Source organism: Lutra lutra, chromosome 9 (assembly GCF_902655055.1).
Source record: "Lutra lutra chromosome 9, mLutLut1.2, whole genome shotgun sequence".
Taxonomy (NCBI): domain Eukaryota; kingdom Metazoa; phylum Chordata; class Mammalia; order Carnivora; family Mustelidae; genus Lutra; species Lutra lutra.
In genome coordinates this window covers 123,879,323-123,951,411 of record NC_062286.1, presented here as the reverse complement: position 1 = coordinate 123,951,411, position 72,089 = coordinate 123,879,323, and the positions used below count along the sequence as shown (strand labels likewise).

The 72,089-nt window shown below is 47.1% G+C and overlaps 1 long non-coding RNA gene across 2 annotated transcripts; it reads right to left on the bottom strand.

The window, feature by feature from the left end:
• Window positions 1-27,906: 27,906 nt before the first annotated feature.
• Window positions 27,907-62,978, bottom strand: LOC125109609 (uncharacterized). 2 transcript variants are annotated; one of them, XR_007130299.1, is made up of 4 exons: window positions 62,708-62,978; window positions 61,934-62,054; window positions 55,056-55,127; window positions 27,907-28,181 (listed from the first exon to the last, which is right to left on the bottom strand). It is a non-coding gene; the product is annotated as an uncharacterized LOC125109609 (long non-coding RNA). The 2 variants fall into 2 exon arrangements; XR_007130300.1 differs by lacking the exons at window positions 61,934-62,054; window positions 62,708-62,978 and adding exons at window positions 55,296-55,390; window positions 59,591-59,679.
• Between the last annotated feature and the right edge of the window lie 9,111 nt (window positions 62,979-72,089).

The following is a 72,089-nucleotide window of genomic DNA, read 5'->3' as shown; positions in this document are numbered from 1 at the left end:
CACAAAACCATCTGCGCCTAATGCTCTTGTGGGGAGATTACTTGTACTACTGAAACAATTTATTTAGTGAACATGGGTTTATTCATATTCTTTATTTCTTCCAGAGATAATCTGTCATTTTTGCAAAAAGTGCTCATTTTATCTACATTTTCAAATCTTCTGGTTCATGATCCTCTTTTAGCTGTAGCTCTCTACCCCTTTCATTTCCCATCTTCTTAGGTCCACCTACTTTCTTTTCCTCTTGCCTAGTCTTGCCAGAGGACTGCCCAGGTTGCTAGTCTAGAATAACAAAGAAACAAAACTTTCTCTTAGTCCAGCGTGTTATTACATACATACACACCTACATAAATTGCTTTTCCAAATAAAAATGGCAGAACAGAGGTTAATTCTGCTTCTAGAAAGACCCTATTCTCACTTAAATCGGAGCCCCCACATCAAGGCAGCACACCCTGCTCCTGGCACCATCCTAGCTCCTGATGCAGAAGGAGAGGCACCTGTGTTCGGATGCTTCCCCTCCTACGTGGGTGGCCTTGAACAAATGGAAATAAAGATGCCTATCTCAAAGGCTAGGGTAAGGATTACCTAGAAAAATCAGGCTAAAGACTCAGGGTGGGTGAGTGAGGGAGTGAGAGCATGAGAGCCAGAGCTAAGGGAGGCCTGGGTTCAAATCCCAGCTCCACTACTTGCCAGCTGTGGCCCCAGGCACCCTGCTAGTTTGTGAAAATGAGATAAAAAAAGACTCACTTGAGTTGTCATGTAAATTAAATTGCAAGTCTGTCTGACATAGTGCTTAACACAGAAAGAGCAAATATTCAAAACTCCCCATTGTGGCTACGCTATCATTACTATGAGTGCTATTTCAATGAAGGCCTTAGCTCAAGGCCATCCAGAAGGCAGGCCTAGAGTCCCCTTCCCTTCATTCTCTCTTGGCTGCAGCCAGGCATCACAAGGACAGGGCAGTCCTGGCTGCTCTAAGCGTGACTCAGCTCTGATCCCCAAAGCTAGCACATTTCGCCTAACAGCTGCCCCCAGCAAACCAGGGAAGCCTCTCCTTTCTAACAGGTAGAAGATGAGGGTTTGAAAATACAGAAGTCTATAACCAGCGATTCCCTAGACTTTCTACTAAAACTCTCAAGAGTAGGACTACACCCAAGGCTGGTAAAATTATACCTTGTGTCTGCTTGTATGACTTAATGGTTTTTATTTCAAGTTCCACAAAGTCGTAGCAATTCCATAAACCAGACTTCCCTCGGCCTCGACCATGTGCTAACGTAAACAGAACACATTACCGTCCTCCCCCCTTACTTCCCCCAGAATTTCAAATCATAGGCATTAATATGGATCTTCACTTAAAGAAAGAGTCTACATCTTAACACCCACACAGGGGTGTGAAGCATCAACATCATCCAGAGCCAGGACTCTCCATCTGCCTTTGGCCTCCTGTCTATGATGCTTAATAGAAGGAAATTCATGAACCCCTTCAGGTGTCAGTTTCCAGATAGATAAAATAAGAATGATGGTAACTGGCTGACAGCACGGCGTGAGGCAGAAAAGGAGAAATCAGCATGAAATGGTTGTACACACTGTGGAGTCGTGTCCACACGGTCGAAGTTCTTTCCCACGCACACGTGCACACCGGCTTCCTCGCTTCTTTCCAGCCTAATACTTTCCTCTTCTGGAAACACACCGACCTTGTCTCGAGAGCACATGACATGGTGAGGAAGGCTGGAGGAGGTAAGGAACAAGCACCCAGCAAGTCCAAGGGGGACCCAGCAAAGTAGCAGGAAAAGCAGAAGGAAGCCTCAGGGGCAGATGTTGAATGCCTGGTCTGAGCGACAGTCCAGGGTCTAGGGACCCCAGTGGTGATGGCAAAGAGGGCCCTCTGGGCAGCTGCTGTGCAGAGTCACTGTGAGCCAGAGCAGACCCTGACCAGTGCAGCAGGGGTAGCAAGTGTCAGATGAGTCAGAAGGCAGGAGGGCTGGCCCTGGTGAGGTCCTCGGTCCGGGTGAGTGGGGCACGTTCAGACTTCCAGGACCATGATGGCCAATGGCCTCACCTTATGGACAGGTTCAGCTGATGGACAGTTGCTGCCTACAACACTGAGCTGCTCACTAGCCCCATGAATGCCTGGTGATGTTACAGGCAAAGAGGAAGCCGCAGAGTATCCATGTCACCCATTTGAACCCTTACACTAGATAAAATTAAGTCTCCTTTTCCCTTCTCCTGTGCGTCATCTCCAAAGACGATGGTTCAGATATGGCTAACATTACGTGCCAAATGCCATGGCAAATGCTTCCTTTGTATTAGCTTCTTTAATCTGCTGCAAACGCAGGTGGACTGATTGTGGTTATGGTTATTTAGGGTTTTTTTTTTTAAGCTCCCTTCTTCTAGAAGTACATATGAAATGTTAATGGACAAAAACACAGTGTCTCTAAATCTGAGATTTGCTTCATAATAATCCAGGAGGAATGGCAGGGTATTGTTGGAATACGAGTGACCGTGTGAATGAGCTGCGTTCATAATTTTTGCAGCTGGGCGATTGGTACGTGGAAATTCATCATGCTAAGCTCATTACTTTTGTCTAAGTTTTGTATATGTTTGAAATTTTCCATTAAAAATGTTTTCTTTAAAAATGCTGTTAGATACTTATGATATTAGCTCTATTTCCATACATGAAAACTGGGGCTCTGAGGTTAATTACATTCCTAAGGTCGAAGAGCTACTAACCCGGCTGTGGTAGGGGCCAAGTTGTGCTGCCCAGAAGCCCATCGAGTGAACCACTGACTGCCCATCTGCAGCCAAGGCACAGACGCCAGCAGTCAGCCCCTTCAAGGTCTGTCTGTGGCATGGGGCCACCTCACCCAAGACCACATCCTTCCCAGGGATCCCAACATCCCATGAGTGAGCAAAGCAAGGTTATAAAGGCTCAGCCATTTCAACTTAACCTAGGACAATTCCAGTGGGCAATGTTAATTCCACAGTGTTCTTCTGGGTTGGCCCAGCCAACGCTGGACCCACATCCCGGGTCCTGCTGGCCTTTCTGACTTTTACGGGCATTGATTGCAAACAATCAATCTTGCCTCCTGACCTGCATCTCATCATCGTCTCCTTCCGGGAAGCCCAACCTAAGACACAGGGCAGCTGAGGTCTGGACCGGAATCTGTCTGAATGTGCAGCATGAGTGAACCTGCCAGAAACGGGTTGGGCCCGGCTGCCTCCCAAGGAGCCCCCCCATTGCTCAGTGTTTGGTGCCCAAACCACTTTCCCAGCCTGGTGCCGAGGAGGTGTGCATAGATTGGAGCCCGTGAGCACCGGGAGACGGAATGTAAGAATAGTCCCACATCTAAGACGGACTTTCTGAGCAGGGGGAGGGCACTGCTGCTAAGTTCAGAGAAGACCTTCCTGGCAACAGTTCTCAGCAGGCCCAGCTGGAGGCAGCTGCAAGAGTACTTTGAAGGCAGCAGCTCATGCCCTGGCCCGGGAAGCCCACCCGAGGCCTCCCAGCAGCCTGACCTCGGAGGCCAGGCCTGCTCCCCAGCACCTCCACAAGGAAGCGAGTCCTCCAGCCATCCGAGTCAGCAGGTGGTTCTGAAAATGCCCCATGTAATTAGAAATCTCAGTTCCATTCCTGGCCCCTGGTTTGCATGGCAAAGAGAGTAGTTTTTCTGGAATGAATTATCCCCTCCCTGCAGATGTCTTCAAAGGCTTATAATCCAAAACGGGCTCTCCAAGACCCAGCCTCCCCAGGGCTGCCCAGGCACATAGGAAGTCACTCCTGTGGGCACAGATGGGCTTTTGGAAATGTACGAACGGTGCTGATGTGGCAGAAAAACCCTGGCCTGTGAGGGCAGGAGTCAGTGTCCCTGGTCCCCAGATCTCAGGGGAGCTCTGAGCCCAAGAGCCCAGCCCTTCTTTGGACTGAACTCACACGGTTTGCCTGGGACAGTCCCTGCTGCAGCACTGCGTGCCTTGCATCCCAGAAGCCCCTTCGTACCGGGCACACTTGCCACTTGCCCACTCTGCCTTTGCTCCCAGTTTGCCAAGGTCAAAAAGGAGAGGAGCTAAGGTCAGTCAGCTCCACTAGGTAGAGGCCCTTCTCTCTAAGTCAAATTGAAATTTATATCCACACACACACATACACACACACACACAGTATTATTATATATTATGCATTATATATTTTTTAATTTTTATAAATTTATATATTAGATACATTTATATATTTCTATATTATATTATTAATTTATATATAAATATACATTTACATGTAAACTACATAAATATATTTGGTGTGTGTAGTATAAACATAAATTAATAATATATATATTATATTATATATTATATATTATATGATGCATGTATAATATATGTTATATTATAATAGTGTAATGTGGTATAAATAATATTACATATGGGGTGCCTGGGTGGCTCAGTCCTTAAGCATCTGCCTTCAGCTCAGGTCATGGTCTCAGGGTCCTGGGATCGAGCCCTGCTTCTCTCTCTCCCACTCCCCCTCTTGTGTTCCCTCTTTTACTGTGTCTCTCTCTCTTTCAAATAAATAAATAAAATCTTTAAAAAAATACTATGTGTATGTTTCATAATACCATATATATCATACACATCAGCAAGGTAGTTAATCATGCATCCATCCATTTACTTTAAGCAAACAGGTATGAAGTTCCTACCGTCTGTCATGACCAGAAAACAACAAAGATTAAGGAGTTCCCAGTCTGATGAAGGGGGTCTTTGCCTGCAGGGTTCCATAGGTGGCTTCTTGGCAGGTGGAAATATGTAAACTCTCTAGAATTACTGCACAACTCTCTGTGTTAAGGCATCCATAATCTAAAGAAGTCTAAAATTTTCTGCATGATGAAGTTAACCTATACATGGTTAATGACCATATAGCACTGTGTCTCAAGATGTGTTCTGTGGAGCACAAATATTGAAATCCCCTAGCCTCTTGATTCTCAGAGTAGTGCAAGAACCAGCAGCAGCACACAGAGCTTTCTAGAAATGCAGATTCTCTGGCCCCATCCTGGACCTACTGACTTCTCCTTTGACCCCCAGTAACTCCTGTGCACATGACAGTTTGAGAGGTAAACAACAGTTTTGTCAGAGGGTCTGCATGCGGTGAACCCTACCTTCCGGAGGAAGTGATACAAGGCCAGGCCCAGGCCTCAGCAAGGCAGAACAGTTTCTGCTTCCACATTCCAAGGAGCTCTGAGACTACATGGAGCGAGGAAGGTCCTGCTGCCCCAGCATCCTGGCCAAGCCAGCCCCAACCAACCTGCTAAATAAGTCTGCACAAGTGACCACCGCCAAGATCTCCCCAGCCACGTCCAGGCCAGGTTGCAGAGTTTGTCAGAAAAAGATGAGATGGGTACCGGAAAGAGAAATTGCTGTAAAACCACCCCCAGAACATCATAGTTTGACACAATAATATGCATTTGCGGATTCTCTCCCTCCCCGTGTGGTGTCTCCCCTCTGTCTCTCCAGAAAGTAGCTAGGCTTCTTCTGTAGTACTCCAGGGCTCCCAAGCATGCAAAAGAGGGAGTTGCCAGGATTTTTTAAGGCAAAAGCACAATGCCACTTCCACTGTATTCTATCAAATGAAGGAAGTCACAGCCCAGTCTAGATCTAAGAGAAGGGCAGGAACACTGGGAGGGATGGTTCATGGAGGGCAATCAGCATCTGGACCACTGGAATTCTCAAATAAATTGCACATTGCAATCACCTAGAAAGAATTAGAAAGTACTGATACCTAGGCTCACTCCCCAGAAACTCTGATTTAACTGGTCTGGGATTTGGCATATTTTTAAGTTCCCTGGAAAGTTCTAATATTCAGCAAAGTGTGATAACCATCAATCTAGAGTGATTGCTAAAACGTGCAAATTCCTGGGTCTCACCCAGGAATCCAAGACTTTACAAGCAGGCCCAGGGAAGGCCACTTTCTAGAATGGCTCCCAGGGACACCTGCCTTCTGGAACTCACACACTTCTATATCCCCCTCTGTCCAATACTCCACAAGGAGCTGAGTCCTGCCATCAACCACGTGAATAAGTAGATTATTCCCCCGTCAAGTCTTCAGATGAGACCTCTGCCCTGGCCAGCACCTAGGCTACAATCTCACGAGAGATCCTAACACGGGGATCCAGCTGAGCCATGTCTGGTTCCCAGGCCCACAGAAGCTCTGAGATGATAAATGTGCCTTGCTTGAAGCTACTAAGTATTGGTTAATTTGTTAAGCAGCAATAGATGACCAACACCAGGATTGAGCAAATTTTTAACAATCTCTCCAGAGGGTTCCTATGTATATCAAGATTTCAGAATTACTCCAGTGCATGGTGGAAATAAAGACTAACTGGGGCATCCAAGGAAGACTATAGAGAACAGATAATGTTGGGTTCTGTTGCTTGAATAAGAAATGGCCATGTACAGAAGAGACAAAGACTCTCGGGAGCTGGAAGAGCATTGTTGCTCAGGCCAGAGTACTCTCCCCTCCACCTCCACCACCCTTTGCACCTGACTCACCCTCCAGTTCTCAGATTAGGTATTATTTCATTAGAAGCCATTCCTAGCTACCCCAGACCCATGCAAGTGACATGTTAGGTGCCCCAAGAGCCCCTGCCCTATGCCCCTGAAAGCAATGCCTGAGACAAAGGCAGGGGTTCCTCTATGAATTATGGGGAGTGCTTTTCAGAATTTCTACCCAAAGTACAAAAGTGGGGGCTCCTGCCCTCTATTGACACAAAGTGCTTCATGAGTTGTCAACTCCTTTGTTCTTCCAGAAATCACCATGCTTCCAAATTGAATAGGTTCATAAATGCCCCCCCACACATCAAAGTCAGGACAGAGCCATGGCAGATGGCAAGGGGCTCATCTGAGACAGGCTACCATGTGAACCTGAGCAGAGCAGGTTAATGGAGCAGTGGGTGGAGTCAAGGGTGAGAGGGTAGAGGAGGGACAAGAAGACATGATGTTAGGCACAAGTGGATCTAACATATTCCTACTGACAGTTTAATAAATGACCCTTCAGTGATTTTCTTTCTTACTAAACTGGACACTCTGGGAAGGAAGAATCTTATTTCTTAACATACCCTTATTTCCCCTAGCACCATGCCTAGCACATAACAGAGAACAGCAAATGTTTCATTAATCAATTAATCTTAGGGAGGAGCAAGATGGCAGAGGAGTAGGAGACCTAAATATCATCGGGCAGCAAGGAGTTCAGCTAGACAGTTATCAAACTATTCTGAACACCTACAAACTCAGCAGGAGATCGAGGAGAAGAGCAGCAAACAAACAAACAAACAAGACCCATTGATATGCTATCCACAAGAAACTCATTTTAGACCCAAAGACACCTCCAGATTTAAAGTGAGGGGGTGGAAAACAATTTACCATGCTAATGGACATCAAAAGAAAGCTGGGGTGGCAATCCTTCTATCAGATAAATTAGATTTTAAGCCAAAGACTACAATAAGAGTTAAGGAAGGACACTGTATCATACCTAAAAGGTCTGTCCAACAAGAAGATCTAACAATTTTAAGTATCTATGCTCCTAACATGGGAGCAGCCAATTATATAAACCAATTAATAACAAAATCAAAGAAACACATCAACAAAAATACAATAATAGTAGGGGACTTTAACACCCCCCTCACTGAAATAGACAGATCATCTAAGCAAAAGATCAACAAGGAAATAAAGGCTTGTAATGACACATTGGACCAGATGGACATCACATGTATGTTCAGAACATTTCATCCAAAAGCAACAGAATACACATTCTTCTCTAGTACACATGGAACATTCTCCAGAATAGATCACATCCTGGGTCACAAATCAGGTCTCAACCAGTGCCAAAAGATTGGGATCATTCCCTGCATATTTTCAGACCACAATGCTTTGAAACCAGAACTCAACCACAAGAGGAAAGTTGGAAAGAACTCATATACATAGAAATTAAAGAGCATCCTACTATACAATGAATGGGTCAACCAGGAAATTAAAGCAGAATTAAAAAGATTCATGAAAACAAATGAAAATGAAAACACAACTGTTCAAAATCTTTGGGATACAGCAAAGGCAGTCCTGAGAGGGAAGTATATAGCAATCAATACAAGCCTTTCTCAAGAAATAAGAAAGTTCTCAAAAACACAACCTAACCCTACACCTAAAGGAGCTGGAGAAAGGACAAACAAAGAAAGCCTAAACCCAGCAGGAGAAGAGAAATCATAAAGATCAGAGCAGAAATCAATGAAATAGAAACCAAAAAAACAGTAGAACAAATCAATGAAACTAGGAGCTGGTTCTGTGAAAGAATTAATAAGATTGATAAACCCCTGGCCAGAATTATCAAAAAGAAAAGGGAAAAGACCCAAAATTAACAAAATCATGAATAAAAGAAGAGATATCACAACCAATACCAAATAAATACAAACAATTATAAGAACATATTATGAGCAACTATACACCAGCAAATTTAACAATCTGGAAGAAATGGGATGTATTCCTAGAGACATATAGACTACCAAAACTGAACCAGGAAGAAATATAAAACCTAAACTGACCCACAACCAGTAAGAAGACTAAAGCAGTAATCAAAAATCTCCCAACAAACAAGAGCCCAGGGCCAGGTGGTTTCCCAGGGGAATTCTACCAAACATTTAAAGAATTAATATCCATTCTCCTGAAACTGTTCCAAAAAAATAGAAATGGAAGGAAACTTCCAAACTCATTTTATGAGGTCACCATCACCTTGATCCCAAAACCACACAAAGACCCCATCAAAAAGGAGAATTACAGACCAATATCCCCAATGAACATGGATGCAAAAATTCTCACCAAAATACTAGTCAATAGGATCCAACAGTACATTAAGAGAATTATTCATGACGACCAAGTGGGATTTATTCCAGGGCTGCAAGGTTGGTTCAACATCTGCAAATCAATCAATGTGATACAACACATTAATAAAAGAAAGAACAAGAACCATATGATACTCTCAATAGATGCTGAAAAAGCATTTGATAAAGTACAGCATCCTTTCTTGATCAAAACTCTTCACAGCGTAGGGTAGAGGGTACACACCTCAATATCATCAAAGCCATCTATGAAAAATCCACAGCGAAAATCATTCTCAATGGGGAAAAACTGAGAGCTTTTACCCTAAGGTCAGGAACACAGCTGTCCAATATCACCACTGCTATTCAACATAGTACTAGAAGTCCTAGCCTCAGCAATCAGACAACTAAAAGAAATCAAAAGCATCCAAATCAGAAGAAGAAGTCAAACTATCACTCTTTGCAGACGATATGATACTTTATGTGGAAAACCCAAAGACTCCACTCCAAATCTGCTAGAACTCGTACAGGAAATCAGTAAAGTGTCAGGATATAAAATCAATGCACAGAAATCAGTTGCATTTCTATACACCAACAACAAGACAGAAGAAAGAGATATTAAGGAGTCAATGCCATTTACAATTGTACCCAAAACCATAAGATGCCTAAGAATAAATCTAACCAAAGAGGCAAAGAATCTGTACTCAGAAAACTATAAAGTTACTCATGAAAGAAATTGAGGAAGACATAAAGAAATGGAAAAATGTTCCATGCCCATGGATTAGAAGAATAAATATTGTGAAAATATCTGTTACCTTGAGCAAGCTATACATTTAATGCAATCCCTATCAAAATACCATCAACTTTTTTCAAAGAAATGGAACAAATAATCCTAAGATTTATATGGAAACAGAAAAGACCCTGAATAGCCAGAGGAATGTTGAAAAAGAAAACCAAAATTGGCGGCATCACAATTCCAGACTTCAAGTTCTATTACAAAGCTGTAATCATCAAGACAGTATGGTACTGGCATAGAAACAGACTCATAGATCACAGGAACAGAATAGAGAGCCCAGAAATGGACCCTCAACTCTATGGTCAACTAATATTCGACAAAGTAAGAAAAAATGTCCAATGGAAAAAAGAGAGTCTCTTCAACAAATGGTGTTGGGAAAATTGGACAGCCACGTGTAGAAGAATGAAACTGGACCATTTTCTCACACCACACACAAATAGAGACTAAAAATGGATGAAAGACCTCAATGTGAGACAGGAATCCATCAAAATCCTTCAGGAGAACACAGGCAACCACCTCTTTGACCTCAGCCACAGCAACTTCTTCCTAGAAACATCACCAAAGGCAAGGAGAACAAGGGCAAAAATGAACTATTGGGATTTCATCAAGATAAAAATGTTTTGCACAGCAAAGGAAATAGTCAACAAAGCCAAAAGACAACCAACAGAAAGGGAGAAAATATTTGCAAATGACATATCAGATAAAGGGCTAGCATCCAAAATCTATAAAGAACTTATCAAACTCAACACCCAACAAACAAATAATCCAATCAAGATGGGATCAGGGAGGGAGACAAATCATAAGAGACTCTAAATCTCAGGAAACAAACTGAGGGTTGCTAAAGGGAAGGGGGACAGGAGGAATGGGATGGCTGGGTGATGGACATTGGGGAGGGTATGTGCTATGGTGAGTGCTGTGAATTGTGTAAGACTGATGAATCACAGACCTGTACCCTTGAAACAAATAATACATTATATGTTAATTTTAAAAATCAATTAATCTTAACAGCACAGCACTTAGGGTCTGGAGCCTGGGGCACTGGAATAGTGGGGGTGTTTGGGGCATGAAGTCAAGGCCGAGCTGGGTCATTTCTTGAGAATGGTGGAGATGGGGGATTGTGGAGACGCTTGGAAGACCCCAAACATCACAGAAAACTTCTACCAGTTGCTTCAAATCTACTAGACTGAAGGAGAAGAAAAGGCCCAGACCAGAACCTTAGAAACTAACCCACCAACCGGCACAAAAGAAGAATGTAGTAAGTACAGTTGGTGTCTGTCCTTCTCTGTGGGACTGCCCTGTGGACAGTATCCATCTCACCTGCAAATGCCTGGGTATTTGCTCCCTCCTTCTCCCACCAGGGGAGGTCCCCACCCATCAGTGACCAATCTTGGCACACCAAAGCCCAGCCCTCCTGCCCCAGGATAGACAAACTCTGCAGTGTCCCTATGCTGCAGGCCCCCCCATGGATTCACACTGAGGCTGGTCCAGCAACACGCACAGCTCATCCTAGTGTTCTCCTCTGCCCATCCAGATTTCCCTTGCTTCTTCATAAGTTTCCCCCATAGAATATTGCCTCAACCATGCTTCTAGGGAACCTGACCCATGAGAGCAGATTTGCGAGTTGCCATCAACATAACCACAGCCATAGCAAGAACTTTCCTTCAAGAGGGTGAGCCAAATTTCTGGGCACTTAAATCTCTGGCAAGTTCAGTTCAGTTCAGCAGGACTTTATGGATGCCCACAATGTGCCAAGCCCTGTATTAGGAAATGTAGCACGTGTTCTCTTATTCCCCACAATGGCACTCCAAGGTGGGTACACATATGGCTTTTCTACTGTTACATAATCAATACTGCAAACTCAGCAGCTGAAAATTATGCAAACGTGTTATCTTGCAGTATCTGTGGGTCAGGGGTCCCGGCACAGGTGAACTGGCAGTGGTCTCACATGGAATTCTGGGTCATTCAGGTTGTTGGTAGATGCCAGTCTCTTACCACTATACGATCCAGGTCATGTTTTCTTGCTGGCTGTTAGCTATAGGTCACTTTCAATTCTTGGAGGTCACCCTCAGACCCTAGTCATGTGCTTGCTCCCAGACGCTGTTTACAACATGGCTTTTGCTTTCTTCCAGGCCAGCAGGAGAGCATCTGCCACGGTGTAGTTTTTCAAGGCCTCACCTGATTAGGTCAGGCCCGCCCTGGATTACATCCTTCTTTATTAACTCAGAATCAACTGATTAGGAATCATAATTTCATCTGCAAATCTCTTTTGGCATATAAAGTATCATAATCATGGAAATGGCATCTCACAGTATCTTAGGGTCCTGCCCATACTCACAGGAAAGGGATGGTATAGAGCATATACACAAGGAAGCAGGAATCCTGGATGCCATCTTAGGATTCTGCCTATTGCAGTATGATTATTGCCTCTTTGCTGATAAGGAACTTAAGCCTCAGGGCAGTTAAATTAGTTATATGCCTTGGATCACACAGCATTTAAGTAGGGAACCAACCTGATATCCTCTCACAGCTGCCCTAGGCTGCAAATAGATTGAGTCTGACCTTTCTAGCTTTCAAAGATATACAACTTTTCCCTCTAAAGAGGCAGAGCTCATGGCATAAGGAGTAAATAAAAGTCCGGGTCAAGGACCCACCAACTCAAATGCCTGTAGGGACAAGCCAGGAAGTATAATTGTAGGGATTGTGCCAGGGACCAAACATCCACATGGTCCTCCACATTGCCTAGCCTCCTTTGAGGCATGGTTGGGTTGGACCATGAAGCTGTGTGTGGTCAATAGGATGTGGGTAGAATTGATGTCAGCCACTTCTAAGCCCGACTCTTCAGCACGGTCTATGAAAGTGTCTAGTCCTCCCTTCCTCCACTGTGAGAACCCTGGAGCCATGTGTTCCAGAGTGTGGACTGGAACACAGAGGGCCACCCAACCCCCAGGGTACTGAGCAAGAGTAAGAAAAAAGACCTTAGGGGTTTTCTATGTGAAACCATGGAGATGTGGGAGTTTGTATGATGGGACAGCCAGAGCCATGACCTTAATAGGAACACCTGCATCCTAGGGTCTTTGTAAGGATGAAAGGGGAATGGGATGCCATGCACTAAGCCCAAGGCCTGACGCATAGGAGGTGCTCGGTACTATTAGCTGTTAGGAATAACTGACTATAAAATGCACTACGAGTGCTTTATGAGGTTTTTCTTTTTTAAAGGAAAATTGGGAAACTTTACTGGAAAAAAGTTACCTAACTTTTCCAAAAGATATCAAACCCATTGAGGTTTTTTTTAATGTTGAAAATAACACTTTGATAAGGAAAATGCTGATCCTATGTGTTATACCTCAAAAAAAAAAAAAGGCATCACTTATTAACTCTCTTTAAGAGAAGGAAGGAAGGAGGAAAAATACCCTCTAATTTTGCATACCCATTCATGATTTTCTCCACTCAGCACAAGTCTCCTGAGCAGGTCCACTCTCTGCAGCCCTGAGCGAGTGGCTGACTCAGCCATCATCCTGCCGCCCAGTGGTCAGAGCGTGGGGCCACGGGGCTCGGCCGAGTGTGAACAGTCAACAGAGCAGGACGCTCAATGCCATGAGTGGGGTCCCCAGGCTGCTCCTTGAACCCATAGGCCCCCACTTCATCCCATGGCCCAGAAATGGGGAAGGTCAAAGCCCAACTGGATGTCCATGCAGCTTCTGCCATGATGTGTCAAGTTCAAACTAGCAGAGGGAAGAGAAAGCCCAATGAATTCCTAAGTCAAGGGAGAGCTGATATGTTTCTGAGCTGAAGGCAGATTTGGAGAAGGGAATTTTGAAGGAGAAAAAAATGGGGAAGATGCAATGAAGCGAATAGCACTATAGATGTTTCCGAAAGAAATCAAGAGAAGAGAGGGAATCTTTGATCCTGTAGATGAGAGACGTGTTGTCAAAAATGTACACGGAGAAAACCAACAGGCCAGCTCACGGTTCGTGCACAACAAGCTGTGAAACAAGGTCTGCTTAGACTGGGGCCAAGTCCAAATCCAGTCTCGGCACACCTTCTCCACGTAGCAAGTGTTTAATGAACACACAGCAGGCCACACACCATGCGGAGTGCTCTGCTTAAATTACCTTTGTAAACTCCAGCTCCCCACAGCCTTGAGAATTAGGAGCATTATTACCCAGCATTGTCCATGGATTACTGATAAGAACATGAGTCTCAAAGACCATATTCTTCTGGGTCTTGTAGGATTTGAACACCTATGTCCTTTTCAGCTCGAGCTATTATAACAAGATGGCATAGACTGGCTGGCCTTACATGGAAGGCAGTAGAGAGGGAGGAAGCAAGCTGTGTCATGTCTCCTTTAAAAGGGCAATGTCCCACCCCAGGGTTTCTCCCTCATGACCTGATCACAGCCCAATGCCCCACTTCCTGATACCATCCCGTTGGGAGTTAAGGTTTCCATGTAGGAATCTGGGGATATAAATGTGCCTTCTGTAACAAATGGACTGCTTAACTTCCAGGCTCTAGAGTGTCACAGCTGAGTACCTTCATACAACAGGCCCTGTTCCAAATCTTTAATGTCTTTCATTCAATTTCCACAATCCTTTGAGGTTGGTATCATTATCATTCCCATTTTACAGATGAAGAAACCAAAACCAGGAAAGGTTAAGTGACTCCCCTCAAGGTCACAGGGCTGACAAGTGGATGCTCTCACTCCAGGTCTCACACTTAGTGATGGCACAGGGTCTCAGTTATCCCAAGGATATAGTCAGCTGGAAGGCCAGAGCTCCCTGGGGTTGGCCACCATCCTCAGAGAGACCCTTTGACCCACACGTCTGCCATTTCCTCTGGACTTAGGAGCCTGGGCCTGGGATCAGGCATGACTTGCCTAGAAGACTGGGCACCCAGAGATTTAGTGAGCACAATTCTAGTTGAGTATGACCTTCCATACATGCTAATTGACTTCAGCGACATGTAAATGATGGGTTGTAAATCAGGAGGCAGGCAGTCCCATCGTGAATCATCCCATTCCCTCCAAGCTCATCAAGACAGACGTACATAAATTCTGGGTAGGCTGTGGCAGGTGCTGTCCTTTAGATTTCCAATTAAATAAGCCCTAACTTTACTTACTTCTCAGTGGGGAGGCTGAGCATTAATGTGATATGCAGTCCAGAGATGTTCACTGAGACCTCCTTGTGCTGGCATGACCCCTGACCCCCTGCTCTTCTGTCCCATGTAGAAGAGAGCAGAGGGCAGAAAATTAAGGCAGGAGAATGCTTCAGTGGAAGGGCCAGAGATGCAGGATGACCACAACATCACCATCCACAAAGATGGGGACATGAGGATGCTGGGATGATCAACCATCACCCTTCTGTATAAGCCAACGTGACTTGAGAATCCCTGGTCACCATTGAACCACTGACAGGTAAGTCTACCACAGCCTGCACAGCATTTTTGGACCATGTGTCTCCAGGGGCCCTGGTTGGTGGGCAGGGCACATTCCTATGGAGGATGGGGCACTTGGGTGGCTCAGTCGGTTAAGCATCTGCCTTTGGCTCAGGTCATGATCTCAGGGTCCTGGGATCGAGTCCTGCTCTGGGCTCCCTGCTCAGAGGGAAGTCTGCTTTTCCCTTTCCCTCCCCCCACCCATCACTCATGCTCTCTCTCTCACAAATAAATAAAATCTTTTTTGAAAAATTCCTATAGAGGAGCGACAGATTTTCCTGGACTAAGCATGGCCCTTGAGTAGCAATCCTTAAGCATAGACCTCAGTGTCTTTAGACAATTTATTTCATGCATCTCAGCCTCATTTGATCATGGGAAAGTAGGGATGTGGGAATGTCTATGACAAGACTTTATATACAACATATACAATAATAGCAAACGTTTTGGCTTTACTATAGGTATTGTTTCTGTCCTCTTTTCTTCTTAGCATGATAGAATAAGGTTCCTGAAGCCCCTTGATCAACTTCCTGGCTATGGGACTTACTAATTCCCATGGAGTCTCTGACCCTTTTCAAGACAAAGAAATATAAAAGGTCATTGGTCAGAAGGAAAAAGAATCAGGGGTGCCTGGGTGGCTCAGTGGATTAAAGCCTCTGCCTTCGGCTCAGGTCATGATCCCAGGGTCCTGGGATCGAGCCCCATATTGGGCTCTCTGCTCAGTGGGGAGCCTGCTTCCTTCTTTCTCTCTCTCTCTCTCTCTGCCTACTTGTGATCTCTGTCAAATAAAAAAAAAAAAAAAAAAAAAAGAATCAGCCAGCATAACCACCAGAGTCAATGTAAGAAAAAAAATTTTTATGTGTCTTGTAAGTGTGTCACTCTAAAGCTAGACCTGATGGGGTAATTTCTTTCATACCACTAGAACCTAAAAGTCTCCAAATCCACATCCCAACCCTTCTCCAAGCTCCTTATCGTTGAAATAAAGTGAATGGGACTTCTATCTGGAAGTGAGTGGAAATGGGACAAGAGATAAGGGGATGATAGAAAAGACAAAAGGAGGGAAAGCAAAGAAAATGAACTCTCATTTCCATCCAGGGCAATGTCAGACAAGTGCATCATAGACTCAGCTGAAAAAGCAAAATGTTGCTTTGCACCATTCTCTGACCTCCATGTAATGTCAGTGGTTGAACAACAAGAATTTCTTTCTGCTATAGACTATATCTTCCTAACAACCCACCCAACATTAATGTAGTCATTAAAGACTACCTTAATAATGGAGCTAATTCCATTATAGAAGCCAGAAAATTCCCCCAAAGCATCCCAAACCCTCTTGGGTTTTAGAGTACGATACTAATCTGATTATTTGGTCCACAGGGCAACAAGGTCTTTCTGATATCATTTCTATCCTCTCTGAGCATAATGGGCCTGGGGAATACAAAATAGGAGCCTCTAACCCAAGCTTGGAAGGTTAGAGAAGCTCTCCTGGAAAGGGCAAAATCTGAGCAGAATCCTAAGGGACTAACAGGTGTTGATAAAATAAAATCTTTGCATGTGCAAAGGCCCAGTGGCAAGAACCTCCCAGCATGTTCAGGAGCTCCAATAATTCAGTTTGGATGGAGACTAGAGGACAAAGGGTATAATGGATAAATATGAGGCTGGAGGTACATGCAAGACCCAAGTCCTAAAAGATCTTCCACAACCCCTTAGCTAAGGGATAGATACACTGTCCAGAAGCACTAGGGAGCCATTACAGAGTCTTAAACAAGAGAGTAATCAGAGATTAAATATGTACTTTAGAAAGATGTACCCACCTGCTCTGTGAGAATGGCTTATAGGGGAACAAAAATCAGAAGAATGGGGATAACAGGTGGTTCCTGAAACTAGTTCAGCAAACTAGTTCAGAATGGCAGCCAAGCTGTAGATAACAGTATCTGGAGGAGAGAGAGGCAGGAGTCTGGAAAAAAAATCTGCTGGTTGAGCCACTGGTTGGATGCCTTCCAATATCCAGATATGACTTTGGCACTGGATAGAAAGGTTTATCACTCTTTCCCTAGTGAGCTAGGGAACATGGGAGGAGGGGTGGGTCTGGAGAGGAAGGACCATGAGTCCAGTTTAGGGCATGAAACATTGGAAATGACTGAGGGATATCAGAATTTACATGAGCAGAAGTAACTTGGAGGTTTTCTCCAACAGATGTGGAAGATTTGGGTGCCATATGTAATTTGAAGCCATGAACGTGGTTAAAATAAGCTAAAGAAACCCCAACTCTATGGATTCAGCTCTGGGCACCAACCTCCAAAAAGAAGGGTGCTCTGGGTGGCATGCAAATCACCACCAATGAACAGAAACAATTTAAGTTGGAAAACATAAGACAGAAGGTGTACATGCTGGGAGCATCCCAAAAGCAAAAGAACTACCTTCCGGGAATACAAATCGGGTCCACAGATGGGAGGTACAGAAAGGTGAAGGTCTTTCACCTCCAAGACTTCCAACAATAGCTCGCACGGCTTGGGAGGGAGGTTGCTCAGTCCCTGGAGAGTCCAGGCAAAGGCCAGGGTCATCTGGAGGGGAGAGATAATAAACCAAGAACTGAGCAAGGCATCCAAAATGACTACGTCTAGGTTACTTCTCCAGCTGCAATTTCAAGACCTTCTGCTCTCCAAATAGATTTTCCAGCTGATTTGTCTTAAAATACAAAAAGATACACTGGATGTATTCAAGATGAATCCCCTCTCTAGTTTTCCAAAAACTGTGTTCTCTGGACTGCCCACCCCCCACTCCAAGATGCTCTAAAGGGAGCCCACAAGAATTCCATGGTGGAGCTCTTTGTGTTTATTGAGATAAATGTGCTTCTGTGATACAGAACTTTAATATGGCCTTTAATATGGCCATATGCACTACAAGTCTCCAAAATAAGGTGGCAATAGAACCTGTCATTCTCCCCGAGCTCATCACATCATACAATCCTTTGGACCACACCCCTGCCTCCCTCCCCTGCCATAACATTGAGTAGAACTATAGTGCTTCCAACTATAACTTGGAAGATGCTACTAGCAAAGGGAGAAGAACGTCGTGATCTGAGGCTTGGCCCCTGGAATAAAACTTCTGGGCTCCAATCTGACCACACAGGCACACTATTAGCTATGTCAGCCCTACTTCTCTGGGCCTCAGTGTTCTACCATAGTAGGGAACAATAGAAATACTCCCTCTCCTCCCCCGCAAAAGGTCATTGTATTAAATAAGATAATGTGAATGAGGAGCTAGTCCCACTGGCCCACATGTGGTACTCAGTAAATGTCAGATATTCTCATTATTATTACTAATTCTCCCTGGGTTCCATCTGTATAGAGAAATGGTCTGTTTTCCTTGTGCCTCTTTGCCCTTTAATCCATTCCCTCCACATGCAATGGAAGAAGATCTGGTGGTCCAAGTTGTCTTGGACAACATCTCGGTCAGAGTCTAAACAAGAAACAGAAACCACTGAGCATTGCAAACAGAGGAACTTTACTGCCAGGAATTTGTGACACGGGTAACAGAGGGGCTGAGAAGCCAAACGGAGGCCAGTGAGTTCAACCCAGAGGCAAGGAGAGGATTAGAGGGAACCACACCCATGCCTAGGCCTGGGGTCCGAAGGAGGCTTAGGTTTGAGGGTGGAGTGAGATAACTGGAGGAAAGGGCCATCTGTGGAAGCCAGAACCATGGGGGTGTGGATCCATAGCAGGACTCAGCTCCTCCTAGAGACCCCATCTGAGTCAGAGAGGCATCTTCTCTCTACTCCTTCTCCCCTTTCTTGCCCTCCAGTTCCCATGGTGTTTCCCAATGACCAAACCCAACCAAAGCCAGCTAACCTGGGAGCCTATGGGGCCAACCCCCTGCCAACAGCCCAGACTGGCAAAGGAGAAGGAACATGAAGGTAAATGAGTCACGGACCAACAAGAACACACATTTGCCCCCTGCAGGCAGGCAGCAGATTCCCCCCATGACAGCAGAGCCCCCGGTTCAGTTGGCCAAGCTGATGGATGACATGAAAGGAGAGAGTCAACATCCAGCCTCTCAGTCCCTTCCAAAGGATGGGAGTCACCCCAGCCTTGTCCAGCCGGGCTGCCAGGCAGCAGCAAGAGGGTGGGTACCAGAGAGCCTCGTGTGCAGGGCATCTCAGGTCTCCTGCCCCACCCCTGCTGCCAGGAGTTACTCCTTGGGCCCCAAGGCGGAGCAAGGACAGGCTCTGCCCATCTCAGAGCTCCTCCAGCATTTGCTGCCCCGGAGTTATTTTTATATCTCATTTCCTTGCATTATGGCAATTTACATACTTCAGCAGAGCACATTAGTGTCCAAAACACAAACCAGGAACAATAACACATCACTGGGAGCTTCGCAGAAACCCCAACCCAGAGGAGATTTCGGAAAACAGTTGCTAAACAAGTGGTTCCCTCATCCCGAGTGGGAGAACTCTCAGCAACACTTGACAACAAGCGGACGTGATGAGGGCCACACGGCGCCATAATCCCGGCGGGATTGCACATTGAAAGCTGCATTCAGTGCTCAGAGCCCATCAGAGCAGGCATTGTTGCGATGAATACCTAAGGGATTGCAGAGTGAATTGCTACTTCATTGCCAAGTGCTTCCGATTCTCTGCTCCTGCCATCTGTGTCCTCCGGAAGATATAGAGAAGCAAAGGTCCAAATGGGGGCTGGGGGCAGCAGGGGAAGGAGGGCCCTGCAGGCAGGGGGAGCCCCAAAGAAGGGGATGGGAGCATCCGTGAGGTCTGAAAGAAAATTCTGTTATCCCTGCATAGCCAAGTTCTAGATTTACAAAGACCTAAACACACAATCAGATGGAGGACCCCCCACCTGGCAGGAACATCCATACCTGTACATTTCAGGAAGAAACAGCCCAAATCTGCACTCACACATGGACCCACACACACTCATACACATTCGTACAGTCATTCAACAAACGGTGAGTGCCTATCCCATACCAGCAACCCTGCTAGGCACAGGACCCCTACCTTCTCGCAGTTTATCTCAGACACACACACACACATACACATGCTCGCAACACACACAGACACACTGACACACACACAAGCATGCAGACAAGTCACGCATAAACATGCCTGACAAACCCAGAAACCCCTGCTTTCACTCGGGTTCCGCTCACCCACGTGCACACCCTTTATTCAATTTCACAACTAAAAGGTGACACCAGCCAGAAGGAAGATGAATGAATCAACTGTCTAGTTCTGCTTTAATCCTGAAAACATGCTCTGTTTTAGCTCATCTTGGGTTCTCAGCCCAAGACTGGTTCTTCCCAAGAATTTGGCTTGTCTTGGGTTTTTCTATTCGATAGTTCTCTATTTAACCCCTTGGATTGCTAATATCCTCGATCTGGGTTTAAGATACAGCAGTGATATCCCACCTTGGGATAGTGATACAGCAAGAAGGTGGACTTCTTCCATGACATGTCAGGCAGGATAACAGAAAGACACGCTCTCCCTGTGATCATCCAAGCTCAACTCGCCCAGGCTCTCTCTTCAAGTTCTAGTTAACAATAGCAGCAGAAGCAGCAATAATGAGAGCTAACCTTTACTGATCACTTATTGTATGCAAGACAGTGAGCTTAACATGGACCGTTTCATTTCACTCTGTTAACAATCCCATGAAGTGGGGCACCTGGGTGGTTCAGTGGGTTAAAGCCTCTACCTTCAGCTCAGGTCATGATCCCAGGGTCCTGGGATCGAGCCCTGCATTGGGCTCTCTGCTCAGCCGGGATCCTTCTTCCTCCTCTCTTTCTCTCTGCCTGCCTCACTGCCTACTTGTGATCTGTCAAATTTAAAAAAAAAAAAAAATTCCCATGAAGAGAGTGTTGGTATTGTGCCCATTTTGCAGATGATAAAACTGAAGTTCAGTGAGCTTACTGACTGCTCCAATGACACCAAGCTAACTGGTGGTAGAGCTAGTATTTAAATCCAGTCAAACTAACCTTTAATTTTGTCATCCTCAGCCAAGAAGGAAATACTAGGTTTTGACAGACCTGTGTTCAGAGCACACATAGGGTTTAATGCTAGCCCCATACTTTTCTACACCCTATCATAATTTCATCACCACAGTTAATTCTGTCCTCCTCTTCTTTCTGTGTATGTGTAGATTATAATATTGCTTTGGTTGAATTAATTCAGAATTAGGACATTTAAAGGCCTAAACAAAATAAGCAAATAAATAAATAAACAAATAAATCCAGGTGAGCTGACCAGAGCGAACTTGGCTGCTCTCTCTATCAGTTAGCTACTGCTGCAAAACAAGTCAGCCAATATTACCATCTTGCATGTTTCTTCCAGGCTGACTGGGACCAGCTAGGCGTTACCTGGCTGAAGGTCTCACACAGGCCAGGATGAGGGTGATATCAACAGGTCACTCCTCTTGGGCACAAATTTTAAGGGGGAGAGATGTGCCTAAAAAACTCAGTAATCAAGGTAAGCAATATTTTAATCAGTGTCTTTTAAAAAACCAAAATCAATACCGAAAGAATCCATGATGGAGAAAATATCAAATTTTCAATAAAGACAGGATCATCATCCCTGGGTGTTTTGGAGGGTGAGGGGAACTTGGGTTTCAATATGGTTCAGTCCAGCTTGGCTACTGATTCCCCACAGGGCTCCTGCTAGTCCTAACCCTCTCTTATACGGTTGAAAATACCCGAAGCCTCACTCATTTGCATCCAGTGGCTCAAATAGGTGGGAGCTGGGACAGTTGGGGTTCCTTGGGCACCTCGCCCCATCTCTATGTGCTTTCTCCACACAGTGTCTCCAGATGGCAGCTTCGGGATGGTCGGGCTTCTGACGGGGAGGTTCAAGGCTACAAGGGCCCATGTCCCAAGAGAGTCATGAAAAAGCTGCATGTCCCTTATGAGCTTTGGAAGCTACAACACCAGCCTGCAGTGAAGGGGAAGGACAAAGACCCCACCTCCTAATCTGACACCTGTCCTACAACCACCACCATCTCCAACCACAACCCTGGTAGTCTCTGTCTTGATGTCACAGCCCACATTGAGCTGCTGCCCTCCAGGTATTCTGCATACCGTGGCCATGTTGGTCACTTGTCATGGAGGTTTCCACCATGCTGGTCACGTGTCATGGAGGTATCCAAGTCCATCCATGGGATTGTGCCTTACACGTGAATATCTGGCATGCAGAATAACACCAAGTTTCAGAGTATGGCATGGAAGATCTTCGGGGATGTCCACGCTCCCAGCAGTGGCCCTGCCCCTTTCTTCACCACAAGGTCACTTTGGGGAGGTGCCAGCATATTTCTTTCAGCCAATCTCGTTTGTCATCACCCATGTGCTTGAGCTAACAAGAGACATAGGCGTTGAACATCTGTGAATGACAATGAAGAGGAAGGTCTTCCCCGGCTTGGGGGACACTAGCATGGCCTTAATGTGGACAGGTCTCACTGGAATGTCCTCCATGCCACTTCTAGCAAGAACCTGGAGGAGTTACAGCTCTGTAACCATCCTTGAGCATCTTATGTAAAATGGGCACAGCAACCCCAGTGTTGTTTTAGATTGTAAAGAGAAAATGAGCAAGGCTGACATGAGGTGTAGAGCGGAGAGAGGGTATACAGCAGGTGACTCACAATTGTTAGACACTTTTTTTACTCAGTCAGCTTGATCCCATTTACCCGTGCACCACTCCCCGCCCCCCGCCACTCTGGGGTGTTTCTGTGTCTAGCACAAAGCCCTCAGCAGTGGAACCGAAAGGTCATGCCAGAGCTAGGAATGATACCATTGTGTTGAAGGTGTTGAAGGAAAACTGGCCACTGGGGACGGGAGAGATCTGGAGTTCTCCTGTGTCACTTAAGCTTCACATTTTCCCCTGGGGCAGAGGCTGTTGTTAATCCCATAGAAGACAAGGAAACTGAGGATCAGAGAGGTGGAGGGCTTCATTCCAGGTCTCAGAACTAACAGAAATGAAGCCGAGATCCCACACCTGGCGATCCGGCTCCGGAGCGTGTGCTCGCGTGGCCATCCTGCTCAGAACCACATTATGTGCTTTGGAATCAGGCAAACTGCCCTGAATTCCAGACCTCTCCCTTCACTCTGTGTTCTTACATTCTGTCTCCTTACCTACAGGATGGGGACAATAACCACTGCACCGACAGGCTCTTGTGAGGATGAAGGAGACCAGCCACATTGAGTAAGCACTACACGGTGTATTAATTTCGTCATTGCTCCTCCTGGATTCGTCCATGAAAACCCCAGATCCTGCCCAAGAGAGAGAGGATTCAGGTTGTGGAAATCCCGTGAGCTAGGAGTGTGAAGTCAAAGGCAGCTCTGGAGAGAACCCACCCTGAATTGTCCTGCAGTGTGTCCATGGCAGACATTGTTGGAGCACCTTTCATATCCCCTGGACACCACCCACTCCAGATCCTACTGCTGCACTAGACAGTTCCCATATACCAAGCAGGTCCCGACCTCGGACACCTGTATCCTTCCCCCTGAGGCTACATGCTGCCCGGAAACACGCTCTGCCAGTGTGTGGGACAGCCCAGTAACACCAGAGATGTTGATGAACTAAGACCACCAGGAGTAGCTCTCAACCAAGAAGGGACAGGAACTAGTGGTAAATGCCCCAGCTTCTTTGCCTCCTAGTGAGGGATTCTGAGGAGTGTCACACACGCCTCTCAAATCATCCCCAGCAGGGCTGAGTCCTGGTTGCCCACAGCAACACCCATCAATTACCTATCACCGATGACTCTGCTCCCTTCCCTGTCTCCCATTCTTTCTCTCTCGCTCACTGTGCTTTAGGGGTCACTACCCAAAATATTGCCTGCACCCAAATCCTTCTCTCAAGGATTTCTCAGAAACCACGAAAATGTTGTTCTCTACCCTGCAGGCGTCCCTCAGTTCCCGACTCCACGTCCATCTGTGAAATAAAGCAGGAGTGAGAAGCCACATGACCCACACATCAGTTTATCCAACCTTTCAGTGGAGAAAAACCGGCGAGCGTCCTCAGCCCTCCCAGGCAGATCACACAGATGCTGAGAGCCGGCCCTACAAACTGCACATCTGCCCCCCACCCCAGAGGCTCTGGAAGACTCTACATCTTGGGGCTACTAGTGCTCTGTGAGGTCAGATGCACACTCTGGCTCCTTCCCCCGCAACAAAAGGGAAAGATTGGACGTCCACACAGAGCTCGGTGGGATCCCCTGCAGAGTCAGGCTTCCTTCACTGCAAATTATTTTTTGCTAATCAATATGTTTAATAAATAATATTCCAGTTGATTTCATTACTGGCAATACACAAATCAATAGAAGGTTATTGCATGATAACTTCCCATTGATATTGTAATCCTCCTGATTTAATAAATGTTGCTTTTCTGAGCATTGCTGTTTGCATTAGGAATTGAAGGAAGGAGGACGGAAAAAATACTAACTCCATTACGAAACTGGGGCTGGAGTTTAATAAAAACAGCTCAAGGAGAGTGAGTGGGGCTTCTTGAGGTCCGTCTACAGTAGCCCGCGCGGTGGCCCGGCCCTGCCCGGATCGGGGTTAGCCTCTTTCGTTGGATTCCAGAGCAAAACGTAGGAAGTGTCTTGGCTGGAAGGTTTTCCAAACACGCCTGAGCAGGGGCCTGACCTTTTGTTTCCTTTGCAAATCCTGACCAGACACTCCCCCAAACAGGAAGGAGACGGATGGTAGAAAATCATAAGCCTGGGGTTTACAATCTGTTCTCAAATCCCAGAGGTTCAAAGCCACAAGGGTCTTCGGCAGTTGTCTAGTGCAGAGTCCCCGTTACCTGGCCATGAGGAAGGGCATCAAGGAAGCTGGTGACAACACCTTGGAGTCCAGGGTCTCCTGGAGGCAATGACCCAGGAGGGCTGCCGTGGAGCTTAACAAAATGCATTTTGCATTTTTTTTATTGAAGCAGGACATGTTATTAAAGAACAAACTTTAAAAAGACAATATAATCACGGCTCTGATACAAAGACCAAGTGAAGATCCGTGGGAGATTTTATTTCCCTCATTCCTTAGTTAGGGAACCAGTAAGAGGTAATGACAGATTCAAAGGACATCTCAGAGGACCACACTCTTGTAGTTGATCCCGTTCTGGCTGGAGTGAATTCACGAATTCAGTGGGAGAGATAGAACTTTCTTGTCCACAAACAGGCACCATTTGCATTCCTATCAGTTATCTACGACCCACGGAGGCGTGAAAGGGCTCACAGACAATGAGAGGCACCAAGCATCCCAGAATCGGATCACCGAGACCGGACGTCCGAGTACAGTTCTGACCCTATGTGGAGCTGGGTCAGATTTCACCGGGGAAGTAAGGGTGCCGCGCCCCACAGGCCACCCTCACGCCAGCCACCAGCCACCAGCTCGGGATGACAGATTACAGCTGCCTTAGTGGCTTAGCCTCCTCTCACAAGGTGTTAGGGATTAGGTGGATTAAACAATAAATATTTATTTCTCACAGTGACCTTGGCATGTAGGCTGGGAAGTCCAGGATCAACATGATGATGGAGTCTGTGTCTGGTGGGAGCCCTCTTTCTGGCTTAAATGCGAAAGTCTCTCTGTGTCTTCACATGGGAGAGAGAGACGGGGAAGTAAGCTCTCTCATTTCTCTTCTTATAAAGGGCACTAATGTGATCCATTAGATCCATGGAGGGCTTCACCCTCATGATCTAATCACCTCCAAAGGTCCCCACCTCCAAATACCATCACACTGGGGAGTGCGGTTCTCATATAGGAATTTCAGAGCACATAAACATTTAGTCCATAGCAACGGCTTTATTATAAAGGAAACAAATCAAAATGACCCAAAAGAAGAAAACCACAGGATGATTTCAAGGAGAGCTCCAAACGTTGGGGTCCTCAGGATGCATCACCTCCTGGCTTACAGACTCCTTTTCAGGAACCAGGGACAAACACCACCCCAATTCTTTATGATACAACAGGTGTGTTAAAGACCTCAATTTCCATTCGAGGCATCCAGTAATCTTTTGGTTCATGTCAAAGTATTTCCTAATTTCTTCCTACAATACACACAGAAAACTATGCAAATCATGGGAGAATACTAACATGAATTTTCACAAAATGAGCAAATGCATACACCCAACATTCAGGGCAAGAAGTGGAACGTGTTCGGCACCCAGAGAACCCCTTCTTGTCACAATACCCCCCACCACCAAGGGTAACCATCTGATTTCTTTTTTTTTTTTTTTTAGATTTTATTTGAGAGAGAGGGTGAGTGAGAGAAAGAGAAGCAAGCAAGGGGGGGTGAGTCAGAGGGAAGGAGAGAAGCAGGGTCTCCACCAGGCAGGGAGCTCAATGTGGGGCTCGATCCCAGGACCCCGGGATCATGATCTGAGCCGAAGGCAGCCGCTTAACCGACTGAGCCCCCCAAGGGCCCCCATCTGATTTCTAACACCATAGATTCATCGAGCCTGTTTCTTACCTCCGTATAAATGCAATCATTCAGGAAGAATTCTTGTGTCTAAGTATGTTTTGCTTGGTGTCATGTTTGTAGTTATGGTCGTAAATAGTTCATCACTTTGCTGTATAGTATTCTGTAGTGCGGAAAATGCACACTCTAGGAAAAACAACCAAGTTGGATAATCTCACTTGGTTCAGTGCCACACCTCTCCTCAATTTATAGATGACGAAACCAGAGTCCCATAGAGGCAAAGTGGTTATCCAGGAGAGAAGCCTTGTTCCAAAGACCATCAAAGCCCTCATGGGCATGTCCCAAGCCATGGGCACGTTGGGATGGAAGCAAGGGGCAGATGGAAGATGGCAAGATGAAAGAAAGGGGAAAAAAAGAACAGGATGGAAGGCAGGAAGGAGAAAGGGGGCCTTGGAAAGGAGTGGGAGGAAGACAAGAGTGAGAGGGAGGTATGGACAGACAAAGTGACAAGGAAGGGCTGGATGTAAGGGAGTAGAAGCAGGAGGGAGGCACCTTCCTAACCCAAGGACAGCGTCTTTACCACTCCGCCCTGTGAGAGTTGGAGCTGTTGGCCCTCTGGAGTTTTCTTCATCTCCCTGTCTCCCCCGGACTTCCTGTATCTAGCCAGTGGAAACTGGGGGCTGTGTTCCCCTCCTTTAGTCCCCAGGAGAGCCAGGATTGTGCAGACTTTCACTGGTGCCATCCAGGGTCCAAATTGCCTTCCAGGAGCCCCCACTGAAATGTGCTGCCTGTACCCAGGTAGAAATCCCAGGACAAAGCTCCAGTGTTCACCTTCCTCCTCCTACAGAAAGGGAGGAATCTGACCCTCCAGCAGACCTGAAAACAGAGTAGGGAGAAGCAAGGCATCTACCAAGCAGCTACTCCATATTGTCTTGCCTAACCTTCCCCACCAGCCAGGTGAATTAGGAATTCCGAGCCCACTTTTCAGATAAGGAGATGGTGTCTAAGACAGTTTGAGACACTTGTTCAAGCAGAATAAGAATAAAAGGGATTTTACTCAAGAGTTGTATGGATCCAGGAAGCCTGTGTGTGGGAGGAGTGTGTATTTTTGGTATAACATGGCATGCTTGGGGCTGACTGGCTAAGCTGGAATCCTGACTTCAATACCAACTAGCCAAATGAACTTGGAAGAATCTATTGATCTCTCTGGATCACAGATTCTTCATCTGTAATATGAGGAGAATAATAGCACTTGGAGCACCTGGGTGGCTCAGTCAGTTTTGCATCCAGATCTTGGTTTGCACTCAGGTCATGAGCTCAAGATCGTGGGATCAAGCCCTGCATCAGGCTCTGCACCCAGCACAGAATCTGCTTGAGATTTCCTCTCCCTCTTGTTCTGCCACTCTCCCTGCTTGCACTCTAAATAAATAAATAAACAAAATCTTAAAAAAAAAAATAGTACTTACTTCGTGGGGCCACAGCAAGAATTATCTAATAATATACAGGAAAGATGCTTAAGACTGTTCGTGGCACATGACAAGTCCTTACTATGAGCCGTCATCTCTGTATCTCTCCTTGTATCATCAGCATCAGCAGCAACACCATCTCCATCATCATCTTCATGATTGATGGCATGAAGATCATTGGCAATGTTGGCATTCTTATACTATAACGGTCCAAATAACTCTGAGCATTCTCTCAGCACCTGTCAATCAGTGTACAAAGACATTCCTTGGGGATCCCCAAAGCCCATGTCTATGATAGCAAAACCCCAAGCAAAGCTGGGGTGCTGGGTAGAGGTGATGCCTTTGTGCAGACCCCAAGTCCAATCTTGTTCACCTCTCCTCCTTTCTCATCTAACTACGTAAATTGACCAGGGCATCCGCCCCTGCTTGCTTCTTGACCCTTTAGTCCAGCTCCCACTCAACTCAGTTCCATAATTCAGTTTTGCAAGTCTTAATTGTGAAGAAAGGAATCCGGTGGGGGTCCAACTCCTTTCCAGTTCGCCAGGACAAATCACAGAGAGCTAGCTGACCAAGTTGTACATGAACTGCCTCAAGTTCACGAGTCTAGTTTGGGTCCAACTGAACCATGACTAAAATCTGAGAGACTAGAAAAGAGATGCAGAGAAGAGAAGCCAAGAGCAACTGTGAACCGAGATACAAGTGACTTTTCAGGTCCTCCAAGTCCTGTAAAGCCCACATGCACTCTGGGTTCTCCTCTCAGCTGTGCATCACCTTATGTAGCTGGTGCTACCGGTCCCACATCCGGGTCCCCTGGATCAGGCTGATGCGTCCATCCTCCAGTCATTCTGCGTAAGGCCTCACAGTGACACCAATTCCATGGTACAATTGACACATCAGGGCACCCCCCTAGGATCAGGCTGGAACTAGTCTCCAACTGGAAATCACACCCTTGTGGGGGTTTTTTCCTTCCCTTGCCTTGCCTTCCTTTTCCTTTCTCCCTTTCTTTCCCTGAGAGCACTCCTTCATTACATTATTTCCTCAAGAATCCCTGTCTCAGGCTCTGCTTCCAGGAACCTGAACTTAGACACTTTATCATGTCTGTTCCCACTTTAGCAACTCTGAGGAGATTCCTATCCTGTGCAACTCAGAGCTCTGGGGCACTCCTTTAACTAGTTAACATTATGTAAGCTTTCCTTCCAAGTCATTATTTTATAACAATGTCTCCTATAAGGGGTAGATGTCTGGGTGGCTCAGTTGGTTAAGTGTCTGCCATCCACTCAGGTCATGATCCCAGGGTCCTGGGATCGAGCCCTGTGTTGGGCTCCCTGCTTGGCGGAGAGCCTGCTTCTCCCTCTCTCTCTGACCTTCTCACTCTCTCTCTCACGCCCTCCCTCTCTCTCTCTCAAATAAATAATTTCTCCTATATCCATTATATGGTTAGACCAATGTTTACTTAACTCTTTGCCTGTTTTTGAACGTATGGGTGTTTTACAATGTTCTGTTATATCCAGTACTGTGACAAAGACATTTAAATCTCAAAAAATAAAACACATATGTAAATAAAGTCTCTTTCATTTAGCATATTTGGTCAAGGTAAAATTCAAATCCCCTCTTGGGACTCTTTGCCACCTTCTGTATCCCCCTGTTTTACAGAAATAGTGTATTAATAGAAAAGTGGAGGTACAGTAAAGGCAACAGGTCAGGAGACAGACAATTGCCATCAACATCGAAAAGAGTGTGTTACTCCATTTCCAAGAGGAGGAAGCATGTCACACCATGGTGGGGAGGGGGCAGGGGACACACACAAAAGCCCCAGGGCTGGTCTGGAGGCAGAGGAACTATGGACAGGAACCTCTATTACTGTTTCTATAGGAAGTTGTCAATGAGGCAGGGCAAGCAGTTTTAGGATTGGCTAATTTAAATCATTTCACTGGTTTCTGGGGCCCAGGGGCTGCCCCTAGTTGTCTGGTACCTAGTCCTGGCACCATTAAGGCAAGTGGATAGCAGCCTGAAGTGTAAAAGCCCAATAAGGAAGAATGGAGGGTATGGGCTCTGGACTGATTGGTTTGTATTATAAAAGTGCATCCCCAGGGCGCATGGGTGGCTCAGTTGGTTAAGCATCTGCTTTCGGCTCAGGTCATGATCCCCGGGTCCGGGAACAGAGCCCAGCATTGGACTCCCTGCTCAGCGGGGAGTCTGCTTCTCCCTCTGCACCCCCACCTGTTTGTATGCTCTCTTGCTCTCTCTCTCTCTCTCTCTCTCTGAAATAAATAAATAAAATCTTTAAAAAAAAGCATCCCTGTGAGAACGACTCTGAGAAAGAGTGGGTGGGTGGGTGACAAGGGAGGCAGGAGGCCAAGGCAAGGTGACTCAGGCGTGTGATTGGGTTGTGCAGAACAAGGCATGTCTGGCATATGCATGCAGTGTAAATGTGGAAGGGCCAAGTTTACAGTGACTGGGAACATTTTTAAAACACCCTGTGGCCCCTGCTCCTTCCGAAAGGACAGATGCAGACTCGCATCATTGCAATGGGACGTGGGTCTCGGTCTCATCCCTGGGCATACAGAGTCTCTCGGGGGTCACAGAGCTGGAGGCGGCTATCCTGGCTATATCCCCCTGAATTCTTCCCTCTCTGGTTTCTGATCTAGCCACTCTGTCATGCCTCTAATACCTTACTGAACTGGAGACTTCTCTAAGGGGTTTGGACAGTCCCCCCATAACACTAAAATCCTTAAAAAACAAATAAATCCTGGAGTTCCCCTAGAAATTTCTGGTTGTTTCTAATACTTCCTGGGGTTTTATGCCCACTTTTTGGACATCTTTATTCTAAACTGAATCTTTTTTATTTTCTTGGGAAGCTTCATAGCTTAGCCTTCGTGGCAGAGGCTCCAAGGGAAGAAACTGATGAAGAAATAAGATAAAAGTATTACTTCCCAAAAATATGTTGGAAAACATTTTTAGAATACTAAACCTCATTTTGTAATACTGGCATCATTAGGATGATTCTATTAACTGTCACCGTGTATTGATTACCCATGAAATGTTCACTGTTGACATACATTATCTCAAGTCCTCTGCCGGATTGAAGATTATCATCTGCATTTTGCAAATAAGGAAGATGACGCTCTATGTGGTTAACCTGCTTGAAGTCATGGATCCACTGGAAAGAAGGCAGTGCTGGAATCAAATCCAGCCCCCACGCTAGAACACTCCTGCCCCTGGTTCACTGTGCTTTGTGGGACAAGTGGCCTATTATTACTCGGAGTTTTGATGTTTGACAGGAAAATGCAGCCTTAGCTCAGACACCCAACATGGGGACTGGGCCCCCGAAGAAGGCTGCCCTGGCCGCCTGATTTCCCATCTCTGTTACCCTGGCCACCAGGTGACAAGTCTCTCCTCCCCGGTGTGATCTCCTCAGCAAAAAGGGTCTTTCTGCCTTTTATCCTGGCTCAGAGTCAGGGTGTCCTTTGGTGTGAATTCCAGACCTGGGATCAATTACACAAAACACTTCAGAGGCACCCACAAGGCAGACCCCTTTGGAAGGAAATGGGAGGTCTCCAGGGGAACATCCCCATGGGTCATCAATAGGGTAACTACTGGTCATCCAAGCTGGGACTTTTTTTGAGAGTCAAAGGGGAAGTATTAAAAATTGCTCTGAGACAACCTGTATAAACTGGGACTGTGTACGCAGAGCACCGGGTCACCCCAGCCCTAGGTAGAGCCAGTGGGAAAAAACCATCAAGATCCCCCTGCAGCATTTTAAATCCCAGCAGAACATCCTGCTGGAGGGCTCCCCCCCGCAACTATTAGCATTATTAGTGCCCGTTAAATATGTCATAGTCAAAGATTTGCTTCATTCTTCAGCGTGATTGCCATTGATTTTTGAAACCCACATCTTCTTCCCCAGGGACACACATCTTCAGCGAAATGATAGAAGGAAATGGAAAAGAAGGACTAAATTTATAGGCATTCATTTTACAGGCATTGCTTTGGGGGTAGAGTCGGTCTTAAAGCCGCGCTCCTCCGAGGACCATCCAGGAACCACCTGCAGCAGAATCACCAGGACAGTTGTAAACATGCTGATTCCCGTGTCCCGCAGAGGACTTACGGCCAAATGGATCTCCGGGGATGGGGCTAGGAAACGTGTGTGGTTTTTTGTAAAGATTTATTTTATTTATTATTTTAGAGACGGCCGGGGGGGAGGGGAGTAGGAGGAGAGGCAGAGGGCGAGAGAGTAATCTGAAGCAGACTCCACACTGAGCACAGAGCCTGACCCAGGTAGGGCTCATTCTCAGGACCCTGAGAGCACGACCTGAGCCAAAATCAAAAGTCAGACGCTTAACCCACTGAACCACGCAGGCACTGCGGGAAATGCATGTTTTTAACAAGTCCCCTGGAGGTTCTTATGTGTATTGAAGCACATGGAAGGCTGCCACCCCGGGAAATCCAGGTAGCCAGTGAGCACGCAGTGATTTTGGTCCTCGAGCCTCAGGCTGTGGGACCTCAGGTCTGAGATGCACCAGCAATGGCCCCCATCCCTTCAGGGAAACATTCAGGGCAGCCCCCAGGCAGGATGTCAGATGGAGCCCCAGATTCCCGGCGGATACGCCAGCCCTGGTTTACAGCGTGTAGAGGTGGCTGGGTCTCCTTGCGGAGTGGGCAGGTTCTTGGCGGTGGCATCTGCCAGGAGGAGCGGGTAATAGGGCTGATTTATGACACTCAGCATGGGACCTGGCTGCTGAGCTCAATCACTGTGGCTCCCCATGGTGGGGTTCATGCGCTGTAACGGGCCTGGAAATTGGAGAGGAATTTACCTCCTGCTGCTGAACATTACATAACAATCACAGCAAACAAGCAGAGGCAGGAGGGGGCCTCCTCCTCAGCTGGCACTGGCAGCCTGGTACAGCAAAAGAAGTAAGCCCGGGAGCTGTCTGCTGGGGCGCGTGCCCCTCAGCAGCACTCCTCTGGGAGGGGGTGCCCTGGTGGCCCAGCCAGAGCTGGCACTGGGGCCTGCCAAGGAACAAGCCGTGGGCCAGCGTCTTCTGGAAGGGATGGGTGAAGAGGCAGGCTCCAAGTGGGAGACAACTGCTATCGGAACCCATGTCACAGACCTTCACAGCATTTACTGACGGCGCATCCGTCAGTAACCTCCCTAATTAGCCATCCGGAATCATTCAGATCGGACCTGAAATTGACACCTGCAACAGGAAAGCGAGTGGAACAGAATGAAGATGGGCGGGGAGACGGAACCTGATCAGCACAGGCCTCGCAGGTCCTAGTGAGGAGTTGGGATTTGCTTTCAAGGAAAAATCCCTCAAGGGCCTCTCTTTCCCCAACTGCCCTCCTAGACGTCACCATTTGGATGGAGGGGACGAGTCCAGGATTCACCAGAGAGTAATCCTCCATCCCCATCCCGACAGGATGGCTGGGCCTCAGAGACACGCCCATCCTGAATGAGCCACCGAGAGCGGTTCCCGGGTTCCACTCTTCCTCACCACCTCTATCACCAACAAAATGTGCTGGACCGGAAACTCGCCAATTATTTTATTGAAAAATAAAAGAACTTTATGTTCCAATGAAATCTTACATAGAGGCCCGATGTATTTACCACTATTGGAATTAGCAAATCTTCCTCAGTTGCCTGCCATCCTGATGAGACGGGCAGTCCCTGTGGGCAGGGAGCCCGTTTCTCTCCCTCCTAGGGGCACCGCCAGGACTCAGAAGAGGATCTGGCACACAGTGGGCATGGAAAATATCTGGAAAAGGAAGGGATTGGATCAGATGCCATTTCAGCGAGGCATCAAATATTAAGTGAAAACCACTGTGTGCCAAGCCTTGCAGTCAGCGTTCAGGACGTAACAGTGAACAAACCCATCAGATGCTTGCCTCTATTTTATTCACAGTCTAGTAAAAGGAAGAGAATGGTGATATATGGAAATTTACAAGTGGGTGTGTGCTAGCAAATAGAGGTACGTAGGGCTATGGATCTATATATAGCAGGAGGGACTCATCTGGTTCGAGGATGATCAGGGGAGTCTTCCTGGAGGAGGTGTTATTTCAGCTAGGACCCAAAGGGAAAGTAATACTTAACTAGGTAAGTGGGACAGGGGAGAATGGAACTGCATTCCAGTCAGAAGGAGAGGCAGGTGCAGAGCCCCCCAGCAGAAGGAGTATGCCCTCCTGACCCTATCTTTCAAACCTACCATCTGCACACTGGTCTGTTGCACATACTGAGCTTTCAAGATAACATTCTTTAGAAAAAAGTGTTTAGCAGCGAAAACAAATGCTGGAAGTCCACATAACAAAATAACCTCAAAGGGCCCTACCAGCTCTTACAATTCTCTAGGTACCGACTTAGAGTGAAACGTGGCTTGCCTGCAGAGGTCAGGGCCAGAAGTCAGAGGTCAGAGGTGACGGAACACACCCACAGCCCCGGCTGGTGAGCTGCGGATAATGAAAACACAACGTTCATTTGTTTTTTTTTTGTTTTTTTTTTGTGTTTTTTTTTTCCTGCATTCTAGACACACATATCACAATTCTGGTCATTTCTAAATGAGTTCAACATTTTAAAGTGGATTCCCAGAAACTGGCATCTATTTGCCCTTATAAAATGCAATCAGTTAATTTCATCTCAGCCATTCATCAAATAGTTGGTGATAATATGCTTTAAGACATGTCCTTGGTGAGACGCAATATGGAGATAAACAGGACGTGGGCTCAACCCTCACAGAAATCTAGACTGTACACACTTCACAGAGCTCTACCACCACAATGTTTCCCTGGGACGTCTGCTGTCTGCCAGGCATTGTACTAGACACTTCTCGTGCCTCCTCTCCTGCAATGCTCACAACAGGTCAACGAGATAAACACCAACCCCATTTCAGATCTGAAACAAGAGTTTCAGAGACATTAAGTAACTTGTTTAAGATTACATAGCTAGTAAGTAGGGGAATCCGGACCCCAATTCAAATCCATCTAACTCCAGTCTGATGTCAACTAAAGAAATAAATTGAAGAAATAAAATCACAAATAATTAGAAGAAGCTATAGGTAAATGTTTACCTGGTCTCGTTATGAGAATTTTCAAAATGTAACAGTAGGAAAAAAAAATTAAGGAAAAGATTAATAGCGGGGCGCCTGGGTGGCTCAGTGGGTTAAAGCCTCTACCTTCGGCTCAGTTCATGATCCAAGGGTCTTGGGATCGAGTCCCGCATCGGAATCTTTGCTCGGCAGGGAGCCCGCTTCCTCCTCTCTCTCTCTCTGCTTGCCTGTGATCTCTGTCTGTCAAATAAAAAATAAAATCTTTAAAAAAAGAAAAGAAAAGATTAATAGCAATGACCATAAAAAACGTCAGAATTTCTACTTGTCAAAAAAAAACACAGAAATACTTGAAACCTAAATGATAAATGGAGAGGAAAAAAAGCAAAAAAAAAAACAAAAAACAAAAAAAAAAACAAGAAATCTCCAACATGTGTGACAAAGCTCTAATCCCTTCAATAAGAAAACTTGTCATAAATCATTAAGTAGAAAAGGAACTCTCCAGTAGAAATATAGGCAAAAGATTTACAAATCTCAAAAGGGAAGAAATAGAGTAACCAAAGACCAACAGGCACACCCAAAATTATCATAAAGGTATTAGTAACCCAAAAAGTGAAAAATTGAAGAAACAGTGGTATACTCTGCTTTTTTACTACAAAATTGGCAAAGATTTAAAACAATCAAAATAATCTCAGTGTTGATAAATGTGCTACGAAATGAGCACGCGTGGACACTAGATCAGTGTCTAGTGAGCGTCTGACAATATGAATTAAGAGCCTTTAAAAAGATTATAACCTTTAACTCAGTAATTTTACTTTAGAAATTTATCAGAGATACAGACACAGATGCATGCAGCAAGATGTTCAAGACAGTATTATTTATAGGACAGACAGACCATAAATCAAGTCAGAGTCCAGCAATACATGGACAGCGAAATCAATTTCGGTGTATCCAGATGATAAGGTAATAGACAACCATTAAGAATCATATTTTGGGGGACACCTGGGTGGCTCAGTGGGTTAAAGCCTCTGCCTTCAGCTCAGGTCATGATCCTTGCATCAGGCTCTCTGCTCAGCAGGGAGCCTGCCTCCTCCTCTCTCTCTGCCTGCCTCTCTGCCTACTTGCGATCTCTGTCTGTCAAATAAATAAATAAAATCTTTAAAAAGAAAAAGAATCGTATTTTTGAAGAAACTTGGGCCGCGTGATTCCTTTTCTTTATCTACCTAGAAGGATACATATGAAAATGTCTGAGCAAAGGCAAATTGTGGCGGAGGGACTGAAGATGGTTTATACGTTCTCCAGGAGACCTGTCTCATGTTTCTGCAACCTGCCTGCCTTACTTGGCAGTAACAAGCATGCATGCACCTCTTTTACTTTTTAAACGAGCGTGCACAAAGCTCAGCTCCCTGTTTCCTCTACCCGAACCTGCTTCTCTGCTGTAACACCTGCTTCTGCAGGTGACCAGAAAAACCCAGAGTCGTCTCTGACGGTTCCCTTCTTGGGTAACGTGTCTCCCGCTGGCCATTTCTACCATTCCTCCACTTCATTTCAGGTTCCCATGGCCTTATGCCTACACCACTCGCCCCTCACCGGAGGCCCTGGTTTCTAGCCTCCAACCCCATCCCTGAACTCTTCTCAAACCCATTTTACATCCCACTACCAGATGAAGCCTCCTGAAGCAAAGAGAATAAACACTTACTATCGCCTTGCTCCAAAACCTTCTCCCAAACTCTCCAGTTCCTAAGACTAAAACCCCAAACCGAAGGAGAAGCTTTGATTTATAATTCTCGTGGTTCTGATTTTGTATGCAAAGTTGTGTGGCTAAACGGGAACCAGTCTAGATTTTTTTTTTTTTTTTGAGTGATGTTAAGTTGCTTTGTTCCTGGACTTAATCTTCCCTTCCACTCTCAGGTACCACCCCTTAATCCAGCCATGCTCCTCCTCCTCCATGCTTCTCGCACGCCCACACCCGGCTCGCAGTAGGGGGAGTCCAGGACGGTGGGGGGTGCAGGTGCTGTCAAGCCTAGAGATGAGCCTCCACCCCAAGACGCTGGCCTCACAGAATCTCTCTTCCCCTATAACTTTGTGATACTCTCTTACTTAGAGGATGGTGAAGGGGCTGTGACCTGAAGAAAAAAAAAAATCAATGACTCTCCGCTAATAAAGGTTCTTATGCGGTAAATGTGCTCTTGGGAAGCCAGACCCTGCCCTTCTCCACGGCGCTGGCCTGATGCCCCGGAGTGATTTACTCTGCAGTAACATGATGGAGCCTCCACCATGGAAGGGAATTAAATAAAAATGCAATAAAAGAGGACAAAATCAATCTGCTTACAGTTTTGTTTAATAAAAATTCATGAAGGATGGGCAGTCAGGCCCAGAAGCGATGTACCAGTTCTGCCAGAGGCTGGCTGGGGGAGCTCACTCAGGCTGCAGGCACGGGGTAGGGGGCTCAGAGGAACGCAGGTGGAGGGAGCCCTCCCACCCTGCCAACACCACAGGCTGGGACCTGCTGGCAGGCAGTAAGGCTGGGCTCTCCTCCCTGAAAGAGGGTGAGCCAGCTAAGGCCATGTTGATGGAAGAATTCTCCAAAGCTAAAGAAAGCTAAGGGACCTTTTCACATGGGATTCGTCTCCCTACAAACCAAGAAGCTCCCTGTGTTCTGGAATGACAATGACTATCAAGACTGACCAAATATATCTTTTCTTTCTTGTGTGCTAAGAACTCGTCACCATGAGATTTACCCACTTACCAGAAATGGAAGTGTGCAATCCAGTGTCCATAGGCACAGCAATGAACTAATCTCTAGAACTCATTCATCTTGTGTAACTGAAACTTTCCACCCTCTGGCTAGCAATCCCAGGGTCCCCCTCCCCTCAGCTCCTGACAACCACCATCCTATTCTCTTTATATGAATTTGACTATTTCTGATACCTCTTGTAAATACACTCACGCAGATTTTGTCCTGTTGAGATTGGCTTCATTGATTTAGCAAAATGTCCTCGAAGCTTACCCATGTCATCACACGTGGTAGGATTCCTTTCTTTTCTGGAGTTGAGTTACCTTCCATTCCATGTACAGGCCACATTTTCTTTATCCATTTATCTGTGGATGGACACTTTGGTTGTTCCCATGTTCTTGGCTATTGTGAATAATGCTGCAATACACACGGACTGCAGATACCTCTTCGAGATCCTGATTTAAATCTTTTGGATACTTGGAAGTGGGATGACTTAATCATATGGTAATTCCATTTTTAATTTTTTGCAGACCCACAATACTGTGTTCCGTAGTGACTACACCACTTTGCATTCCCATTAATAGTGTACAAGGGTGTCACATCCTCCACATCCTCACCAACACTTAACTTTGGATTTTTGGTAAGAGCCATCCCGATAGGTATGAAATGATATCTCGTTGTGATTTGAATTTGCATTTCCCTGATGATTAGTGATCCTTAACGTCTTTTCTGATGTCTGCTAACTATTTGTATGTCTTCTTTGGAGAAATGTCTATTCAGGTCCTTTGCCTACTTTTTAATCAGCTCATTAGAGGGTGTTGTTTGTTTGTGGGGGGTGTTTCTGCTATGGAGTTGTAAGAGTTCCTTATATATGGCACACAGGGGTGGCTCAGTGGGTTAAGCCTCTGCCTTCAGCTCAGGTCATGATCTCAGGGTCCTGGGATCGAGCCCTACATCAGGCTCTCTGCCCAGCAGGGAGCCTGCTTCCTCCTCTCTCTCTGCCTGCCTCTCTGCCTACTTGTGATCTCTGTCTGTCAAATAAATTAAAATATTTTTAAAAAGAGTTTCTTATATATTTTGGATATTAATCACTTATGAGATACATATCTTGAAAATATTTTCTCCCATTTAAAACTTTGTGATACTGGCAAAAAAACAAAAACAAAAACAAAACAAAACAAAAAAAACAACAAAAACAATAACAACAAAAACAGACACAGACCAATGGAACAGAATAGAGAGCCCAGAAATAAATCCACACATATATGTACAACCGATTTCCCCCAAGGGTGCCAAGAATAGACAATAAGGAAAAGGCAGTCTCTTGAACAAATGGTGTTGGGGAAAATTGAATATCTACATGCAAAAGAATGAAATTAGACCTTTATCTCATACCACATGTAAAAGCCAACTCAAAACGGATTAAAGATTTAAACATAAGACCCAGAACTGCAATCCTGCCAGGAGGAAACAAAGAGGAAAATCTTCATGATGTTGATCATGGCAATGATTTTTCAGATATGACACCCAAAGCACAACTAGACAAATGGAACCACATCAAACTAACTGAAGCACTTCTACATTGCAAAGGAGACAATGAACAGAGAGAAAAGGCAACCTGCAGGAATACTGACTAAGTATTGCTTCTAGAAACTGTTTCTGTCCATAAAACGTTCCTTCAAAACAGGGGGTTCTATGCAAAAGATCCCATATCTTTAGGTGCAAATACCAGATTAAAGATCCAGCGCTCTCTAAGAGGGCTAGTACCCTATGGCCTACAGGCCAAATCTGGCCCACCATCTGTTTTAAATAAAGTTTTATTGGAACCCAGCCATGCACATTTGTTTACACACTGTCTTGTTTACACACGGGCTACTTTTGCCCGACAGTGACAGAGTTGAGTAGATAACTAAAGGGCCTACAAAGCCTAAATATTTATGGTCTGGCCCTTTACAGAAAGGGAAGCAGATCTCTGACCTACCCCTAAGAATTCCCACTCACCTCCCACACGAAGTCCTTTATTCATTCAACCAAAACTATACAAGCCCTCACATGCCACACACTATCCTTGGTCTTCACAGAGACCAGATACTTATCTGAGACAAATAAGATCAGAGCCACTGCCTTTAAGGGATTGTATTGGTTTTATTGTTGAATAACAAATTACCACAAGCTCAGTGATTGAAAGCAACGCCCACTTTATATTTCACAGAATAGCGGTCAGAAGTCCAAGTGGGCTCATCTGCTTCTCTAGTCAATGTTTCCCATGGCAGAAGTCAAACTGTTAGACAGGCTGACCACTTATCTGAAGGCTTGGGGAAAATTTTAATTCCAAGCTCATTCAGGTTGAGGGTACAATCCAGTTCTTTGCAGCCAGAATCGATCTGAGGTCCTGGATTCCTTGCTGACTGCTAGCCAGGGATGACACTCTGCTGCTCAAGGCCACCCACATCCCCTAGTGGTGGGCCCCTGAATCTTCGAACTAGCCACAGCACACGGAGTCTTTCTCTTGCTTTGACTCCTTCTGGGTTCCCCTACTGCTAACTGCTAAGGAAAGTTCACCACTCTTAAGGGCCATATAATTGTACTGAATCTACTTGGATTATCCAGGATAATCTCCATATTTTAAGATCAATTTGCCACTTAACATAATCTGGGAGTAGTATTTCACCATACTCTCTCACAAGTTTTAGGTATTATAGTGGGGTATCTTTGGGGGTTATTTTAGAAATTGTGCCTACCACATGAAATAAGTAATATATTTGGTAGAACAAGTTAGCAGGCTGTACCAGACCCCCAAATTTCAGTAGCTTAAGAAGGAAAAGATATATTCATTCACACAGAACTGTCCAGGGTAAAGGTTCCAGGTCAGTGGAATTCTGCTCCACACAGTCACTCAGGTATCCAGGCTAATGGTGGCCTTGTCATCTTCAAGACATGGATTCCTAGACTACCTGACTTAATGCTATCCCAACCAGCCAAAAAGGGAACAAACACAGAAGAGCACACATAGGGCATTTTATGGGCCAGGCCTGGAAATGCTTCAAAACACTTCTATTCATCTTCTGTCAGAATAAATTGGTCACATTATCCCATCTAACTCGAAGGGGAAAAAAGGAGATTAAGTCTAAGGGGGTAACCATGTACCCAGTACTTCCATGACAAAGGAGAAAAGAGAAGGTGGGTTCTGATGGTCAGTAGGCTGTCTCCTACCCAAGTAGGAAGAAGGGCAGTGATAGCTATGAATTGACATCTAATTAAAGCTGTGGCCACTGAAATCAGTCAAGTTGACATGTTCTAGTTTTTAATGCTTTTAAAAATATCCAAGTTGATTCTACTTAAGAATGAAGAAGAAAGAGAAGGCATATACCAAAATAGCTAGATACAAAAAGAGAGAGAGAGAGAGAATGAGGTGGGGAAAATGCTCTGGAAATTATAAGAAGTAATCATAAAATTACCTATACTTGAATTTGACCAGGAAACCATCTTTACTGTGGGCTACTCTCACTCTCCTGGGTGCTCACTTAAGTCAGAATGTCACCCAGAGGGGTGCCTGGGTGGCTCAGTTGGTTAAGCATCTGACTCTTGATTTCAGCTCAGATCATGGTCTCAGGTCCTGGGATTGAGCCGTGCATTGGGTTTCCTGCTCAGTGGGGAGACTGCTTATCTCCCTCTCTCTCTGCTTGCTCTCTCTCTGTCTCTGTCTCTCTCTCTCTCTCAAATAAATAAATAATCTTTAAAAAAAAAAAAAAAGAATGTCACCCAGATCTTTCTGGCTCCATAATGCATGCCCTGCCCTCATGTGACCCTCCCCAACAAGAGGATTCAAAGAGAAGTTGGCATTTGCACTAAGGAATTGTTAAGTAGTGACATGATCCTGCCCAGACAATGGAAAAATGACCTTGGCAACTGGTGTCAAGTGCACGGGATAGAAAGCCACCCATGGGGGGAAGACCTCAAGAGGGCAAGTGTGTGAGGAAATGAGGAGCTAGACCTCAGGAAGGGCAACTAAGAAAGGAAAGGAAAAGACATGGCAGAGAAATTCTGGAGATGCCAATCAGATTTTTGGAAGAGATGGAAATAGAGGCAAGAAAGAAACCTTAGTGACTCATTTTCAAGTCTAGGTAGAACTAGTTTCAACAGAAAGAGGGAGGCTGGAAGCTACAGCTGGTGTGAGAAGGAAGACACAGGGTTTAGTTTAGGCATGTGCTGGGTTTGACGTCCTGGAAGCATCCCCAGGAATGGAGCTCTTAGGAAGCAGGGAGGAGAATACGGGAGCCATGTGCAGAGGTGTTGGGGGGGGGGGGCTGAAGAGCTCAAGAGAAATGGGAGAGAGGTCAAGGAGCCCAGAAGGGCATCCTTGGAAGGTGTCCATGTGAAAGGAGAGGCAGAGCTCAGGGAGGGGCAGGAGAAGAGGCAGAGACAGGAGAGCAGTGCCTCCTGGCATCAGAGGTCCCAGTACCCAGAGAAGACGGGATTTGTGTTTACCTGGTCTTAGGAGCGAGAAGATAGTTGTGACCCAAGAGAAGAAAGTGTATGTGAAATTTATGTTAAATGTTAAAGAAGACCACCAAGGAATGTGAAAGCAAACACAAGCTTCACAGAGTTCTCGGGCTGAGAGAGCACAAGTTTCTAACGGAACTGCCACTAGCCAGAGCCCCATTCACAGCCCGCCTGAGAAACTCCCTCTCCCAAGAGCTCCACTTCCATCTTCAAATCAGTCTCTGAGCCATCTGTCTGCTCTTCATTATACCAAAGAGGATGTAGGACTGGGGCGTTATCCACTTCTGAGCCAGAAAAATGACAGTTGGTGCATCCTCAGTTTGGAGACAAGAGAAACAAGTCTGATGAGTCTCCAAAGGCTCTCCCTCCAGGAGCTGGCCTTTCAGGGAGCTGGCTCTCTGACATGTGTTAGGGACTGTGAGGCCCAGACTATTGTCTGGGGTGGTGAGATGAGTAGCAGCCCCAGAATGACCCGCTGCAGCAGTGGGCCCCCAGGTGTGAGCCGGTGCCCTCGAGGACAGTCTAGGGGCCTCTGGGAACAGGAAGGGCTTTCACTCCCTCTACTTAGTAGAAAACAGATAGCAGGGGATGTTAGAGCAGGGAAACTCATTTACAGAGAGAGAGACCTGGCCTTGCTCTAAGAGGCTCCTGGTTGGGAAGACAGAAGACGAAGACACTCGGGTAGTCCCCTACATTCAGGAAGTCACGTTCTGGAAGAGAGGGGAATATGGATGAAGAATGGCCCCAGTTGAGCCCCCAGGAACAAGTAAAGCCATGTTCTGGATGACCAGCTGAAGCGGAAACCCAGGAAGGCTTCTGGGATGCAGGAGAAGTACGAGAGCCCTAAGAACAGGAGAGCAAGGCAGACCGAGGGTTCCGAGGGGGGAAGGCTACTCCTTGCAGGCCAGAACGTAGAACTGGTGAAGCCCAAGGTAGGCCTGTTCGGGGGAATGGGAGTGTGGCCTGAGAGGGTCCCCTGGAGGAGGCAGAAGGCTGCTGTCAGGTGCTGATTAGGGTAGCTGGGGCCCCGAACATTCTCTCACTCCCCAGCCACACTCTGCGGCTTGTTCGATTTCTCCATCAGTGTCTCGCTGACTTGTCTTTGGCAAGAAGACCGGCCTCCAGAGGGACCTGCATGTCGAGAGCCTATCAAACGCCTGTTTTATTTCCTCTAGCGTTGGCTCAGGGCGGGATGTCTCCTCCAGTCTGTGGTTTGCTGTCTTCATAACTGTGCTTCAACTGCCCTGTCTCCCCCTAGGGTGTTGGTCTCTATAGCCTGTTTCATTGAGGGACCGCTGAGGCCTGAGGCCCGGGGAGAGTCTGTGCAGCAGGGAGACTCCCCCTGGCTACAGGTCCAGCACCCCGGAGGCCAGCCCCCCGGGCAAGGAGAGGCATGGTGCTTCCAGGCCCTCCTCCTGCTTTGCCTGAGCCTGGTACACAGAAGGAGTGAATGAAGGAGTGAATGAAGATGGAAATCCAGGCCCTGCTGCACCTACCAGCAGCTTCCAGCCAGAGGAAGGGACACCTGTGTCTGACTCACAGTGGGTACCTTGTGAGCAAGTAGCAGCCCGGTTCCTCTCCTCGGCCCAGGACTGAGAGGGAAAGCAGTTCATGGGTCAAGGCACCCACCCCCCACTCCCCAGAGGTCCCACCCACTGGCTTCCATCTTCTCCCCCAGATCCCACAACCAGTCCCTCTCAGAAAACAGCTGTGTTCTGGTCTTGAGAACAATGTTTCCCAAACCTTAGTGTGCCTTAGAATGATCTGGAATACTCATTAAACCCCAGTGCCTGCATCCTGCCTTCTGATTCAGTAGGGCTTGGAATTTGCAAGGATTAGTGTTTTATCCCATGTTCCCAGACACCGCTGGGGCTGCTGGTGAGGGGCCACACTTAGGAGAAACGCTCTCATGGCTCCTCCTCCTGGCTCAGCGGGAGGATGAAACCACATCAAGGGCGGCCTCCGGGCCCCACACGGCCTGGGTGTTCAATCAATACATATTGATTTCAGTGAATGGGAGCAGTGAAGGGTAGATTGTTGATTGACTCTGGGATCCCATGAACAACTGGCTCCTTTATGTCCAGTCCTATTAAGTTAATGGGAAACTCAAGGGCACGGGCAGCGTAAAATGCACAGGGAAGCAAGGCTTGACAGTCGGTACAGTTGAACTCTGGAGAACCTCCTTCCGAACCGTCAGAAAGAATAAAATAATCATGGTAGCCACCATTTATTAAGCCTCTGCTCTGAGCCAGGCCCTGAGCCCAGCTCCTCCTGCAACCAGCCAACAGGGCTGCAAAGGGGGGACGGCGTGCACCCCCATGTTACATAGGAAGGTGAACAGATCTCAGCCCAAGGTCTCATGAGCCACAGGACCCCCTGGAGCTCCCTGCCCGCATGCATGTGTGCACAGATCCTGAGAGCGTTGCCACCCTGCCTCTCCAGGGACCCAGAGAAAGCTGGAACTCGCAAAAGCCACACGCCAAAGAAGGGTAGTCCCGGCCCAGAGAGAGAATCAGGTGTATGGAATCAAACAGCCTGATTCCGAAAGCTCAGCCTGCCATCAACCCAGTGCAAGAACTTGGGCAATGCCTTCACTCCAGTGCCTCGGTTCTCTGAACTATGAAATGGGAATAATGACAGCCCCGCGATGCTGTGGGATTCAATGAGAACAGATACCAGTTGCCTGGTACAGTGTCTAGCTCTTCATTGGGGCTTGGGAATGTTATTCCCTCCTGAAATGGGCACCTTCCTCTTTAAGCATGCATTTTGGAGTGACAACTCAAGAGACACATTTAGAAATGTCCAGCAACCTCGGGGCAGGGGAGAGGGAGGGAATGCAGAGGTGGGTCCAGAGGCCTACGAGGTGGCTGGTGCCACCTAAGCTCAGCAGGGTGGGCGAGGAGACGGGCTAAAAGAACTCAAGAACCCATAGCCATGAGTAGAATCCACTCCAGGACCCAATGGGAGCCTCCATGTCACTGGATGTGGAAAGCAGTGGCAGTTCTAGAAACCTTCATCCAGGGAGTGCCCACGTCTAGTTTGGATACCCACAGGCAGGAGTTGAGCCTATAGGATGCCACACTTAAGTCATTGACAATATGCTGGGGGCCTCAACTCCAGAAGCCATCTGGGGGGGTCTCCCCAGATGGTCTAAGGTAGAAGAAACTAGGAGGCCCCCAGATGGCCTGAAAGATAAGCCAATACAGTGGGCATTGGGGGGGAACACAGTCCTGCATCTAGAAGCACAGCTCTGGCACTGGCCAGCAATCACCTTGACTCCTGTTGAGCCTCAGTTTTCTTATCTATAAAATGGGAATGATAGAAATGAGGCCTATCTTCAAGGTTGCTGGGGACATGCATGTTGAGCTCTTAGCCACAGGGGCTTATCATGGAGAAAACTCCTATAAATACCAGCAGTTATTACCATTGGTGTTAAGTTTACACCTGCGAGATCTTAGAGAAGGCTACAAAAACGGAGTCTCGGCTTTTTCATTTCTAAACGAGTATGTTAACAGAATTTATCCCCATAAAGTGGTTTCAAAAATGAAATGAGATCATGTATGTCATGCTCGTAGCATACAGTAAGCACTCAGTAGGAAGACTTCAGACTGGAAGCACAGATAGCCCCATAGCTAGGGTGACCAGCTGCCCCCATTTGCTGGGGACTGTCCCATCTCGGCACTGAGAGTTTCATGTCTTAAAAATCCCTCTCTCTCAAGCGAACCGGGATAGTTAGTCACCTTCCAGGAGACCGCCGGGCTGGGGCCTTTCCTGCTCTCCCACGGAGTGGACTGGGCCCCGTGTCAACCTATCTCAGAGCGAGGCCGGGCTCCAGGCTGCCCCTGGAGTCCAGAGGACCCCAGGATTCCAGGGCCAGTGTTCTGGGGACAAAGAATTTCCTCCAGGCTCCGAGAAGCCCACATTCAGACTCCCAAGATGACAGACCCCCGGGCCAGATCACAGACAGAGGGACAGAGTCCAGGGATGATGGAGCTGATCTCTGAGGGTCCTGCTGGAATCAGAGAAGGGAGGAAGCCATGTTCTTCGCCATGAATAATGCAGGACAGGAAGCCCAGGGCGGGAGGAGCTGCCACGGGCGCCCGGCCCGTTCCCAGCCAGGCTGCTGCTGAGCACGAAGCCTCCCAGCTGAGCCTGGGAAGCAGTTATCACTGGTGGGTGATTAAGTTACTAATCCTTCAGGGAGAAGACATTTAGAGGCCCATATTAAAGCAGCGCGCGGCAAAATTACATTCCGTTTCAATTTAGTTTAGCAATTCCCGTGATTTAGTTAAATGAAAAGCAATTGTTCCAATTAATAGTATTGAATGTTATTCGTCAAAAGTGTCAAAACAGCTCTGTGGCTGCATTAGTAACCCATTCTCTTGTCAGAGATATGGGTAATTCCCCAGGATAGGCTGGGAAAATGGTAGGGTGTGGGGGGCTTTGGGGAAAAGGTCAAAATCAGAGGGGACGTTGACATGCACGTGCACCTGTGTGTCTGCTCACAGGCCTGTGACCTCTAGGCCTGGATGGGTGTACACATGGGCACATGTGTTGTGTCTACAGATCCCAACTGGCCCAAGTGTGCACATTTGCATGTACTTATGTGCCTACATGCCAGTGTGCCTGGGTGAGTGGGCACACGAGTGTGCACCTGTGTGTGGTCAACCCTGTGCATACCCTATGCAAACATGTGCAAGTCCTCATGTGCCCACAGATGTGTGCATGTGAGAATTTGTGTGCACGTGTGCACAAGTATTTAGATAGCTATGCATTCAAGTGCGAATGGGTACACGCGCTGTGACTCTGGCCGTGCTGGTGTCCAAGGGAAGGCATTGTGAGTGTGCACAGGTATGCAGGTGTTCAGCTACGTCTGCATATATCGTAAACGTCTGCCTATATCAGGGCGGGAGGTGAGGGGCACTTGCTGCCCTGAGAGTTTAAGAGAAGACCAACCTGTTCCTATCCTTATGCCACAATTAGTGATTTGGCTTCTCTCTGGGACACTGCCATTCAAATGCCGTTTCCCATGAGGCCAGAGGCTTTCTTTCTTTCTTTCTTTCTTTTTAAAGATTTTATTTATTTATTTGACAGACAGAGATCACAAGTAGGCAGAGAGGCAGGCAGAGAGAGAGGAGGAAGCAGGCTCCCTGCTGAGCAGAGAGCCCAATGCGGGGCTCGATCCCAGGACCCTGAGATCATGACCTGAGCCGAAGGCAGAGGCTTTAACCCACTGAGCCCCCCAGACGCCCCCCAGAGGCTTTCTCTGTCATGTTCACAGCTGTATTCTCAGAACCTAGAAGAAGGCCTGGTCTACGACATATACTGAGTGAATAGATTCATAGATGGATGCAGAACAGATCGATGAACGATGGACAGAGGGATGGGTGGGCAGGACAGACAGCCATAGGCCCCTGGCTCTTTCAGACTTCCTACTGTGTCTGGGCTCCGCGGTCTTCTCTCCTCGGTATGAACGCCAAGCCTCAGTCCACTCGCACCTCTTTGGAAAGCTTTATACTGGACAGGTAGCTGGCTCAGAGGGCTCACAAACTACCAAGGCTAAGAACAGGGAGGACAGGGACTTCTTCGGAGAAACTGGAAAAGAGCTAAGCACGCCTGGCCAGGCAGGCCCAAGAGGACACAACCACAAAAGGCCCTCGGGGCTTCTATACCCTCCAGCCAGGGTGCCCCCATTTGTCTCGTGTCTCGTGCCTGAAGCTTCCAGCTGCTGACTCTGACCCAGACCTGTCCTTCTCTGTCTCTGATTTTCTTCCTGCCCCTGACCCCTTCCACAGCATGGGGAAGCCACTTCCCATCTCTGTCCAGACGCTGATGCAGCCCATCAACATCCCATTACTGCAGACAGGGAAGACAAAGGCAATCTACCAATGGCTGCCTATCTCCAGTGTACTCACCCCCCCAGACTTCCCTGGGCCTTGGCTCTCTCTGGAGCTGACAAGACCCAGAGCAGGACACTTTGTGTGGCTGTCCTTCCAGTCATTTTGAGCTTTGATGGGGGTGAGCCTGGTCCACCTGCTGTCAGGGCCTGCCCCCTAGTGGCTGACTCTGGCCCACGCTCCGCCCCCACCCCATGGAACCAACTGGATCCAGATGCTCCCCTCAGTCAGCCTAGGCCAAAAAGAATCTCCATGATGGTCTGTGAAAAATAATAAAGGGAGACGTTATTAAAGCGGACTAGGAAGGCGAGAAGGGAGGCCGGAAGGGGCAGCCACTCCACTCTTTATCAATCACAGGAAGAATGATCAGTTACAGACCCCAACAGAAGAGATTCAACAGGAAAGAATCCTCAAGGACGGGTCCCACCAGGGAAAGGTGTAACTGAATCCCTATAGGAAATCGCCCACCCCTGCAACTCAGCCAGTCAGAAACCATCATCACCCCGAACTGCTTTTCTCCACAGGACTTTCTCCTTCAAATAACCCCTCCCAACTTCCTCCTTCTTCTCCATAAAATAATGTTCCTCTCCTTTGTCGGACTTGCCTGTGGTTTTTGCCATAGCTCGCACGTCCCCAGTTGTAATTCTCTGCTATTCCCAAATAAACCCCTTTTTGCTGGCAAAATGACTTCTATTTTTTAAGGCTAACAGGCCCCATTTGCCCCTTTCCAGATGCAGCCACAGCCATACCGGCTCCCCTCAGATGCACACGACAGAGGCCTGGCTGCCCAGAGTTTGCATTGCCCTCAACACCCCCCAGGCTCTCTGTGTGAGTGGCTATCCATCAGGATAGTGATTAAGCATGAAGAGGAAGTGTTAGGATATGATCCCTGAACCTACCAGGCTCATAAAGACAATAGCTGGGACAGTGGCGAGAGGCACCCGGCGTCCTGTCTATTTTGGGGAGGCCCCGAGCATGGCTGCCCAACACCAAGGGCATCCTGGGGCTCGTTAATCTGTGTGGGAGTGACAGAGACAGGATAGAGGGTCCGGGAGGCCTTCCGCCAGCCGTTTCCTCCCAGCCAGCCAGCACTGCTCCAATCGTCGCGCACGGAACCCCTGGCCCTGGTCCCTGGAGACCTGGGCTTGCCAGCTCTCTGTGGCAGACCTAGCCACCTTCCCCTCCTTTCAAAGGCTTTTATTGAGAGATTAGAGGCCCCCGCCTTTCTGGGATCCACTCTTTGTTTTCTCCCTGAGGGAGGCAAAGGAAGAAGTTAAACACCATCAGCCCCATCCAGGCTGAGGCAATGGAGAATACCTTGAAATATCTTTCTGGTGCTCTGTTCCCACGGCCTGGCCGTCTTTGAGCCCAGAAGCAGCAAAAGGTTAATTGCTGGGACCTTGGGCTCCACAATGGGCTGGAGCCAGAGAGCCAGGCATTAAACATGCAATTGTTAAATATCCTTCTCCCCGCTCCTCCTGCTCTCCAGGAGGTAGCTGAAATTGACCAGGGTGTAATGCCCCAGAAATTGGCAAACTATTAAACATACAGGACCAGCATGGCCCCCTTTCCTAGTCCCTGGCTGGAAGTCAACACACCCAGATGACTGGGTTGGAAAGCATTGCTGTGTCAGCTTTAGGGCACAGAGGCACATGTTTCCTGGCACCCGAACCCGACTCTGTCCATCCTGGCAGGGACAGGAGATCGGTCCTAAGAGTCAGCAGGCCTGGACCTGCAGATGTTGCTCTGGTCACATCACCGCACTGATCCTTCATTTCTCAGCAGGAAAACCAGAGCCATGATAGCCCGTTCTCGGACCAGAACTTGAAAGACTCCCAGTGAGAAGTGAATAGACCGTTGCTTGTGGAACATTGAGCACATTGAGGCCATCGTGGGACCGGCTGAGAGTAGCTGTTCAATAAACCAGCTGTTGTCACTGTTTACTGTAGTATTTTTACTTCCGTTGTAAGGTATTTTAAAGCTCAAATGACAGAATAGCAGTAAGAACGTTTGTACTTGTTTTTTCTTTAGAATGTTCCCAATGATGTGAGCCGAAAGGGGTTCGGGGCCTTCATCAGCAGAGCGGGCACCCAGGTCCCAGCACGGAGCCTGCCCCAGGATAAGAGGCCAAAGACTGGCAGGTAACCGGCCACACAACTTAGCAACTTTTAAGGAATGTGGCATTTTCTAACATAAAAAAAGTTTGGTGCTTTCCCTTTTCACTTGGGATAGTATCTCAGTGTTGAGTTTTTGCAGACCCAATATACCTGATCTTAGCAACTTGGCACCCAGGACAGACCCTGACATCAGGGACCAACCCCTGCGATCTTCCGACAAAGGAAGACCTGACCTGCTGCCTTGCTGGAACCCCACCAAAATCAAACATCAAGGTCAGAAAAAATGAGTTGTGTTTTCTCCAGGAAGGACTGTCTCTGGCCCATGGGTGAACAGAGTACCTCCTCTTTGTTCTTCAGACTTCCAGGGAATGCCTGGTGGGAGGTCAGAGGCACCAAGAACCTTGGGCAGCTCTGTCATCCCCTCCTACCTGCTCCAGCCTCCCCTGTGCGGGGAGGGGCAGGGCTGGCAAGGCAGGGGGTGCTTTGCTGAGGAGAAGCAGAGATCAAATCCTGCAAGAGACTCATCTAGGCTCAAGCCTTCCTGTGGAGGGCCTTGCGCAAATACTGGTGTTCCTTTGAGCTCCTGGGTCGGTGACTGCGAAACAAGGATAATAAGGCTGACCTCAATATTTCTGGTCAAAGGAGTCTATGTGTCAACGTGGGTGAAATCCCACGGCACGATCAGTGTTTAGGACAGATTTGTTGGTGTTCTTCCTTACCACTGTGCAGTTTTTGCTGGGCGGGAGGGAGCAGAAAATGTGGAGTTACTTACCTCGGGCTGACTGCCCGAGCCGAGCCCTGGCCCCAGGAGGCATAAGTCCACCTCTGACCTCCCTGTGCAGGTCTGTAGGTATGGTGTGTGTCAGACCTGTCTTCCCCAGACCTTTCATGAGCCCAGGTAGCCAGGAACCTAACTGGGAGGTCGCATTACTTAATGGTACCTCATCCGCCTGTACAAGGCAAGGCGCTGTGAGCAAGAGGGCAGAGCCTCAGAACCTCAACTCTTTGCACAAGGCCAAAATGATAAAGGCCTGACGTCATCACTACTTGAAGAGAGGAATCCCTGGCCCCTGGCAGCCTGGGGGTGAGTGCCTGTGCATGCGTGTACGCATCCCCATGCGTGTACCAGGACACTGATGGATGCATGTTTCCTCTTTTGTTCTTCCTATGCGAGTGCACATGGGCTGGGCATACATACTTCCTGGGCATGTGACCAGGAAAGGTCCACGTATAGATATGTGCAGGCACACACTTACACGCAGACGTGAGGTTGTGCGCCTGCGTTGACACACGAGTGTCGGGTTGCGCTTATGAAGAAGTGAACGCAGTGGCCGCACGGTCCTGTGGGTGCCCCTCTGGTTGCCAACCGTCGACACGTGGCTGCAGGTGAATGGGAGTGCAAATCTGCGTATGTGTCCTCGCGTGTATTTTTAGGAACAGTACAAATAAACAGCATAAACAAGATGGTTGGGAGGAGGGGGTTTTAAATACTTAGGAAGACAAACAACCCCCACAAGGACTTTGGAAAGCACTCGTTAGGTACAAATAATGTATATGCTAATTACAAATTACTCTTTTCTGCTCATTAAAGCAGAACTGCTGCTCTTTATTAGTTCAGTTCTGGGTACTCTGCACGCTGGAAAATAATAAAAATGACTTTGGAGTCAGGAGGATGCCTGCTTGGGGCTCAGGGAGCCATCTCAGGCTATGTGAATGGTCACCCAGACCAGGGGCCAGGCCAGGGATGTTGACTTCCGTTTGTACCCACACCTATGTTCAATCAGTCACCAAATTCAGTGAAGCCTACCTCTCTCCCTCCATCTCCACTGACTCCAAGCTGATGTGGGCCCCCCACCCCTCCTCTGACAGCCCTGGGGCAGCTGCCCACACTGCCCCCCCCCCCAACTGGTCCATCTGGTTGAGCAGGTCATTCTTTCTATCCCAGCCCTACTGGCTGGCTCTGCACGGTGGGCTTTTGCTCACTCTTGCAAACCCCAACCCCTACAGCCTCTCTTTGTCTTCCTCTGCACTTTGCACCCAAACATGTTTATTGGTTTGCTGCCTATCTCTCCAACTAGACTGCTGGCAGGGGCTCTGCTCTGTTGACTGTTCTGGGCATACCCAGCACCTAGAACACTTTCTAGTAGACTTTCAGTTAATATGTGCTGAGTGACAACTTAATGTCCTTACCCTCTCTATTATCATTGTATTATCAACCCTCCCTATTATCACTGTAGCTGATAGGACCTGCTTCACTCCTCTGGGATTTAGGGGTTTTATTATGATTAAACACTAGCTTGAGCTCTGCATTCTGTATTCTGAGGATGTCCTTCTCCTCTTTCAGGACCACTGCACCACTGCTTTTTGATAACTTCCAGTTGTTTTTGTTTTTTTTAATATATATTTTATTTATTTATTTGACAGAGATAGAACAAGTAGGCAGAGCAGCAGGCACAGGGAGAGGGAGAAGGAGGCTCCCCACTGAGCAGGGAGCTGGCACGGGGCTCGATCCCAGGGTCCTGGGATCGTGACCAGAGCTGAAGGCAGACACTTAACTGACTGAACCACACACAGGCCCAGATAACCCCCAGTTCTATTAATTAATCCTGCTCTTTTCTGAGTGGAGCAGCATGAACTCAGGTGCACCACCTAGGGACCAAAAGGCAAAACAACTCTAAGAAAAAGAAGGCACCAGAAGCAGCCTTCTTGGTGGCAAGCAGGATGCCATCATGGCAGTCATCATGCCCAACGCACATCCATCTGAGGATGATGGGTCAGAAGAGGCTCTCAGTCTCCATCACGCATTCTAGTTCCCCATCACAAGTCCGAGTTCTGCTCCCCACCACCATCCTATTTTTGTTTTGCCTTTGTGCCCTTCCTACCCAACTGACATCTGCCTGTCTATCTTATTCAACCACAGTTCTCATGTGGGACCTGGAAAGTCAAACCACTCTGCTCCTTCTGATGCTCCACAGCCCTATGAGAATATTTGTCCATCCCCTACCTCATAGCTTTCTAATTTCAGATACTCAGAAGTATGGACTTAGTGAAACCACAAATTTCTGCTTGCAACATTTTCCAAAGCCACTGGTTACCCCTTCACTTGAGATCTTCCTAACAAAGTGGTACACTCTTATCCCTCTTCCCAGAGATTTTCTTCACGATAACTTTATGTCCCTCCCTATAACTCAGAAGCAGTGTTCAACTTTCAGGAGGCAATGTCTCTCACCATCACCCAAATGGTTACTTATCTGAAAATGATATAATTATTTGTTTATAGGTTAGCCTCCTTCAAGGCATGCCAAGACATTTTGAAGGCAAGTTTTAACCCATCAATTTCTCTATCCTAAGCTCCAACCCAGGCTTTTTCCTGAAAATCTGGGACATCTAGAGAGAAGATGATACTGCCTTTCCACTTCTCCCCAGCTCAGGAGTCTAAGAGTTCTTGGAGTTTCCTAAAGATCTAAAATCTGGACAGGAAGCTATCAAAGAACACATGAGAAGGAAAAGTAGTTGTCAAAATAGTGTAAGGAAAATGAAAGTCTTGCTAAATGGACCCAACACTGAGGGTTTTGCAAGGTCATGTGCATAAGTGAACAGCAGGGACTTTCTCCATAAGGGACTGCAGCTGAAGCCTGTCCAAATATGACAAAAAGGAGATCTGAACAAATGGAGAGATATACCATGTTCATAGATAGGAAGACAATAACCTGTTGGCAATTCTCTCCAGAAACAATCAATTTCTAAATTCAGTGAAAAATCTGCCAACATAAATAGTGACATACAATGAGTTGATCCCAAATTCATAAAGATGAGTAAAGAGCAAAGAATAGCCATAATAATTTTGAAGAACAAGGAAGAAAAGAAGGAAGAGAATGAGGATGGAAGGAATAATTTCTCCTACTAGATATAGATAGCAATTATTCTTACAACTCAATAATAAAAAGACTCAGCTTTTAAATGAGTAAAGCATTTGAAGTCAGGTTTCTCTGAAGAAACACAATAGCCAATAAGCCTGTGAAAAAATACTCAACCTCATTAGTCATCATAGAAATGCAAATCCAAACCACAGTGAGCGATCACTTCTCACCTGCTAGGGTGGCTATAATCAAGAAAAGGAAAATTCATGGGCACTGATAAGGATGTGGAAAAGTTGAAATCCTCATATGTTACTGGAGGGAATGTAAAATGGTGCAGCCAATTTAAAAAATAATGTTGTTGTTCCTCAAAAAGTTAAACATAGGGACGCCTGGGTGGCTCAGTTGGTTAAGCAGCTGCCTTCGGCTCAGGTCATGATCCCAGCGTCCTAGGATCGAGTCCCACATCGGGCTCCTTGCTCATCAGGGAGCCTGCTTCTCCCTCTGCCTCTGCCTGCCATTCTGTCTGCCTGTGCTCGCTCTCTCTCCCTCTCTCTCTCTGACAAATAAATAAATAAAATCTTAAAAAAAAAAAAAAGTTAAACATAGAATACCATATGACCCAGCAATTCCACTCTTAGGTATACAGTCAAGAGTATTTAAAACATGCATTCACTCAAAAATGTAAATAGTACACAAACATTTGTAATATCATTATCCATAATAGCCAAAAAGTGAAAAAACCCAAATGCCCATCGACTAATAAATGGATAAATAAATTGTGGTATATCCATACCATAGAATGTTACTCACAAAAAGCAGTGGATGAATCCTGAAAACATTACATCATATGTATGAAATATCTAGAATAGGTAAATCTATAAACAGAAAGTAGATTAGTGTCGGCCGAGGGCTGGGTGGGAAGGGAGCTGGATGGGATGTGGAATGTGGAGGTGATAACTTACAGAGTAGAAGGGTTTTTTCCAGGGTGATTAAAAAAAAATTCCTTAAAATTGATTGTTGATGGATGCACAAATCTGTGAATATACAAAAGATACCAAATAGTACACTTTGAAAAGATGAACTTTATGGTGTGTTCATTATGATCTCAACTTTTAAAAACAGTAATTACAAAGCCGTAGCAACTAAAAAATACAGTGCTGGTGGAGGGATGAACACATCAAAGATAAAGTCCTGAAGCTTACCCCCACATAAAGGAAGCGGGTTTAGAACTGCACTGACATCACAGATCAGTGGAGAAGTGCTCTAACCTGTAACGCGGCTCTGTACAACTGGCTCTCTATATGAAAAGGAAAATAAAATTTAATTGCACAGCATGCCACTTACACACATGAATTTCAAATAAATTGAAGAACTTAAGTGTAAAAAAAATAAAAACTCAAACTTTCAGAAGAAAATATAGCAAAAATACCTTTATAACATCCTGAGAATGAGATTTTTCAAACAAGATGAAAAAGCGCAAACCAAAATAAGAAAGATGGAGAGTGTTCTATATTAAAATGTAAATCGTTGGAAAAACATACGATACCATAAACAAAGTAAAAGGGAAGCACATAGCCAACAACGGATTGGTTTCTGGAATGTTTACGAACTCCTAAAATTAATTTTAAAAGTCATTCAAACAATACAAACAATGTAAAAATGTGCGAGGATAGGAACCAGCAATTTACAAAAAACACCAATGACAAATGTGAACAATTCTCAAAATCGCTAGCAATCAGGGAAATACAAATTAAAACAATGAGGCACCACTTCTCACTCTTCATATTTTAAGTATTTATGAGTTTGCAGCAAGGATGTGAGGAAATGAAAATTCTGATAAACTCTTGGAGGAAGTATAAGTTGATATAACCATTGTGAAAAAAATCTGCCGGTATCTGGTAAAGATGCTTACCCCAGAAGGCTCAGCTATTCCCATTGTAGATCTGCATCTTGCAGAGGAGAAAAAAACACAACATGCAGGGACCCGTAAATATAGAGACTCTTTGCAGCACTTTTTTTTTTTAAAGATTTTATTTATTTATTTATTTATTTGACAGAGAGAGATCACAAGTAGGCAGAGAGGCAGGCAGAGAGAGAGGGGGAAGCAGGCTCCCCGCTGAGCAGAGAGCCCAATGCGGGGCTTCATCCCAGGACCCTGAGATCATGACCCAAGCCGAAGGCAGAGGCTTAACCCACTGAGCCACGCAGGCACCCCTGCAGCACTTTTTATAATAGTGAAACCCTGGACACAACCAAATTCAGAGAAATGAACAAGGAAAGGACAGAATATAGCTACAGTTCCGTGTAGAAGATTTCACTTATTTGTGGGACATGAGGAATGGCCTGGAGGACATTAGGAGAAGGAAGGGAAAAATGAAGGGGGGGAAATCAGAGGTGGAGATGAACCATGAGAGACCATGGACTCTGGGAATCAAACTGAGAGTTTTAGAGAGGAAGGGGTTGCAGGGGATGGGTCAGCCCAGTGATGGGTATTAAGGAGGACACAAATTGCGTGGAGCACTGGGTGTTATACACAAACAATGGATCACGGAACACTACATCAAAAACGAATGATGCACTGTATGGTGACTAACATAATGTAATAAAAAAATTTTTAAAAAGAAGAGCAAACAGAGGACTTAGACCTCTGTGTATCAACATTGATACATCTCAAAGATATGATGTTCATTAAAACTTTTCAACATTATATGATATGATTTATATAAATTTTAATATTCAAAACACTATGCCACTGGTAGATACAGATTATACAAGTCAATTTTTAAAACATGAAAAGAATCTACACCAACTTCAGTTGGATGATTAACTCTGGGTTAGGAGGTGGAGGAGAAAAGAACGGGGTGCCCACTTCTTTAACTGTATTGTAACATCTTATCTTCCATCAAATTCATCCAAATATGGCAAAATACTAATGTTTGTTAAATCTCAGTGGTAGATAAATGGATGTGTGTTCTGTCATTGTCTGTCATTTTCTATGTTAAATAGTTCATAATTTTTTTAAATGAAAAGATGTATCAGAGGCCACAAGATTCAAGTCAGGAGGCCAGTTAGGAATCAGTTGTAGGGACATGGAGAGGAGGTGACAGGAGCACACAGACTGAGATGGTCTCAGGAGCTGTGTGTGAAGTGGACAGAGTTGAGGAAATAGTGGGGCAATTTAGCAGGTAAGATTAAGAGACCAGAGACTGGTTAGATAATGCAGGAAAGAGAAAGAAAGACCAAAATGCCATGTGAGTTTCAGCTAGGGAATTGGATGAACCACTGGGTGGTAGCCATTGACTAAGTGGGGAAGGAGGAAGGGAGGGACAGACGTGGGCAAATAATCACTTAAGTGAGAAATATGTCTGTTTCAGGAATTAGGCCAATAGACTAGACCTTATCTAGTGATCAGAACCAAGACTTGGTGGTTCTCGGGATCTAGCAGGGACAAGGCTTAGGGTGGATATACATTTGGGGCATTCCCCAAACTAGAAGGTCTTGGGCCCAGAGAGAAGAAGCCTAAAAATGTGACTGAAAAGAGACCCGAAAGGTAAAAGGAGAACAGAGTGCGGGGCCCTAAGAATCAAGAAAAATGGGAATTTCCAAAACTGCACACAGAGGTCAATGCCATCTGGCACTCTGCCAGGTGAAATCAAGTCCCAAAATTTCCACTGGATATAACAAAACAGAGGTCAAGCTGACCTGGGAGAAGGGACCAAATTGCGGAGGAGTCACTGCGGGGGCAGGAACAGTGTCAGCAAGGGTAGATGCTCCGAAGTAAGCCTGAGACCAGATCCCACAGTACTGTGTGCCTCTGGACACATTACCCAATTTCCCTCTGCTTTAATTAGCTGTCGACTCACCCAGTATTAATGTATCCCCGGGTTATTGCAAGGATTACTAGTACTAAGCAAGTTAGCACATTTACTATGTATTGTCACTCTTCTGACAAGAGTCCCTGTAGGCACAGCACAATTATTAGGAAATATGGTTGACATGGGGAAGAAGACAGGGTAGGAGCTAGAAGCAGCACTGGACAAAGTGAGGGTGGATGGCCGAAAGATGCTGAACCTGTTTAGGAGCTGCTGGAAAATCAGTAGGAAAAACGTTCAGAGATTCAGAGACAAGTTGATGGAGAGGGTTACCTGGGAAACCTGGGGTTTCCAAGAGCATAAATGGGAGGATCAGTCTCATGTTGGAGGCAGTCAACCTCTTCTACTAGGGCAGGAAGACACATGGCTGCAGGCAGAGCTACGCTCACAGGTGGGCAGGCAGGAAGTTCACAGCACATCCTTCCTCTGACTCGATTGCAATTGGTCTTTCAGTGACCCAGTATATGAGGTTGCCTGTTCATGGTGAAGAAGAGATTGGACAGGGGCACCTGGGTGGCTCAGTGGGTTAAAGCCTCTGCCTTCGGCTCAGGTCATGATCCCAAGGGCCTGGGATTGAGCCCCGAGTTGGGCTCTCTGCTCAGTGGGGAGCCTGCTTCATCCTCTCTCTCTCTGCCTGCCTCTCTGCCTACTTGTGATCTGTCTGTCAAATAAATAAATAAAAATCTTAAAAAAAAAAAAAAGAAGAAGAAGAGATTGGACATCTGAAAGACAGATACCAAGGACATGGACACTTGGGAGAAAAGGAGAGAGACAGAGAGGCAGGTTTCTGGGCAGCATGGAGAGCCCAGGACAGGCTGGAGACCAGGAATTTGCAAAGCACCCAGCCCAAGCAACCAAGCAATCACTGGTCTCTGGTGGTCTAACCAGAATTTTCTGCCATTGGATAAATGAGGAGATACAGGAGCCAGTTATACTCAGATGATCAGGTAGGTGCCAGATGGTACCAAGGAGGTCATAAGGGCCCAGACATACAGCTGGCAGCCAGTGGAAGGAAGGACATGGCTGCTGGACAGGTAAACAAGACCTGGAACCAAGGCACAAGGCCAGCGCCACAGTCCTCAAAGGCTGACATGACTCTGAGTCCCAGAGCGATGAGCTGGGAAGCTTAATGGTCTATCCTGCTCCAAGTCAGGGCTAACCCAAAAGCGCTCATTTACCTGTCTTAGAATCTACCAGAGAGCTGGTTAAGCATACAAATTCCCCCTCCCGGTGCTTTAAGATTCCAGATCAGTAGATTAAAGATGGGAAACCTGCACTCAGACTCACAGCAAAGTTTGAAAATCACTACTCCACGGGGCCAACCTTCTCCTTCTGGGGGTTGTCCCAAGACTCAGCTGGGCAGAAGCTGGGTGGCAGACAGGGCTTGCTAGATAGCACCCCATTCCAAAGTCCCGGAGGACTCAGGGGCTAGTCAACCTGCGGCATCCTCCAAGACACGAAGGGGTTAAGAAAAGTGCTGGGAACCTGCATACTTTTATTACATTATAGGGATGTTATTGCATTATAAATAATGCCACAGGATGCATTATTTATACATTTAATATTGGGCTTGCTTATAAGTCAGATCTCTTCACTTTTAGATAAATACTCTGTCTGCAACCCACCTCCAGCAGCCAGGCGCAGACGGAGTGGAGAGTGCGCTCCTGCTCTCGCAGACAGTGGAGGGAGGGCAGACACATGTCAGAGACAGCAAAAGCCCTGTGATGGGAAGCAGATAATGTCTTTATGAAAACTAACAGATGGCTCTTTTGAAAGCCCTTTCAGTTCTCCTCTGTTCTGATAAGAGCGGGTAAGCAAGATGCACTGAAGGGAGCTTTATGGGTTTGTACTTATTGTCCTAAGAGCCCCAGGAGTAGGAGACAGAGAGGCCAAGAGCAGCAGGCAGAGTCGGGGGGGAGAAGGTGGGAAGGACGCCTGGCTCCCTCAGCCTGCTTGCTGCTGGCATGCATCAGGGCGCTGAACAGTCCTGTTAGCTCGATTGCAAAATCGAAGCAATGCTAGCAGCTCTTTCTCGTTCATTCGAATGTCTGTTCATATTCCCCGTGACAGCTTTCCATGTGCTTTATGCTGTCCTGTTTGGAGCAAAGTGTTCACCTCTAACTCTGAGGATTTCTCCCTAATTTTCCCTCCATCCCAGAAACTCTTGTGTACTTGGATGGAGGAGGCTAGTTTGGCGGCAGTGTTTCCTAAACTCTTCTGTCTTACACCTTCCAAAACTTAAAGTCATTAATTTGGAACTACACACAACATACAGACACGGGTATGTCAGTTGGTGGAAAGCAAATAAGGTCTGTAGTGTAGCTGATAGTAACATACCAATGTCAGTTTCCTGGTTTCAATGGATCGCTGTACTATAGCTCTGTGAGACACTGTCACTGGGAAATATGCATGAGGACAGGGTCTACCTCAAAGAGGCGCCCACTTGGCATCGACGTTTGCCACAGACATTTGGTGTCTTCCCAGCAGCCCCGCTGTGTCCAGCATGGAGCAGGCATACAGACAAGGAGGAGCAAGGAAAAGAGAAGAAGGGAGAGAAAGAGAGAAGGAAATCGGAAGGAAAAAAAATACAGATGGACAGAAGGAAGGATATAGTTAGTCATGGGAAGGGCTGAAGGAGATGAAAAGCAAAACCATGTGCTATGGGACGAGCAGGCTTCTAAGGCTGGAAGATTCCAGCTCATCTGAAATGGACAACAGCAGGATGGCTGTGAAGGAAGCAGCCACCATGGGAGCAAAAGCTCCAGGCCTTGGGGATCTGGGCCACCGGAGCGTGCCTGAAAGGGTGGTCCTAAAGTGCACTCCAGCAGGGGAGTCTTGGCAATAGGTCATCCTCAGTGACAACAGAAGCCCATTCCTGGTGATACCTCCATTACAGAGCCACTCCAGTGACCTAGGCTGACCCCAGAGAACTTCAGGGACCAGGAAATTGACCTTGCTTGAATCCTGGTAGGAGCCGAATTGTGTTTGCTCAAAATTCCTATGTCAAAATCCTCATCCCCAGTTCCTCAGAGCGTGACTGTCTCTGTTGAGAGGGTCTTTAAAGACTTGATTAAGTCTTTAATAGGATAAATGAGATCATTAGTCCTAATCCCATACAACAGCATCCTCATAAGAAGGGGAAGTTAGGAGAGATACACACAAAGGGAGGAGCACGTGAAGATATGAAGAGAAGGTGGCTACCTGCACCCAAGGAGAGAGACCCCAGAAGAAACCAACCCTGCCAACACCTTGATCTAGGACTTCCAGCCTCCAGAGCTGTGATAAAAACGAGTTTCTGTCCCCGTTCTGTGGTACTTGGTTCTGCAGCCCTAGCAGACGAATCCAAATCCCAGCCAGTTGGCCAAGTGTACTGTTGAGAAGATCCCAGAGGAAGGGGTCAGAGACACGCAAAGCCTGGGCCCAAAGGAACAGTTACTGGAGAAGAAGGGATCCATGTGCATGGGCTTGCCACTCCTCCAGCCCCTGAAAATGGGGCAAAGGGAAGAAAGGAGCTGGTGTGGCATCAGGGACAGGAACACGCACTCTGCAATCAGACAGAGTGGCCGCGAGTCCCAGCTCCGCCACTGACCTGCTGTGTGACTTCAGACAAGTCACCTCAGTGCACCTACAACATGAAGGCAGTACTAATACCAAGACGGGAACGTGGTGAGGATTCAAAGAGCTTAATGACTCTTTGAATCAATCTCTTAGCTCCGTGCTTAGTGAGTTAGGGTGTGGTGGCGGTGGTGCTATCACCGCATGCTGTTTTGTTTTCTGATGCTCAAGAGAGAAAGACAGAGCCAAGAGCACTCGTTCAGATTTTTATAGAAAAACAAGCCCAGGGCCCCTGGGGCCACCACGATGGCCCACTTGGCCACTAGCTATGTGACCCTGGTGACTCTGATGGCTACTCTGAGTCCTACTTACTGTCTTCACGTATGCATTAAGGCCAAGGATGCGTGCCTCACCTGCCCCACTGGGATCCTCCTGGGGAGGACAGCAGGTGCACTGGTTAGCACTCTGCACACACAGGGAAAGGGTCATCACTACAGTCAGCCCCAAACTCCGCACATGCAATTTGAATATAACCTAAGTGGAAGAGACAGAAAGTACATCTCTCACTGACCTGGCGAGGTGAGCCCAGGCCTTCCCTGCAAGCAACAACACAAACTCTCCTCCAGTTGCCCCAGCCCTGGGACCAGAGCCTTCCCTCAGCAAATCATGGCAATAAATATGGTCTGAAGCAACTCCAGCTCTTACAGCCTTAATAAATGGGTTGCCATAGTGGCAAATTCAGACGCAGAGAGCATCTTTTCAATAAAGGCTGAGAGGGTTATTAATAACGTTAATGTAGTGCCTCGTGAAGTCACAGCCTCACAGAACAGGCCTTGCACCCTCCTCCCCGGCCCATCTCTTCCAGGGCTGGCCAGCAAGTCTGTCTGGCTGTGACCGCTGTGGAGTGTGACCTGGGAGAGGCACAAATGCCAGGCTGGAGTAAGGGCACTGGGGACAGAGCTGGTGGGACCCCTGGCAGGAGTTCACAGGGGAGAATCTCCCCTTATTTGACCATGCAGTGACCTTCCCAGCACCTACTTTCTATGAGTGCAGGAGCATAGCAGAGAGGTTGAGAGGGCATTCTTTCAATGTGAACAGAGCTCGAACCCCAGCTGAGCTCTTCTCCATACCCTCCCTGGTTGCATTAGGTACAAAGTACAAAGGCCCTCGCATCCCCAGCAACTTACCCTGACTGCTCATTTCCCAGAGTGCTTGGGGTCATCACAGCAGCTCACCAAGTGGCTCTGGCCCTCTCCATCACCCCAGCCTGCAGCCAAGCTGGGGCCCTTCCAGTGGGCGGGGCCGATAAATTCTAAGCAGAAATGACACATGTCACTTCTGGGTCAGACCTGTCACCATCCACAGGAGACTCTTCAGAATCCTTCTCTTCCTTACAAACAGTCAAGATGGTGGGCAGCCCACAGACCTGGGTCCTGGAATGACGGATGAGCAGCTTCTTCCGGGCCAACCTGCAAGGACACAAAGCCCGAGCTAGCGACAAACCTTGGTTGGTTTTAAAAAAGAGTCACATAGCTTTTGGGGCTTTGAGAGCCAGATGGTTTCTGTTGCCACTGCTTGGCCCTGCAAGTGTAGCAGAAAAGTAGGCAGGTACAGGGGGGCCTGACTGAACCCGAGACGGGCCGGATTTGGACCACGGCCCATGGTTTACTGAACCTTGTTTTAAGTCATGAAGTTTGTTGCTTTGAACCTGTCCTGACCAACAGGCCCTTATCCCCTTCTGGCATCCTATATTGTTTATTCCCTGAGCACGTTTATCATCTACCTTCCCCGAGTACAACGTAAGCACAGGATGCACAGGGGTCCACTGTATGCCCAGCCGCATGAAAGTGTCTAGGAGAGAGTAGATGCTCAGTAAGTCTTCTTAAATAAATAAGTGTTAAGTCATTAGGCAGGTGACCATAAGTGAGTCACTTAACCTCCTTGAGCCTCAGTTTATTCAAGTAGTCCAGTGGGCAAAACATCATAGGCGCTACATCCCCGGGTTGCTGAGAATGCTTCACGGAATGATGCATAGTAAGTGTGCAACATCTAAGAAGTGTTCCATAAGCAGTAGCCGATATTTTTTGCCATGTCTGGAACAACTGCCTGCCCAGACCAGCTCTATCGCAGACTCTCTGCCTGCCTACAACTCAGGCTTCTCCTCTATAAAATAGGGATAACAGTTCCTGAGAATCGACATTCATAAAATGAACGTGAACCTGCACACAGAAAGATTACTTCCCAGGGATATGCCTTCTGAAATAGAAACTGACCACATCCATGGGCTGATGCTTTTTATAAATAAAGTTTTATTGAAACATGGCCACGCTCATTTGCTTACATGGTGTCTACAACTACTTTTACTTTATAGTGATGCCGTTGAGTAGTTGCAACAAAAACTGTGGGGTCCTCCAAAACTAATGTTTGTCACATTTTACAAATGTGGCATTTTACCAAAAAAATGGTGCTGACCTGTGTTCCAAATGACAATAACATTAAAAGAGTCCAAGGCATATTGTCTTTCTCTATCAGCCTTGTGTTTGAGTAACTGGCTCTCAGGACCAAAGCACAAGGGCTGTCATTTTTACCCAAAATTTTATTCTGGAAGACTCAAGCTGTCACTACCCCTTGATGAGAGCTTTGGAAGGCCTGTCATTGTCACACAGTAGACCCTGTCCTGTCCATCTGCGTCCATCCATCACAGGACAGCAAGGCCATCTCTGTCACTCATCTGGCCATTTATTTAGTCATTTGACCTACATTTGCTGATCACCTAGTATACTATGGTGAATGAAAGCAACTCGGAATGAAAGTTCCAACCCGGAGTTTGTCCTTTCTTTCCCCTCTATTACGTTGCTTCCCACTCAGATGATGATGATTTCATCTAACAGGAGGATCATATCCCTCACATTTCTCCACTTTCCCCTCAAGGATACTAAGGATCTGGCTCAGGAACATTCATTTGTTCACTCATTCCTTCGGTACATAAATGTATGTTAAACATATGTTATGGGATTACACAGTAGGAGTGCTCACCACAGATGCAATTCCCGCCTTCACGGGGCTTGTTGTGCATGGCACATAATAGGTGCTCAACAAATATATATTGAGTGAACTTACTTCCCTAACATCCTGCTGGAATTTAGATTCACTTGGCCATGCCATTTGCCTGTCAACACAGCACTGTGTTCCAGAAGGGCCTTTAGAAGCCACGGGAAGTCAAAGAATGGTCTCATCCCTATTGTCTAACAGCTCTATGACCTCAGACAAGTCACTTAATCTCACTGAATTTAAACTTCTTCCCTGTGTGCTGTACCAGCAATCCACACCAAAGCCACAGGGATTCCATGAGACTGAGCTCAGAGAGTCCCCAGGACTGGGCCTGGACCTGGTAGAAAGTGCCAAGAGAACAGCCAGAGGCAATAATGGCTAATATTTATCAAATACCTGGTCATATAGTTCTGTATAGTTCTCGGTACCTCCCAATGCTCACAGCCAGCCTGTGAGGCCGGAACTGTGATCACCCCCGGCCTACAGCTGAGAAAACTAGCAGAGAAAGATTGACTAACATACCCAAAGTCCCATAGCTGTGAAGTAAGAAGTCAGCCACCAAGGGTCCAATAAGTCTTGGCTTGCTCCCTCTCCTCCCCCCATATCTGTTGAAGAAGAACACTCCCTTCAGTGAACACATCTGTTGGTCCCAATGGTCCCTGCTTCTCCAAGAGCCTTCCTTCCATAACCCTCTAGAGAACCTCTAGAGAACTAGAGAACCTCACCAGACCACATAGGTAGCTCCCTGTCAGCACCGGCAGTTTCAAGCTGGGTTCTCTAGGCCCTCGGCTCCTGCTCAGACATCTGGGGATGCAGTGGGACAAAAAGGAGAAGCCAGGTGCTCATTTCCATCTTTCCCCCCATCTCTTCACCTCTCAGAAAACCTATAGGATAGCAACTCCTTTCCTGAGTCTTCTGGGAAGACCACTGGCCCAGCCTTGGGTACATTTCTAGAGTTTCCTCAGGAACCAGAATGTGATTTATTGAGATCCAGAGTCCTCTGAGAACGTCTAGAGATGACAGCTTTCTCCCAGTGACCTCCGCCTCCACGGACTTCAGCACCACATCACTCTGCCATGGGGCAGGGGATGACCCCCTTCCCCCCCATGCCAGGGAAGGCCTAAGAGCTGATTCTGGAGCCTCCAATACTGTGTGACATTGGGCAAACTATTTAATCTCACTGTGCCTCAGTTTCCCCCTTCTGCATGTAACAGCATCAGCCTAAAGAAATGACTGATCATAGCAGAGACAGCACCTAGCTCGATGCCCGGTGCCCAGAGTAAGCACTGAATAAATGTAGAGAGACGGTTAAAGTGAGTGCCTCTATCATAATTGACCTTCAGCGACACATAGAAGATCAGAAATAAAGATAATAATTGTGATAACAACAGCTATTGTACCTCCACTCAATGCCACACACTACGCCAAGTTCTTTGCAGACCACTTTCTCTTTTTCTCTTGGTGGCCACATTTTGGGGTAGCCTTAGCTGCGGTTCTATAGGAAATTGCAATGTGCCAAGATCACACAGCCAGTAGGTCAAAGCCAGCGTGCAAACCCAGGCCTCTCTTACTCTAGACCCGGAGGGCTAAGCCACTGCTCTCCACTGCTCTGTGGACTGACACCCTCCAAGGGGCCACCTAGACCCACCCCCGTGGTAGCCCAGCCTCCCCATGGCCCCCAGAACCACTCCTATCTAGACTGGCACCCTTCTATCTCTTCCCTGCTGCCTGAACTGATGCCCGAGAAGTGACCCACTCCTTGCAGGACCCCCGCAAAGCCCTCCGCCTGACCCCCACATAATGAAGGGAATTAATATGGCCGAGCCTCCAGCCCAGCCGAGCGGCTTCCCAGCAGCCCTGGCCAGGCCTCTAATTGATTAGGCCATAAAGCCTGGGCACTAAATTGAAAGGAGCCGCACTAATTCTCTTTTATGTTAAATTTCTGTCTTTCCCCTTTATCGAATCCCGCGCCCAATGTCCCCTTCCCTCCCCATCACGGGCTTGCTGTGGGCCTGTTTTTTCCGTGCACAGATTAAGTACCTAATCAAAATCTTGTCTCCCCTAATGGCATAAAATTGAAAGATAGATATTGCACTTTACACAGCTGATTAAACACTCGAATGTGGCTAAATGCTTAAAGGGCTTGTTACATTAACTAACTCTGTCATCTGCCCACTGTCTTATAATTGCGTGTGCTAGAGCAGCTTCGGGGGAGGCACACACAGCAGGACAGCCTTCCAGCCCCCTCTCAGGGGCCTCCTGCACCATGGCTGAGCCAACGTTCAGGGAGTCAGAGCCCTGGAGTGGCCACAGTGCGCCCCTCTGGCTTTGGGCGGCAGCGACAGGGAGGTCAGATCCTCCCTCCATGTCCAGACACTGAGAGCTCTCTCCTTCCACCGCCGCAACCCTTCCCACCCCTCACTCCCCACACCAGTGCCTGGCCTCTTGCCTCCGAGAGTATAAGCAACCCCCAACCCCCTCTCGGAGTGCATATGGCCAGCAGTGTCCTCATTGAAAGGCAAAGCCTTTCAAACCTTGATATCCCTCCCTCCCATTACCCCCAGGAACTCCAACCTGCCTGTTTGGAGGCAACAAGGAAGCTTGATAGCTATGACAGTGAAATCTGGCAGGGGAAGGGGTAGGGCATGAGGAGACTGACACACACCAAGCTCCTCGATACCCCCTGCACAGTATCTCTATCTGAAGTCAGCACAGGATATCCTGCAACCTCAGTCCCGTGGCTGGCAGTGTTCTCTAGAGAAACTCAGCTGATAGGATATAGAAAATAGATGATAAATAGATAGATGATAGAAAGAAAAATAGATAAATAGATAGATAGATAGACAGACAAAGGAATTACCTTACACAATTAAGGAGGATCACAAGTCCAGATCTGTAGTGTGAGCCAGCAAGACCCAGGAGCCAACGGTGTAGATGAAGTCAAAGGCTGTCCGCTGGGGAATTCCCCCTTGATCACAGAGGCCAGTCGTTTTGTACTAGTCAGGCCTTTAACTGATGGGGTGAGACCCACCCACATTATGGAGAGCTATCTGGTTTACTGAAAGTTCACCTATATAAATGTTTATCCCAATCCCAATCAATCAATCAGTCAATCAAATGTTTATCTCATCCAAAAACCCCTTCCAAGTTGACACATAAAATCAACCATCACACAGGGAGGTAAGACACACATAGGAAACTGATCTACCTAAGTTTCCAGGGCAAATTAGGGCAGCACTGGGTCTTAAAGCCAGTTGTCCTGACCCCGTTGGTTCCCTGTACAGTGGCTCATGTCAGAGAATGACAGAATGGCAGGCACAAGCCCACTGCTCAGGTTGGCAGGAAGCTGCCTTTTCTGCCACAGCTTCCAGCCCAGTGGAAAGGCACGTTTCACAAAGGAGTAATCGAACATGGAGAATTTCCCAGCATGAGAGTTAAGGAAGAGTATAGACTTGAGTTGGATCTAACTGGTTCAACCCCAGCCATGGCTACTTGTCTTTGCAGAGACCTGGGCAATTTCTTACTCTTTCCGTGATTCCATTTCTTTATAGTTAAATAGGGAGGCCACCAGGCCTTCAAACAAGCATTTACTGAACACCATCTATATGCCAAGTGCCAAGCAAGGCATGGACATTTCATGGGGAAAATACAGGCCATTTCCTGTCTTCACAGAGCTTACAGTAGATATGAGAAGAAAGGCACAAATTATCAAACCATTGCACAAATAAGAAAGTAACAAATTGTGATAAATGCAATGAGGACAAAAACTAACCCATGCATAAATAATGGTGACAGCACCCCTGAGGGCTCCACTATGAGATAATGGGGGACAGGTCCTGCAGGCAGTGTGACCAGGAGAGTTCCTCAAGGTGACACTAAGCTGAGGGCTAAAGGTTCAGAAACAGCCAGCCACATGGATGTCAGGAAAAAGAGTCACAGCAAAGGGACAGCAAGTCCTAGGATTCCAAGGTGGGATAGGGTGTCACTAACCAGTGTGACTACAGGGGAGGGGGCTCTGGGAGAACAGTTTCAGTCTTGCCTCTGTGTTCTTCCAGTGTGAACCCCCAGGTACTGGTCATCAATCAGAGCCTCTGTCTCCTCAATTGTAATTGGAACCACAGCACAGGGCCTTGGGGAGGATCCAGTAGGAGGACGTCCATCCCATGCCTGCCTTGGCAAGGACTCGGCACACAAGACCCAGGGGCTCAGCACTGGGAGGGCCTTGAAATCATTCAAACCCACTCCAGGTAAGAGAAGAAGGAAATCTTTATCCTGTTCTTTCTCTGTCTCTGTTCCTTGACCTCCACTTTTCTTTGCAATCTGCTTTATCCTCCTCCTTCAGACTGGCTTCCTCCACTGTATGTGTCTGCCCACCAACCTCCCACTTGCCATGCAATAATTCAAATAAATTAAGTTGTCAAGACACCAACTCAGCCCCAACTGGACAGGAACTCTCAGCCCGAGTGCCTGGCACCACCAACTCCTGTCTCTACATCTCCAAGTTGAATTCTTGAGAGGGGACCCAAGTGTCTTCTCAGCTGACAACTGACAAACAGGTTTTAGCACATGCCGCTCAGTCCAGGCAATATGACCTGAAAGAAGAATGGAGTTGTGTGCGCCATGGGCAGCCAATGGGGGAGAGCCTTCTGGCAGGGCTTGCAGCCATCTATAGCTTGAGTCAGAAAAGACATTGGCCTTTGGCTCCAAGAAGAGACCCTCTAGTCCTAGTGCGTCACACCTACCAGGCCATCCTCATCTTCCTGCCAGCTTGACCAGATGCCAGTAAAATACAAGGATCCTCTCCCTTTTTAGAGTCAACCTCCCTCCAAGAGCTAAACTGGAATCAGACTCTTGACGGCTCTTAACCATGTACTTTCTATGGTCCTGTGGGAACCACAGCCCTCTGGCTACAGGAACCTCCTGTCTATGGAAGCTTTCTGCCTATCTGTGGGAACCTCCTCCCTCTGTCTATGGAAGCTTCTTCCCTGTGGAAGCCTCCTCCCTGTAAAAGCCTCCTCTTTGTCTTTAAGAATCTTCTCCCTGTCTATGGGAACCTCCTCCCTCTGTCTATGGAAGCTTCCTCCCTGTTGGTGGGAGCCTCCTCTCTGTCTGTAAGAAACTTCTCCCTGTCTGTGGGAGCCTCCTCCCTCTTTGAGGGGACCTCCTCCCTCTGTCTGTGAAAGTCTCCTCCCTAACTGCAGGAACCTTCTTCCAGCTGTGGGAACCTCCTCCTTCTGTCAATGGAAGCTTCCTCCCAGTCTGTGGAAACCTGCTGTCTGTCTGTGGGAGCCTCCTCCCCCTATCTGTGGGAACTTCCTCCCTCATCTGTGGGAACCTTCCATCCCCACCCCCAGCAGCCCCTCCTCACTGCAGCCTCTGTGGAAAGTGTTCATCTCCCCAATGGCCTCCTTTAAATAGCTCAATTGAAGGGATTATGGACTCCTCACTGAGTGCTTCACATTAAAGATTCATAGAAGCACAATATATATTTTAATAAGGCAGGTTGTACAATACAGAACTCAACTCTATACAAAGCACATGGCTGAGAACTGAGGCAAAGCGCTTGAGGGATCTACAGTCACCACGGCTGGGGGCAGAGGAACGTGATGGTTTGGGAACTTCTTCTCCCCACACCCTGGACTCCCCCACCCACCCACCCACGGCTGAGGAGCCTCACACACGTGTATGCACTCACACCCACATGCATGTGCCTGCATACTGACACACTCATATGCATACATGTAGAACCTCATGCATTTGTGCACACTCACATGCATAGCACACACGTGCACACTTACACACACTCCCATGCACACAGTAATGCACACATATGCAAGGTCACACACATGCACTCATACACACACTTACAGGCACACAGTAATACACACGCACATGCACAACCATGCACATGCACACTTATACACACACTCCCACACACACAGTAATGCACACACATGCAGTCAAACACATGCAAACTTATACACACACTACCTGCCACACAGTAATATACATGCACATGCACAGTCACACACATGCACACTTATACATACACTCCCACTCACACAGTAATACACATGCACATTCACACACATATGCACACCTTAAGAGTGCCTTTAGCCGGGGCGCCTGGGTGGCTCAGTGGGTTAAGCCGCTGCCTTCGGCTCAGGTCATGATCCCAGGTCCTGGGTTCGAGCCCCACATCGGGCTTTCTGCTCAGCAGGGAGCCTGCTTCCTCCTCTCTCTCTGCCTGCCTCTCTGCTTACTTGTGATTTCTCTCTGTCAAATAAATAAATAAAATCTTTAAAAAAAAAAAAAAGAGTGCCTTTAGCCACACTCACCAGACTTACAAGGAAAATAACAGTAACAACTACCAGTGGCAGGTCCTCCAGAAGCCCTGGCTCCTTTATGTTCCTGATAAAGGGTTCCTATATCCATTTCACACCAACAAAAACACTCCACAAAACCTTGGCAAATTCGTCTGCCCAAGGTCACACAGCCAACTGTGGCTGAGGCAGCATTTGGCCCCAGATCCAGCCAACTCTAAATTCAGCCTCTCGACCCCTGAAAGCAAGACCTCCTTACAAACAAACCATCACAGAGAACCACCTCAGATCCTTTCTGGAAAGGCAGGAGGGGATAAGGGAAGAGATAAAGAAACCTGCATTTAGATATCCACAAAGTCCCAGTGACACCCTTGCATGGGCACACACTCCCTGACCGTCCTTTTTCATGTAACTATGTATCATGCAATTAGATCTACCCACTTGTACAGACCCAAGAACCCACACACTACACACACACACACACACACACACACACACACACACGTGTGCATGCTCATGCACACACACACTCACACATACAGGAAGGGTGACCAACCACCCCACCCCCATTTTCCAGGACTGAGAGGTTTCATGGGACATAGACTTTCAGGGTTAAGACCTAGATGGCTCCAGGAAAACCAGCCTGAGTTGGTCAGTCTACACATAGGCACGCACCCAGACACTCTGGGGTACCACGCCCACACCTATAGGTGCTTGGCGGCTCACAAAGCTCGGGTGCACTGGGTGTAGCAGGGTTTGAGGTTGGAGACAGGGAGAAGTGGGGCCTTCATCCTCCACCTTCAATGTGTCAGGGCTGTCCTGAGTCCACCTTATTGGGTCCTCTGCTCTGCCCTCCTCCTGACCTGCCCTGGCTCATCTTCCCTCCCCCCAGGATTCAAGGAAGCTTGGCATGAAGTGGGGTCACAGGGCCCACGCACTTTAAGGAGGCAGGAACCTCGCGCCCCAGATTCACCCATCGTTGAGCTCAAAAGACAGGATGAATCTCCCAGATCCCTACCTACTCCTGGAAAGCTGGGCCTCTGCCCGTCACACCGTCACCAGCACCCAATCAGCCCATGCACATGCCTCCACCCCTCAGGCAGGGTCTGGAACCCACTCGCTATCTCCCCTCGCCTCAGGAACCACACAGAGAGAATGGGTGGAACCCTCACTCTCCAGGACCTCCATGGACCCT